This window comes from Muntiacus reevesi, chromosome 9, assembly GCF_963930625.1.
Source record: "Muntiacus reevesi chromosome 9, mMunRee1.1, whole genome shotgun sequence".
Lineage (NCBI taxonomy): Eukaryota > Metazoa > Chordata > Mammalia > Artiodactyla > Cervidae > Muntiacus > Muntiacus reevesi.
Window position 1 is genome coordinate 4614328 of NC_089257.1, and position 72089 is coordinate 4686416.

Consider the following 72089-nt stretch of genomic DNA (forward strand, 5'->3'; position numbering starts at 1 on the left):
GTTCCTCTTCGCTCTCTGCCATAAGGGTGGTATCATCCGTATATCTGAGGTTATTGATATTTCTTCTGGCAATCTTGATTCCAGCTTGTGTTTCTTCCAGCCCAGTGTTTCTCATGATGTACTCTGCATATAAGTTAAATAAACAGGGTTACAATATGCAGCCTTGACGTACTCCTTTTCCTGTTTGGAACCAGTCTGTTGTTCCATGTCCAGTTCTAACTGTTGCTTCCTGACCTTCATACAGGTTTCTCAAGAGGCAGGTCAGGTGGTCTGGTAAATATTTTATTCTTTTTTCATGCTTTTGTACATGGAATTACTTTCTTAATTTTTCCTTGAGTTGCTAGTTACACATAGAAATTCAACATCATTTCATAAAAAACTCCCAACAAATTGGAAATAGAAGGAAAGTACCTTGACATAAGTAAGTCTATATATAACATATCTATAGCTAACATCATCCTCAACATAGAAAGGTTGAAATCTTCCCCATTAAAATATAGAATAAGACAAGAGGGCACACTCTCACAAGTCCTTTTATAACATAGCACTGCCAGAAAAATTCCTGTGAAAAGTTTATATTTTTCTAAATATAGGTCCTGTCATCTCTGATGACAGGAGATAATTTTATTAATTTTTATTTAGTATTACTTTCTGGAACAGTGCTTCTAATGACAGTCACTTCCTACCTTTCAATCACAGCTTAAAGATAACCTTTTAAGGGACTTCCCCTATTATATTATCCACAGTAGAATTCTCCCTCTTCTTTTCTGTCTCATTATTCTATTTTTTTTTTCTTATAAGCCCCAAATAAGACTATAACTATTTTATTAAATATCTCCTTCTTTATTTTCTGACCTATTATAATGTCTGTGCAGGAAAAAAATTGTTTTTATGTGATTTTCCCTCTGGTTTATTAAGTGCTGTGTCCTAGCTCATAGCACAGTTGCTGGCATAAGAGATGTGCCCTAACTTTAAAAACAATTAATAATTGGAAAAATCATTAGTTGTTACATCTAAAACTTTAAAACATTTAATTTTATTTTTAGTATAATTTTATTTATTTAACCAGATTTTAACGTGATTAAATCTATTATTGAATAAACAGAAAGATATTCTTTCCATGGCAGGGGAGAATATATTAAGTCTCCTAAGTCATGTCCGATTCGTTTGCCACCTCATGGACTGTAGCTTGCCAGGCTCCTCTGTCCATGAGATTTCCCAGGCAAGGATACTGGAACGGGTAGCTATTTCCTTCTCCAGGGGATCTTCCCAACCCAGGGATCAAACCTGCATCTTATGCATTGGCAAGTGAATTCTTCATCACTGAGCCATCAGGAAAGCCCCTATAGATGTTCCTAAAACCTTTGTGGAAAACCCCAGTGAATTAGTTAAACAAGAATCAGCCTTGGACACATTCCAAGACTCAGTGATAACTGCAGCTGGAAGGGCTGAAATAGCCTGTGACCTTCACCCCTAATAGGAAGCAGATGCTATTCGCTTAGTACCTGGCATAACAATTTCAGGGGCTGCTTTCTTAGACTTATAGCATGATTCAAAAAGTATCATGGGAATGTCTTTCAAAATTTCACGAGTCTGGTCATGTTAATATGACAGAGTGAAAAGAACTGAGCAGTCAAATGCTATTTGTATTTTTGAAGTTAGGAGGAAAGAAGTTACTTCTGAAAAATGTCCCTGCCAAATAACTAGTTAATTTCTTCTATGTATATGTAGGATTTGCTTGTCATTTTGATATATTTCCTAATGCAATAAACATGTTTATCAGTGTGTGCACCATGGAATTCCTTTCAAATAATCTACACTGCACATAAAAATGATCTGAATAGTCAGAAGACTCCATGAAACAAATGGACAGACAGTCAAATAAACTATATGCTCAAGTAATAAGGCAGCCTTTTGCACTCTGTTGTCAAACTAGAAGAAAAATAATTCTAAGTGTTTATAAGTAACTTCAAGTTATTCTTCAGGTTCTGAATAAGCGTCCAGAAGGTAAGACTGATATTAAATACTGGGAACCAGGCTCACAGTTGTGAGACTTTCTTTGTTATGTAGGAGAGTAAATTACTTAGAGTAAATCAAACTTAGATTCAATTCTAAGTGTACCACTTACAAATGTGTACTTGAGAAAATGAATTAGATATTCTGAGCCTTAATTTCTTCGCTTCTGAAACAAGGATTACAGTTCTTGCTACTGTAAATATTAAATGTGCTGCATTAAACTATGAGTGAGTGATTGGAATATACTGTAGGAGTTTGGAGAAGTAGAGTGATGTTATCAGAATAAGATTAAAAAGGACAGTTTGACTGCTTCAGGAGAACTGACTTTTGAGGCCAATATAAATGTGAAGAGAGTTAGTAGGAGGCTGTTATGGTGGACCTGTAAGAAATTAAGTAGGGAATGATCGAATCTGTGATATAGTAGAGCTAGTAGGATTTACTTAAATTTTCTGAGTGTAACAAATGAGTAAAAAACACTAAAATTTTTTTCTGAACAATAACATGGAAAACTATAGTATTTAACGAGATAAATAAGGAATGCCTCTTTAAATTTTGTTTAGAAAATGCTCATGTTTATTGTGGAAAATTCAGAAATTAGTTTTACAAATAGTAAATTGCTATTCGATTTGATTTCAAAATTAGAGATGTTGCAAATAAACGTTTGAAATTTCGGGAAAGATGGGGGTTGGAGATGCAAAATTAGACTGCTACAGTCTAACTCATTGGTCAGAAAAGGGAAATATGCACCTAAAGACCTAAGAAGTGTCAGTGAGGTTAGAGACAGTTCAGGACAAGGATCTTCTATTCACTCATTCATCTACCCATATTGATTACGTGTATTACCTTAAGTGTGCCTCATATATTATACATCGTGTCTGTAAGTGCTACACCTTTTCATGGCTTTCTCTTCCTATTTCTTTATACTTTAAATTCTTTTATACACTCAGCTCAAGTACTGCTTCCTCTTGAAAGTCCTCTGTGATACCCATTTGATGCATTCCTATATCTGACTCCTCAGCACTGTGTGAATTTAATGGAACTTAATACATGTGTCTGGAATTGCTTGCTTTTTCATTCTGTGTCATATCACTGAGGTTAAAACAAACAAAAAAACAAAAAACAGAAAAAAGAACTATGCCTTATTCAATTTAGTAACCAAAATGTCTATGATACATTAGACACAAATAGATGCTCTATAAACGTTCTTCCAATGAATGGATAAATAAAAAATTATTCTTATACATTTGAGCACTTTTCCCCCTTTAAGTGCTATCCCCTTTTTTTTTGTCTTTTGTCTTTTTTTTTTTTTTTTAAGGTAAACTGCTTTAATATGTGAAGGCAGCTTCTGTTCAGATTAGATGGAATCAGGAAACAATGTAACCTACTTTGTCCTTCTGGGTCTCACACAGAATCCAAAGGAGCAGAAAGTCCTTTTCGTTTTGTTCCTGTTCATCTACCTTTTGACTCTGGTGGGCAACCTTCTTATTATAGTGACTATAGCTGTCAGTGAGACTCTGAACTCACCGAGGTACTTTTTTCTTGCTAGCTTATCATGTATGGATGTCACTTACTCCACTTCTATCACTCCCAGATTGATTTCAGAGTTGTTATTTGGGGAAAAAAACATATCCTTTGAATTCTGTATGACCCAGCTGTTTGCAGAGCACCTTTTTGCTGGATCCGGGGTCTTCCTTCTGCTGGTGATGGCCTATGACCACTATGTGGCCATCTGTAAGCCCTTGCATTATCTGGTGATCATGAGGCAGAGGGTTTGCATTGTGTTGCTGGTGCTGTCCTGGGTTGGAGGTTTTCTGCACTCAATTATTCAACTTAGCACTATTTCTTGGCTCCCATTCTGTGGCCCCAATGTTATTGATCACTATATGTGTGACATGTATCCTTTATTGGAACTCGTCTGTGCTGACACCTATATCGTTGGTGTCTTAGTGTTGGCCAATGGAGGACTGATCTGCACTGCTGTGTTTCTGCTCTTACTCATCTCCTACGGAGTCATCCTGCACTCTCTGAAGAACCTGAGTCAGGAAGGGAGGCGGAAAGCCCTCCAGACCTGTGGCTCCCACATCACCGTGGTTGTCTGCTTCTTTGTTCCCTGCATTTTCATGTATGTGAGACCTGCTAAGACCTACCCCCTTGACAAATCTGTGAGTGTGTTCTATACAGTCATAACCCCCATGCTGAACCCATTAATCTACAGTCTAAGAAATTCTGAGTTGACTAATGCTATGAAGAAGCTCTGGAGAAGAAACATCATATCTCATATTAAATAAGTGCATCATCTACCATGAAGGGAGTCATTTGACAGCAGGTTCCATTTCCTTAGAATGCAGAAGTCATTTTAAAATTTGATTCTGATTTAAAATTTTTTCTTTAAAAAGAAAAAATTATCTGTCTTCAAAGAGTTTATGATAATTTCAATTAAAGATTACAATTATACAGCTGTGCTATTAATAACCGTTTCCTCCATACTAGAATGCAAGGCCCATAATTACTTGTTTATCACTGTACCTAGAAATGTGTAATGCCTGCATGGTAAGGTGTTAAATAATAAATAATGATTAAGTGGGAAATGTATTATATAGTAACACTGATTTTTAATCAATTCATGTATTTAGCTTTTTTACTCTTTTTCAGAGACAAGATAATTTTTATTTAGCATCTTGTAATTTAAGTAAACTTTTTAATTTTTACAATTTAAAATATTTAATTCTATATATTCTTTGTTAGTATATTTCACTTGCATTATACACAAATTTCTTACTTTAATACTGTTACTGTTCACAAGAAAACTGAAGTAAAATAGATAATAATAAACAACATAAATAAAACCAAATAATATGGGGTGAAGTGTCAAACAAATTTCTCCTTTTTCTCTCAATATTTTCCAATCTTCACTCTAAGAGCTAGAATCTAATTTTTTTTCTTAATTTTCATTTAGTAAAAATATTTGCAAATGCCAGTTTATTTGCCATATATATATTTGCTTTTTCTATGTATATCACACTTGCTTTTACTATGCCACGTCTTAAAGATATTTCAATATCAGCTCAAACATATCCCTTAACTTTCTCATATTTCACAATGCTTCTTATAAATTTATATTAAAATTCATATGCTCATTCCTTTTCATGTGATTTTAAACTTTTTTATGACAAACAGTTTTCAAATAAATATGTTTTTGAATATGTGCAAATATGATTTCCTAGGCATAAAATTGTTGTTTTGATATTTGAATCAATGATGAGGTAACATATGCATTTAAAATGTTGATATTGATAGTTATTGACAAACTATTTTTCTGGAGGTTGTATAACAACTACAGTCTTGTCCACTGTCAGTGAGAATTCATTTGTCCATATTTTCGAGACCAGTACCTGATAAATAGTTATAACAACTGATTAAAGTTATTTTTATACTTTGCTACCCTTTTGATATAATTTAACTGGGCATCATTCAATACATTTAACTTGACTTGTAATTATTTTTTGGTGGATATTTTATATGCGTGTCTTACTTCAGTCAATTTTTTATTTTTATGAGATCATATATTAAAGAAAGGATCTCTTTTATATTGTATATATAATTAATATATTCTGGTTGTATGTTCTTAAATTTTTATCCTATGTGGAGTGCTTTTTGTATGTAATATTTTTATACTATATTCAGTTTTTTTGTATATTGCTTATGAAGAATTTTCTCATTTCACTTGTGACACTTCTTCAATTCTTTTTTAGTATTTAATTTTTAAAACATTTTTGATATCATATGGAAACTTTTGATTTGTCTTGAATTAATTTTGCTATAGGAGATAAATATTGATTCAATTTTTAGCTGTTTCTCTAAATTTTAGGTTTCTTTTAAATGGTCATGTAAATATCTTTTTGCCATTGATTTAAAATCCTGACTATTGCATCCTGAAGCCCTATGTATTTGGATATAATTCAAGACGTGATTCTTTTTCATTGATCTCTTTATTCATGTGCAGATTGGCACATAATATAATTGCTATGATATATAACACATTTTGATAAGGAAAGAGACTAGCAGTCCCTCATTACTATTCTTTTTCAGAGGTATGCCTAGGCTTGTATATCTCTGTTCCAAATTATTACAAATAAAATAATAAATTGAATATAAATAAGATTAATAATATAGTTTAAAATACTGCTGCTGCTAAGTCGTTTCACTCATGTCCGACTCTGTGCAGTCCTGTAGACGGCAGCCCACCAGGCTCCCCTGTCCCTTGGATTCTCCAGGCAAGAACACTGGAGTGGGTTGCCATTCCCTTCTCCAATGCATGAAAGTGAAAAGTGAAAGTGAAGTCGCTCAGTCGTGCCTAACTCTTAGCGACCCCATGGACTGCAGCCTACCATGCTCCTCCCTCCATGGGATTCTCCAGGCAAGAGTACTGGAGTGGGTTGCCATTGCCTCCTCCGAGTTTAAAATGAAGTTAAGACAAATTTAAAATAGTTTAGTCACAAAATAATATTCAGTTATTATTTTCAATAAGTTTCACTTTAAGAAGGGTCATTTTAGAGGACTTGATGTCTTCAGAGTATAAACTGTGACCCAGGTATGAAAAGATGTTGTCAGTTAAAAGTCACCGTTTGTAAATTTGGGTAAAGCAGGAATTACAGTTCCTGCTTATATTTCTGTCCCTTGTGAACATCTGCTGTTCTTTATCTATGACATCTGAAATACCAATTGACACTTGCTGTAAGAAAAAAATCATCTCCTTCAGGAAGTCCAGGACTAATGTCTTTGCTGAGCATCTTTTGCTCCTGAGATCTTCCTGCCCATACTGGTTGCCAGTGAGCTCTATGTGACCATCCGCAAAACCCTGTCCTGTGAAACCATCATGAGTGACAGGGATGTGGCTTCCTTTTTCAAGTAATAGGAATGGGAAGGCTGTACTTGCAACCACACAGATCTTCATAGTGTGGCTGCCTGTCTGTGGTTCAATGTCAAAGACCATTCCTGTGTGCCTTAAACACTTTGTTGAAACTTGTCTGCATGGAATTCACATCCTTGAACTCTGTTGATGCCAATCATTGGTTCATTTATCCATTAAAACAATTTCCCTTGTTGGTCTCTTAGCTGGTCATCTTGTCCTCCCTAGAGACACAGCTTGGAGGGGAGATGCAAAGTTCTCTCCACCTGTGTCTCTCACATCACTACGGTCATCTTAGTTTTCATGCTCTGTTTATTCATGTATTTGTATCCAAGGCTTGGGTACATTTTATATCATGAGAAGGCTTTTGTTAAACTTCTTAAACTTCAAGCTCAGAAATTTAGACGAGAAAATGCTATGAGGAAGTTCTGGGATGATAAAGTGACTTTGGGAAATAATCATAACAATAAAAAGTGAGTTTGTCTTTAAAATGGAAAAGAGAAAATACAATTTTTATTTTATTTTTTAATATATTTATTTGTTTTAATTGATAGCTAATTACTTTACAATATTGTAGTGGTTTTTGCCATACCTTGATATGAATCAGCCATGGATTTACATGTGTTCCCCATCGTGAACACCCTCCCACCTCCCTCCCCATCCCATCCCTCAGGGTCTTCCCAGTGCACCAGCCCTGAGCACCCTGTCTCATGCATCGAACCTAGAGTGATGATCTATTTCACATATGATGATATACATGTTTCAATGCTATTCTCTCGAATCATCCCACCCTCGCCTTCTCCAACAGAGTCCAAAAGTCTATTCTTTACATCTTCATCTTTTTTGCTGTCTTGCATATAGGGTCATTATTACCATCTTTATAAATTCCATATATATATATATATGTATACATATACATATATGTCAATATATTGTATTGGTGTTTTTGTTTCTGACTTACTTCACTCTCTATAATAGCCTCCAGTTTCATCCACCTCATTAGAACTGATTCAAATGCACTCTTTTTAATAGCTGAGTAGTATTCTATTGTGTATACATACCACAGCTTTCTTATCCATTTGTCTGTCAGTGGACATCTTGGTTACTTCCATGTGCTAGCTATTGTAAACAGTGCTGTGATGAATATTGGTGTACATGCGTCTCTTTCAATTCTGATTTCCTCTGTGTGTATGCCCAGCAGTGGGATTGCTAGGTCATATGACAGTTCTATTTCCAGTTTTTTAAGGAATATCCAGACTGTTCTCCATAGTGGTGTACTAGTTTGCATTCCCACCAACAGTGTAAGAGGGTTCCCTTTTCTCCACACCCTCTCCAGCATTTATTGTTTGTAGACTTTTTGATAGCAGCCATTCTGACGGGCATGAGATGGTACCTCACTGTGGTTTTGATTTGCATTTCTCTGACAATGAGTGATGCTGAACATCTTTTCATGTGTTTGTTAGCCATCTCTATGTCTTCTTTGGAGAAATGTCTGCTTAGCTCCTTGGCCCAGTTTTTTGATACGGTCGTTTATTTTTCTGGTATGGAACTGCATGAACTGCTTGTATATTTTTGAGATTAATTCTTTGTCAGTTGTGTCGTTTGCTATTATTTTTTCCCATTCTGAAGACTGTCTTTTCACCTTGCTTATAGTTTCCTTCATTGTGCAAAACCTTTTAAGTTTCATTAGGTCCCATTTGTTTATTTTTGCCTTTATTTCCATTACTCTGGGAGGTGGGTTATAGAGGATCCTGCTGTGGTTTATGTCAGAGATTTTTTTGCCTATGTTTCCTCTAGGAGTTTTATAGTTTCTGGTCTTATGTTTATATCTTTAATCCATTTTGAGTTTATTTTTGTGTGTGGTGTTAGAAAGTGTTCTAGTTTCATTCTTTTACAAGTGGCTGACCAGTTTTCCCAGCACCACTTGTTAAAGCAATTGTCTTTCCTCCATTGTATAGTCTTGCCTGCTTTGTCAAAGATAAGGTGTCCATAGGTGTATGGATTTATCTCTGGGCTTTCTATTCTGTTCCAATGATCTATATGAGAAAATGCAACTTTATGATTGAAGACAATTCTACACTACTTAAAAGGATGTTGATTTTGACATATAGGCACATAGAGGCAAGTTCCAAATAGAAAGTTATTTACCATTATACAATTATATTTAGTTTTATGTAGTACCCTTTTGGTAGTTAACTTTTATTTACTGTCAGAATTAGTTAGGATTTGGAAATTCCCTGCCAGTCCAGAGGTTGGGACTACACACTTTCATTGCCAAGGGCCTATGTTCAGCCCTGATAGAAGAACTAGAACCCCTCAAGATACACCACACAGCCACACACATAAAAAGATACACCAATAACAAACAAACAGACAAAAAAACTAGGCAGGGAATATTGACAAAAAAATAGTTTGTTATAATACAGTTCTAAAAACTTTTTGAAATGCAAATGTTTACTTTACTATGACTCATTACAGTTTCTATTTAAGTCATCACGCTTCCATGTAGCCTAATTATTATCTGCCACTCTGAGCGTAAACCCATCTCACCCGGTGTTTCACCTGTCACTTTGGTGTCTCTGCAGAGTGGAGTTGAAGTCCAATCTGCAGTGTGTAATCTGAGTGTATATTCCTACTGCTTTGTAGGGAAGGAAGTTTCAGATTATAAAATGCCCTCTTCCCCTAAATAACCAGTCAATCTGAAATATTCTGGAGAAGCACAAAATACTTCAAAAATGTTTGCTATCTTGCATCTAAAATCTGATTTTGAGACTTCAAACTCTCCCTTTTTCTGATCTACTTTGTTTATTGGTGAATCCTGAGTACTTAGAACAATGCCTGGCCTATGGTAGATACTCAAAGTTGGTGAGGTGAATATGTAATGCTACCGGAGTTTACCCAAACCCATGTCCACTGAGTCGGTGATGCCATCCAACATCTCATCCTCTGTCATCCCTTCTCCTCCTGCCCTCAATCTTTCCCAGCATCAGGGTCTTTTCAAATGACTCAGCTCTCAGCATGAGGTGGCCAAAGGATTGGAGTTTCGGCTTCAACATCACTCCTTCCAATGAACACCCAGGACTGATCTCTTATAGGATGGACTGGTTGGATCTCCTTGGGGTCCAAGGGACTCTCAAGAGTCTTCTCCAACACCACAGTACAAAACATCAATTCTTCAGCACTCAGCTTTCTTTATAGTCCAACTCTCACATGCAAACATGACCACTGGAAAAACCATAGCCTTGACTAGATGGACATTTGTTGACAAATAATCTCTGCTTTTTAATATCCTGTCTAGGTTGGTCATAACTTTTCAGCCAAGGAGCAAGCGTCCTTTAATTTCATGGCTGCAAACACCATCTGCAGTTATTTTGTAGCCAGAAAAATAAAGTCAGCCATTGTTTCCACTGTTTCCCCATCTATTTGCCATGAAGTGATGGGACCACAGACCATGATCTTAGTTTTCTGAATGTTGAGCTTTAAGCCAACTTTTTCACTCTCCTCTCTCACTTTTATCAAGAGGCTCTTCAGTACTTCTTCACTTTCTGCCATAAGGGTGGTGTCATCTGCATATGTGAATTATTGATATTTCTCCTGGCAATCTTGATTCCAGTTTGTGCTTCTTCCAACCCAGCATTTCTCATGATGTATTCTGCATATAAGTTAAATAAGCAGAGTGACAATATACAGCCTTGATGTACTTCTTTTCCTATTTGGAACCAGTCTGTTTTTCTAACTGTTGCTTCCTGACCTGCATGCAGGCTTCTCAAGAGGTAGGTCAGGTGGTCTGGTATTCCCATCTCTTTCAGAACTTTCCACAGTTTATTGTGATCCACACAGTCAATGGCTTTGGCATAGTCAATAAAGCAGACATAGATGTTTTTTTTGGAACTCTCTTGTTTCTTCGATGAACCCCCATAGATATTCTTGAAAACCTTTGAGGAAAATCCCAGTGAATTAATTAAACAAGAATCAGCCTTGGACACATTCCAAGACCCAGTAATAATTGCAGCTGGAAGGGATGAAATAGCCCGTGATCTTCATCCCTAATAGGAAGAAAATGCTATTCGCTTAGCAACTGCCATGAAAATTTCAGGAGGTACTTAGACTTATAGCATGACTTAAAAAGAATCACAGGAATGTCTTTCAAAATCTCAACTAGTTTGGTCATGTTAATATGACAGAGTGAAAAGAACTGGACAGTCAAATGCGATTTGTATTTTTGAAGTTAGGAGGAAAGAAGTTACTTGTGAAAAATTTCCCTGCCAAATAACTAGTTGATTTCTTCTATGTGTATGTAGTATTGACTGGACATTTTGATATATTTCCTAATGCAATAAACTTGTTTTCCAGTGTGCACCATGGAATTGCTTTCAAATAATCTACATTGAAGTTAAAAATGACCTGAATAATCAGATGACTCTATGAAGCAAATGGACAGACAGTCAAATAAACTATCTGCTCAAGTAATAAAGTGGCCTTTTGTCCTCTTTGTCAAACTGGATGAAAAATAATTCCAAGTGTTGATGAGTAACTTCAGGTTATTCTTCAGGTTCTGAACAAGCCTCCAGAAGGTAAGACTAACATTAAATAGTTGGTGTCAAGCTCACAGTTGTGAGACCTTCTTTATTATATAAGAAAATAAATTACTTTAAAATCAATCAAACAAAATCAATTCTAGGTATATGACTTAAAAGTGTGTACTTGAGAAAATGAATTAGATATCTGAACCTTAAGTTCTTCACTTGTGAAATAAGGATTATGGCTCTTGCTACTGTAAATATTAAATGTGTTATATTAAACTATGAGTGAGTGATTGAAATATTGTAGGAGTTTGGAGAAGTAGAGTGATGTTATCAGAAGAAGGTTAAAAAGGACAGTTTGTGCTGCAGCAAGAGAACTGACTTTTGAGGCCAGTATAAATGTGGAGAGATTTAGGAGGCCACTGTTACCTTTGGAACAGGAAGAAATTAAGAAGTAGGGAATGATCAAATTTGTGATATATGCTTAAAGTAGAGTTAGTAGGATTTATGTAAGTTTCATGAGAGTGACAAATGAGTAAAGAGCACTGAAATTTTGTTTCTGAACACTTACATGAAAATTATAGTATTTAATGAGATAAATAAAGAATGCTCTTTAAATTTTATTTAGAAAATGCTCAATTTATTGTGGAAAGTTTAGAAGTTATGTTTTATAAATATCAAATTGCTATTCAGTTGGATTTCAAACCTAGAGATATTCCAAATAAACATTTGAACTTTAGGGCAAAGGTAAGGAATTGAGATACAAAATTAGACTTCTGCTGTCTAATTTATTGATCAAAAAAGGGAAATATCCACCTACAGACTAAAGAAGTGTCAGTGAGGTTAGAGACAATTCAGGATAAGGAATTCATCTATTCACACATTCATCTACCCACACTGATTATGTGTATTACCTTGAGTGTTTCATGTATTATAGTTTGTGTCTTTATAAATGCTGCACCTTTTCATAGCTTTCTTTATTTCTTTATACTCTCAATTATTTTTTACATTCAGCTGAAGCATTCCTTCCTCTTGAAAGTCTTCTGTGATACTCACTTGATATACTCCTATATTCTGACTCCTCAGGACTCTGTGAATTTAATGTGTGAATTTAACTTCATACAGGTGTCAGGAATTGTTTGGTTTTTTTTGGTTCTGTGTCATATCACTGAGGTTAAACAACAAACAAACAAAAAAACTAAGCCTTATTCAACTTGGTAATCAAAATTTCTATGACACATTAGACACAAATAGATGTTCTGTTGACGTTCTTCCAATGAATGGATAAATTTTAAAAATTTCTTATACGTTTGAGCATTTTTCCCCTTTAAGTGTTATCCCCACCCCACCCCCTTTTTCTTAAAGTAAACTGCTTTAGTATGTGACATCAGCTTCTGTCCAGATTAGATGGAATCAGGAAACAACGTAACCTACTTTGTCCTTCTGGGTCTCACACAGAATCCAAAGGAGCAGAAAGTCCTTTTTGTTTTGTTCCTGTTCATCTACCTTTTGACTCTGGTGGGCAACCTTCTTATTATAGTGACTATAGCTGTCAGTGAGACTCTGAACTCACCGAGGTACTTTTTTCTTGTTAGCTTATCATGTATGGATGTCACTTACTCCACTTCTATCACTCCCAGATTGATTTCAGAGTTGTTATTTGGGGGAAAAAACATATCCTTTGAATCCTGTATGACCCAACTGTTTGCAGAGCACCTTTTTGCTGGATCCGGGGTCTTCCTTCTGCTGGTGATGGCCTATGACCGCTATGTGGCCATCTGTAAGCCCTTGCATTATCTGGTGATCATGAGGCAGAGGGTTTGCATTGTGTTGCTGGTGCTGTCCTGGGTTGGAGGTTTTCTGCACTCAGTGATTCAACTTAGTACTATTTACGGGCTCCCATTCTGTGACGCCAATGTCATTGATCACTATATGTGTGACATGTATCCCTTACTGGAACTCGTCTGTGCTGACACCTATATCATCGGCATCTTAGTGTTGGCCAATGGAGGACTGATCTGCACTGCTGTGTTTCTGCTCTTACTCATGTCCTATGGAGTCATCCTGCGCTCTCTGAAGAACCTGAGTCAGGAAGGGAGGCGGAAAGCCCTCCAGACCTGTGGCTCCCACATCACTGTGGTTGTCTGCTTCTTTGTTCCCTACATTTTCATGTATGTGAGACCCGCTAAGACGTTCCCCCTTGACAAATTATTGAGCGTGTTTTTCACCGTCATAACCCCCATTCTGAACCCACTAATCTACAGTCTAAGAAGTTCTGAGCTAACTTATGCTATGAAGAAGCTGTGGAGAAGAAACATCATATCTCATATTGAATAAGTGCATCATCTACCATGAAGTGAGTCATTTGACAGCAGGTTCCATTTCCTTAGAGTGCAGAAGTCATTTTAAAATTTGATTCTGATTTAAAATTTTTTCTTTAAAAAGAGAAAAATCCTCTTTCTTCAAAGAGTTTATGATCATTGCAATTAAAGTTTAATATTATATAGTTCTGCTATTAAGAATAGTTTGTTCCATACAGAGTCCTCCCCACCCGTGTCTCCCATCACTGTGGTCACCTTAGTGTTTGTGTCCTGCTTATTTGTACATTTGTCCGCAAGCCTTGGGTACATTTTATATCATAATAAGTCCTTTATTAAACTTATGCTTCATGATCAGAAATTTAGATATGAAAATTCTAAGAGGAAGTTCTAGGATGAAAAAGTGACTTTGGGAAAAGATCATAGTAGTAAAAAGTGAGTTTGTCTTTAAAATGGAAAAGAGAAAATAGAATTTACTCTTTTTTTGATTGAAGACAATTGCACCCTACCTAACAAAACCATGCTGATTTTGACATATGGCCACACAGAGGCAAGTTCCAGATAGAGAATTATTTGCCATTATAAAATTGTACTTAGTTTTTTGTATTACCCAGTTGGTAGCTAAATTTTATTTACTGTCAGAATTAGAGTTTGGAAATGCCCTGCCAGTCCAGAAGTGGGGACTACATGCTTTCATTGCCAAGAGCCTGTGTTCAGGCCCTGCTGGGAGAACTGGAGTCCCAGAGGCTACACCACACAGCCACACACATAAAAAATCCACACCAATAACAAACAAACAAACAAACAAGCAAAAAACCTAGGCAAAGAATATTGAAAAAAAGAGTTTACGATAATACAGTTCTAAAATTTTTTGAAATGCAAATGTTTATTTTACTATGACTCATTACAGTTTCTATTTAAGTCATCATGCTTCCATGTAGCATAATTATTCCCTGCCACTCTGAGCGTAAACCCATCTCACCCAGTGTTTTATCAGTCACTTTGGTGTCTCTGCAGAGTGGAGTCGACGTCCGATCTGTGGTGTGTAATCTGGGTGTATATTTCCACTGCTTTGTAGGGAGGAAGTTTCACATTATAAAATACCCTCTTCCCCTGCATAATCAGTCAATCTGAACTATTCTGGAGGAGCACAAAGTACTTCAAAAATGTTTGCTATCTTGCACCTAAAATCTGATTTTGAGACTCCAAACTCTCCCTTTATCTGGTCTGCTTTGTTTATTGATGAATCCTGAGTATTTAGAACAATGCCTGGCCTATGGTAGATACTCAATGTTGGTTGAGTTGATTATGTAATACTTGGGTATTGACAATACACACTAGTATATTTAAAATTGATAACCAACAAGGATCTACCATATATAGCACAGGGAACTCTTTTCTTTTTTCTTTTCCCATTTATTTTTATTAGTTGGAGGTTAATTACTTTACAATATTGTAGTGGTTTTTGCCATACATTGACATGAATCAGCCACGGATTTACATGTGTTCCCCATCCTGAACCCCCATCCTGAACCCCCTCCCACCTCCCTCTCCATTCCATCCCTCTGGGTCTTCCCAGTGCACCAGCCCCGAGCACTTGTCTCATGCATCTGACCTGGGCTGGTGATCTGTTTCATCCTTGATAGTATAGTTGTTTCAATGCTATTCTCTCAGATCATCCCACCCTCGCCTTCTCCCATAGAGCCCAAAAGTCTGTTCTATACATCTGTGTCTCCTTTTCTGTCCTGCATATAGGGTTATCATTGCCATCTTTCTAAATTCCATATATATGCGTTAGTATACTGTATTGGTATTTATCTTTCTGGCTTACTTCACTCTGTATAATGGGCTCCAGTTTCATCCATCTCATTAGAACTGATTCAAATGAATTCTTTTTAATGGCTGAGTAATATTCCATGGTGTATATGTACCACAGCTTCCTTATCCATCCGTCTGCTGATGGACATCTAGGTTGCTTCCATGTCCTGGCTATTATAAACAGTGCTGCGATGAACATTGTGGTGCACGTGTCTCTTTCAGATCTGGTTTCCTCGGTGTGTATGCCCAGAAGTGGGATTACTGGGTCATGTGGCAGTTCTATTTCCAGTTTTTTAAGGAATCTCCACACTGTTCTCCATAGTGGCTGTACTAGTTTGCATTCCCACCAACAGTGTAAGAGGGTTCCCTTTTCTCCACACCCTCTCCAAGATTTATTGCTTGTAGACTTTTGGATAGCAGCCATTCTGACTGGCGGAGCACAGGGAACTCTATTCAACATCCTATAATAACCTAACTGGGAAAAGAATTGAAAGAGAACAGGCACACATACACGTACAGCTCCCTCACTCTGCTGACCACCTAAAGCTGATATTGTTGGTCAACTATAATCCAATATAAAGTAGACATTAAATATTAAAAAACAGAAATTTTAATTTACTAGTTTTGTCATTGGATTTCTAGATGTCCATTGGCAGATGAATGGATAAGAAAGTTGTAGTATATATGCCCGACAGAGTAATTACTCAGTTATAAAAAGGAACACATTTAAGTCAGTTCTAATGAGGTGGATTAACCTAGAGCCCATTATAAGAGTGACGTAAGTCAGAAATAGATATTGTGTATTGAAGTATATATATAGAATCTAGAAAGAGAGTACTGATGATCCTATGTGAAGGGCAGCAAAGGAGACAGTCATAGAGAACAGATGTTTGGACACAGTGGAAGGAGAGAGGGTGATGATTTGAGAGAATCGCATTGAAACGCCTACCTTACCATATGTAAAACAGATGACCAGAGGGAGTTTGGTGTATGAAACAGGGAACCCAAGCCAGTGCTCTGTGCCAAGCTGGAAGGGTGGGATGGGGAGGGAGAGGTTGCAGGATTCAAGTATGCAGCAGAGGCTATCACAATAATGTAAAATAATTTTCCTCCAATTAAAGTAAATAAATAAATTAAAAAATGAAATTATTAAAGAAATAAAGATTTTAATTTAGTTGTTTTGTCATTAGTTGACATATTAACCTCTTAAACTCAAGTGTATCTAAAGCTAATGATATTTGCAGGCACTTTGGCTATTGTGCTATATAGTTCATGTTCATATCATAAACAACACCAGGGGACAAACCTGCACCTTATGCATTGGCAAGTGAATTCCTCATCACTGAGCCAACAGGAAAGCTCCCATCAGTTCAGTTCTGTTCAGCCACTCAGGCGTGCGACTCTTTGCGACCAAATGAACTGCAGCACCCCAGGCCTCCCTGTCCATCAACAACTCCCGAAGTTTACCCAAACTCATGTCGATATGAGTTGGTGATGCCATCCAACCATCTCATCCTCTGTTGTCCCTTCTCCTCCTGCCCTCAATCTTACCCAGCATCAGGGTCTTTTCCAATGATTCAACTCTTCACATCAGGTGACCTGATTGCATCAAGTATTGGAGTTTCAGCTTCAACATCACTCCTTCCAATGAACAGCCAGGACTGATCTTCTTTAGGATGAACTGGTTGGATCTCCTTGCACTCCAAGGGACTCTCAGGAGTCTTCTCCAACACCATAGTTCAAAAGCATCAATTCTGCAGTGCTCAGCTTTCTTTATAGTCCAACTCTCACATCCATATATGACTACGGGAAAAACCATAGCCTTAACTAGACAGACGTTTGTTGACAAATAATGTCTCTGCTTTTTAATACGCTGTCTAGGTTGGTCATAACTTTCCTTCCAAGAATTAAGCATCTTTTAATTTCATGACTGCAAACACCATCTGCAATGATTTTTGAGCCCCCTAAAATAAAGTCTGACACTGTTTCCACTGTTTCCCCTTCTATTTGCAATGAAATGATGGGACCAGATGCCATGATCTTAGTTTTCTGAATGTTGAGCTTTAAGCCAACTTTTTCACTCTCCTCTCTCACTTTCTTCAAGAGGCTCTTTAGTTCTTCTTCACTTTCTGCCATAAGGGTGGTGTCATCTGCATATCTGAGGTTATTGATATTTCTCCTGGAAATCTTGATTCCAGCTTATGCTTCCTCCAGCCCAGCATTTCTCATGATGTACTCTGCATATAAGTTAAATAGCCAGGGTGACAATATACAGCTTTGACGTACTCCTTTTCCTATTTGGAACCAATCTTTTCCATGTCCAGTTCTAACTGTTGCTTCCTGACCTGCATCCAGGTTTCTCAAGAGTCAGGTCAGGTGGTCTAATATTCCCATCTCTTTCAGAATTTTCCACAGTTTATTGTGATCCACATAGTCAATGGCTTTGGCATAGTCAATAAAGCAGACATAGATGTTTTTCTGGAACTCTCTTGTTTTTTCGATGAACCCCCTATAGATGTTCTTGAAAACCTTTAAGGAAAATCCCAGTGAATTAATTAAACAAGAATCAGCCTTGGACACATTCCAAGACCCAGTGATAATTGCAGCTTGAAGGGATGAAATATCCTGTGACCTTCACCCCTAATAGGAAGAAAATGCTATTCGCTTAGCATCTGCCATAAAAAATTTCAGGAGGTCCTTTCTTAGGCTTATAGCATGACTTAAAAAGAATCACAGGAATGTCTTTCAAAATCTCAACTAGTTTGGTCATGTTAATAAGACAGAGTGAAAAGAACTGGACAGTCAAATGCTATTTGTATTTTTGAAGTTAGGAAGAAAGAAGTTACTTGTGAAAAATTTCCCTGCCAAATAACTAGTTGATTTCTTCTATGTGTATGTAGTATTGGCTGGTCATTTTGATATATTTCCTAATGCAACAAACTTGTTTTCCAGTGTGTGCACCATGGCATTGCTTTCAAATAATCTACATTTGCAGTTAAAAATGACCTGAATAATCAGAAGACTCCATGAAGCAAATGGACGGACAGTCAAATAAACTATATGCTCAAGAAAAAAAGTGTGCTTTTGTCCTCTTTGTCAAACTGGATGAAAAATAATTCCAAGTGTTGATGAGTAACTTCAGGTTATTCTTCAGGTTCTGAACAAGCCTCCAGAAGGTAAGACTAACATTAAATAGTTGGTATCAAGCTCACAGTTGTGAGACTTTCTTTATTATATAAGAAAATAAGTGACTTTAAAGTCAATCAGACAAATTCAATTCTAGGTATATGACTTAAAAGTGTGTACTTGAGAAAATGAATTAGATATCTGAACCTTAAGTTCTTCACTTGTGAAATAAGGATTATGGCTCTTGCTACTGTAAATATTAAATGTGTTATATTAAACTATGAGTGAGTGATTGGAATATTGTAGGAGTTTGGAGAAGTAGAGTGATGTTATCAGAAGAAGGTTAAGAAGGACAGTTTGGGCTGCAGCAGAGAACTGACTTTTGAGGCCAGTATAAATGTGGTGAGATTTAGGAGGCCACTGTTACCTTGGAACAGGAAGAGATTAAGAAGTAGGGAATGATCAAATTTGTGATATATTCTTAAAGTGTAGTTAGTAGGATTTATGTAAGTTTCATGAGTGACAAATGAGTAAAGAGCACTGAAATTTTGTGTCTGAACACTAACATGAAAATTATAGTATTTAACGAGATAAATAAAGAATGCTCATTAAATTTTATTTAGAAAATGCTCAATTTATTGTGGAAAGTTTAGAAGTTATGTTTTATAAATATCAAATTGCTATTCAGTTGAATTTCAAAACTAGAGATATTGCAAATAAACATTTGAACTTTAGGGGAAAGGTAAGGACTGGAGATACAAAATTAGACTTCTGCTGTCTAATTTATTGATTGACAAAGGGAAACATCCATGTACAGACCAAAGAAGTGTCAGTGAGGTTAGAGACAATTCAGGATAAGGAATTCATCTACTCACACATTCATCTACCCACACTGATTATGTGTATTATATTGAATATTTCATGTATTATAGTTTGTTTCTTTATAAATGCTGCACATTTTCATAGCTTTCTTTATTTCTTTATACTCTCAATTATTTTTTACATTCAGCTGAAGCATTACTTCCTCTTGAAAGTCTTCTGTGATACTCACTTCATATACTCCTATATTCTGACTCCTCACGACTCTGTGAATTTAATGGAACTTCATACAGGTCTCAGGAATTATTATTTTTTGGTTCTGTGTCATATAACTGAGGTTAAACAACAAACAAACAAAAAACAGAAAAAAGAACTATGCCTTATTCAACTTGGTAATCAAAATTTCTATGACACATTAGACACAAATAGATGTTCTATTGACGTTCTTCCAATGAATGAATAAATTAAAAAAATTCTTATACATTTGAGCATTTTTCCCCTTTAAGTGTTTCCCCCCTTGCTTTTTTTTTTTTTTTAAAGTAAACTGCTTTAATATGTGAAGTCAGCTTCTGTCCAGATTAGATGGAATCAAGAAACAACGTAACCTACTTTGTCCTTCTGGGTCTCACACAGAATCCAAAGGAGCAGAAAGTCCTTTTTGTTTTGTTCTTGTTCATCTACCTTTTGACTCTGGTGGGCAACCTTCTTATTATAGTGACTATAGCTGTCAGTGAGACTCTGAACTCACCGAGGTACTTTTTTCTTGCTAGCTTATCATGTATGGATGTCACTTACTCCACTTCTATCACTCCCAGATTGATTTCAGAGTTGTTATTTGGGGAAAAAGCCATATCCTTTGAATCTTGTATGACTCAGCTGTTTGCAGAGCACCTTTTTGCTGGATCAGGGGTCTTCCTTCTGCTGGTGATGGCCTATGACCGCTATGTGGCCATCTGTAAGCCCTTGCATTATCTGGTGATCATGAGGCAGAGAGTGTGTGTTTTACTGCTGGTGGTGTCCTGGGTTGGAGGTTTTCTGCACTCAGTGATTCAACTTGGCACTGTTTATGGGCTCCCATTCTGTGGCCCCAATGTCATCGATCACTATACATGTGACATGTACGCCTTATTGGAACTCGTCTGTGCTGACACCTATATCATTGGCATCTTAGTGTTGGCCAATGGAGGACTGATCTGCACTGCTGTGTTTCTGCTCTTACTCGTCTCCTACGGAGTCATCCTGCACTCTCTGAAGAACCTGAGTCAGGAAGGGAGGCGGAAAGCCCTCCAAACCTGTGGCTCCCACATTACTGTGGTTGTCTGCTTCTTTGTTCCCTGCATTTTCATGTATGTGAGACCTGCTAAGACCTTTCCCACTGATAAGTTATTGAGCGTGTTTTTCACTGTCATAACCCCCATGCTGAACCCATTAATCTATAGTCTAAGAAGTTCTGAGCTAACTTATGCTATGAAGAAGCTCTGGAGAAGAAACATCATCTCTCAAATTAAATAAGTGCATTATCTAACATGAAGTGAGGCATTTGACAGCAGGTTCCATTTCCTTAGAGTGCAGAAGTCATTTTAAAATTTGATTCTGATTTTAAATTTTTTCTTTAAAAGGAAAAAAATCCTCTTTCTTCAAAGAGTTTATGATCATTGCAATTAAAGATCATTATTATACAGCCGTGCTGTTAAGAGCAGTTTGCTCCATACGGAGTCCTCCCCACCCGAGTCTCCCATCACTGTGGTCGCCTTAGTGTTTGTGTCCTGCTTACTTGTGCATTTGTCCGCAAGCCTTGGGTACATTTTATATCGTAATACGTCCCTTGTTAAACTTACACTTCACCCTCGGGAGGAAGTTCTGGGATGAAAAAGTGACTTTAGGCAAAGGTCATAGAAATAAAAAGTGAGTTCGTCTTTAAAATGGTAAAGACAAAATAGAATTTTGTGATTGAAGACAATCGCACACTACTTAACAAAAGCATGCTGATTTTGACATATAGCTACTCAGAGGCAAGCTCCAGATAGAGAATTGTTTGCCATTATAAAATTGTACTTAGTTTTATGTATTACCCAGTTGGGAGCTAAATTTTATTTTCTGTCAGAATTAGAGTTTGGATTCCCTGCCAGTCCAGAAGTTGGGAGTACATGTTTTCATTGCCACGGGCCTGTGTTCAGTCCCTGCTGGGAGAACTGGAATCCCAGAGGCTCCACCACACAGCCGCACACCTAAGAAAACCACACCAATAACAAACAAACAAACAAAAAACCTAGGCAACGAATATTGAAAAAAAGAGTTTGCGATAATACAGTTCTAAAATTTTTTGAACTGCAAATGTTTATTTTTCTATGACTCATTACAGTTTCTGTTTAAGCCATCACGCTTCCATGTCGCATAATTATTCCCTGCCACTCTGAGCGTAAACCCATCTCACCCAGTGTTTCATCAGTCACTTTGGTGTCTCTGCAGAGTGGAGTCGAAGTTCAATCTGTGGTGTGTAATCTGGGTGTATATTCCCACTGCTTTGTAGGGAGGAAGTTTCACATTATAAAATACCCTCTTCCCCTGCATAATCAATCAATCTGAACTATTCTGGAGGAGCACAAAGTACTTCAAAAGTGTTTGCACCTAAAATCTAATTTTGAGACTCCAAACTCTACCTTTATCTGGTCTGCTTTGTTTATTGATGAATCCTAAGTATTTAGAACAATGCCTGGCCTATGGTAGATGCTCAATGTTGGTTGAGTAGATTATGTAATACTTGGGTATTGACAATACACACTAGTATATTTAAAATTGATAACCAACAAGGATCTACCATATACAGCACAGGGAACTCTATTCAGCATCCTGTAATAACCTAACTGGGAAAAGAATTGAAAGAGAATAGGCACACATACACGCATAGCTCCCTCACTCTGCTGACCACCTGAAGCTGATATTGTTGGTCAACTACAATCCAATATAAAATAGACATTAATTATTAAAAAGCAGAAATTTAATTTACTAGTTTTGTCATTGGATTCCTAGATGTCCATCAGCAGATGAATGGATAAGAAAGCTGTAGTATATATGCCCAACACAATAATCATTCAGTTATAAAAAGGAACGCATTTAAGTCAGTTCTAATGAGGTGGATTAACCTAGAGCCCATTATAAGAGTGACGTAAGGCAGAATAGATATCGTGTATTAAAGTATATATATGGAATCTAGAAAGATAGACTGATGATCCTGTGTGAAAGACAGCAATGGAGACAGTCATAAAGAAGAGATGTTTGGACTCAGTGGAAGAAGGAAGGAGCGGGATGATTTGAGAGAACAGCACTGAGACACATACCTTACCATATGTAAAATGATAACCAGAGGGAGTTTGATGTATGACACAGGGAACCCAAGCCAGTGCCCTGTGTGAACCTGGATGGATGGGGGGAGAGAGTGGGGGTTCTGGAGGGAGGGGACACAAGTATGCAGCAGAGGCTATCACAGTATTTTAAAAGAATTGTCCCCCAATTGAAGTAAATAAATACATTAAAATATAAATCTATTAAAAAGTAAAGATTTTAATTTAGTTGTTTTGTCATTAGATTGACATATTTACCTCTTAAACCCAGGTATATCTAAAGCCAATAATATTTGCAGACAGTTTGGGCTTTCGTGCTATAGTTTATGTTCATATCATAAACCATTTAATGAGGTCACCTGAGTTCTTCAATTTCTTTTAAAAATCGTGGTCAAATACACATAACAAAATATACAGTTTTAACCATTTTAAAGTGTCACTACCTTAATTTATATTGCTGTGCCAGCATCATGGTTGTCATCTCCAAAATGTTTCCAACTTGTCAAACTGTAATTTCACAATCATTAAACAAAATTTCCCATTTCCACTTACCAAGCACCATCCAACTACCATTCTATTTTCTGTCTATAAACTTGACTAGTTAAGTGTCTCAATCACATGTAGTCATACAAAATTAGTTTTTCTGTGTGACTTCCTTTTTCACTTTGCATCAATATACTATCCTTTCTCCATTAAATGCTCTTGACACTCTTGTGAAAAATTATCTAGGATGTATATAAAGCTTTATTTCTAGATCATCTATTTGATTCCACTAATATGTTGTCCATCTTTATTTCAATGGTCATGCTGGGATTACCATAACTTTGTATAATATGTTTTAGGATCAGGTAGCGTGAGACCTACAACTTTCTATTTCCTTTCAAAATTGTTTTAGCAGTTTGGAGTCCTTGAGATTCTGTATGAATTTTTCTGCTTCTATAAAAACTGTTCTGGGATTTTTATAAGGATTGCACTGAATCTGAAGGTATTATTAACATCTTAATAATATGTAGAGGTATTATCAACATCTTAACACTGTTAAATATCCCAGATCATAAATATCCTTCCATGTATGTGTGTATTTGGTAATATCACTGATACATTTTGTAGTTTTCAGTTTACAAGACTGTCTCCTTGGTTAAATTTATTCCTAAATATTCTTTTTGGTGCTCTTATAAGTGTAATTATTTTCTTAATTTATCCTTGGGTTTTTCATGATCATGTAGACATTCAACATCATTTCATAAAAAACTCTCAACAAACTGGAAATAGAAAGAATGTAGCTTGACACCATAAAGTCCATATATGACAGATGCACAGCTAACATCATCCTCAACATGGAAAGGTTAAAAGCTGCCTCATTAAAATCTGGAATAGACAAGAAGGCACAAGTCTTTTTAACATAGTACTGCCATAAAAATTCCTGTGAAAATTTTAAAGCTGTGTTAAGTATAGCTCCTCTCATCTCTGAAGTGAAATAATTTTATTAATTTTTATATGCTTTCAATTGCTGTAACAGGGCTTATTAAAAAAACCCAACAACTTATTTATATACTGGAGGGTAGCCAATAAGCAATGTTGTGATAGTTTCATGTGATAGCAAAGCAAAGAGCTCAGCCTATGTACACAAGCATCCATTCTCCACCAAACTCCCCTTTCACCCAGGTTACCACGTAACACTGTGCAGAGTTCCCGGTGCTCTACAGTAAGACCTTGCAGATTATTGAATTTAAATGCTGCAGTGTGTACATGCCAACTCCAAAATCCCTAACTGTCTCTTCCCCAAGTTCTTCCAGCCTAACAAGCATAAGTTTATTCTCTGAGTCTGTGAGCATGTTGTGTGTGTGCTGGGTCGTGTCCCATGGCCTGCAGCCCTGCACACTCCTCTGTCCATGGAATTTTCCAGGCTCCGTTTCATAAATAAGGTCATTTGTATAATTTCCATAACAGTGTCTCTGATGGAAGTCACTTCCTATACTTTCGAACTCAGCTTGAGCATCACCTTAAGAAAGCTCATCTTGGATTTCTTTATCCACAGTTGAATTTTCCCTCTTATTTTCTGTCACTATACCCCACTTCTTGTCTTTTAAACAGGGAATAAAACTGCAATTTCTTTCTTAATATTGTCTCCTTCTTTTTTATATGATTCTATTATAACAAAATAAGATCCACACAGGGGAAAGTTTTACATGACTTCCCCCTGATTTTATTAATTCTTGTATCCTCACTTATAGCATGGTTGCTGGTCAAATGCGGGTATCGTCAACTTTTTGAAAAATTAATAATTGGATTATTTACTATATATAAAATTTTAATACATTCAATTGTGTTTTTGGATATTTTATATACATATATAAAAACAAATTTATGATAATTAAATTGGATATTGTGTAAAAGGGAGCAATCTTGCTCTGGCTGGTAGGGAAACACATAGCAAATAATTTCACTAAAGCTAAACGACTGAGCTGATATTTCATTCTTGATTTGTAGTCATTTCATGAATCTGGAGCTCTTTGTCCACGTTGCACCTTTCTGACACTAATTTTGTGCTTTGACCTATTAATAACTTTACATATAGACTTCCTTTAAAACTTTGGGGAAAACCACAGTGAATTAATTAAGCAAAAATTAGTCCTGGACACATGCCAATTCTAAGACTCAATGATAATTGCAGCTGGAAGGGATGAAATATCTTGTGATCTTCACCCCTAACAGGAAGAAGATGCTACCCACTTAGTGAGTGACAGAAATTTTTCAGAAGGTCCTTTCTTAGACTTAAGGCATGGCTTAAAAAAGGTTAGGAAATTGTTTCAAAATCTCAATCAACTACTCTGTCCATGCTAACATGACAGAGTGAAAAGGGATAAAAAGTCAAATGCATTTTTTTTTTTTACATTGGCAGGAATAAGTTACTTGTGAAAAATTTCCCTTCAAAATGACTAATTAATATCTTCTATGTATATATAGAATTTCCTGGTCATTTTGATAAATTTCCCAAGGTAATAAACTTTTCTTTTCTCTGTGCACTATGGAATTCCATTAAAGTAATATATACTGCACATAAAAATAACCTTCTGAATAATCAGAAGACTCCATGAAGTTAATGAACAGACAGTCAAACAAAATAAACTATATTCTCAAGTAATAAGGCAGTTTTTTGCCCTCTGTTGCCAAACTGGATGAAAAATAATTTCAGTGTTTATGAGTAATTTAAGGTCATCCTTCAGATTCTGAACAAGCCTCCACAAGGTAAAACTAACAGTAAATAGTGGGAACCAGTCTCCCAATTGTGAGAAATTATTTTGTAGAAATTAAGTTACTTTGAAGTCAAACTTAGACTCAACTCTAGGTATATCACTTAAAAATGTGACTTGGGAAACTGAATTAGTTGTTCTGAGCCTTAGCTTCTTCAGTTATGAAATGAGGATTGCGGTTCTTGTTACAGTAAATATTAAATGTGTTATATTCAGATATGAGTATATGTTTGAAATATATTGCAGGAACTTTGAGCAAAAGAGAGATGCTATCAGAATAAGATCAAAAAGGACAATTTGGGCAGCTTCAGGAGAACCAAATTTTTGGAGGCCAGAATAAATTTTTCTCCAATTTTTTTGGAGAGACTTGGTAGAAAGCTATTTCAGTGGAGCAGGAAGAAATTAAGAAGTTGGGTATGATCATATTTGTAATATATTTTGAAAGTAGAGTTGATAAGATTTATTAAGATTTTATGAAATTGGTAAATGAGAACAGTACTGAAATTTTTTTTGTCTGAAAAATAACATGGAAAATGATAGCATTTAATGAGATAAATACAGAACACCTCTTTAAATTTTATACAGGAAACTATTATGTTTAGTGTGGACAATTTAAAATTTTAATAAGTATTAAATTGCCAATCAATCAGATGTCCAAAATTAGAAATGTTGCATATAGGCAGCGTGGTGGTAAAGTATCTGCCTGCCAGTGGAGGAGAGGCAGAAGATAAGGGTTAGATCCCTGGATTGGGAAGATCCTTTGGTGGAAATGGCAACCACGCTGGTATTCTTGCCTGGGAAATCCCATGCATGGCACATATCTACGCTTGAGAATTTGAGGAGAGTTAGGGACTGGGGACTCAGTTTAGATTGTTGCAGTGCTTGTTGGTCAGGAAAAGGGAAGTATCCAACTGAAGACCTAAGAAGTGTCAGTGCAGTTTGAGACACTTCAGGACAGCGAACTTCTACTTATTGTTTGATCTACTCATATTGATTATGTAAATTACCTTAAGCGGGTCTCAAGTATTGCACTTTTTTGACCTTATAAATGGTGCACCTCTTCATGAACTTCTCTTCCCATCTTTTTTATTCTTGCATTTTTAAAAACTCAGCTTCAGCATTGCTTCTACTGGGAAGCCTTCCTCTGATTCTAGTTTGAGAAACTCCTACTGTGACTCTTAGCCCTGTATTGATACTCATCTAATGGCATCTATTACGTGGGTCTGGAATTGCCTGATTCCTCATTATGTGTCTAGCACTAGAGGGAAGGGAACTATGCCTTATTCAACTTGGTAATAAAAATGTCCATGACATATTGGACACAAATAGATGCTCCGTGCATATCTTCTAATGAATGGATAAATAAAAGACAAACATTGAAGTGTTTTCTGTCTTTAACTGTTTTCCCCTTCATTTTGGAGGTAAACTACTCAGATGTGAAGTCAACTTCTGTGCAGACGAAATGGAAGCAAGGAGCAGTGTGACTCACTCTGTCCTCCTGGGCCTCACTCAGGATCCAAAGGGGCAGAAAGTCCTTTCTGCTATGTTCTTGCTCTTCTATATTTTGACTTTGGTGGAAACCTGCTCATTGTTGTGACTGTAACCGTTAGTAAGACCCTGAACTCACCAATGTACTTCTTTCTTGCTAGCTTATCATTTATGGATATCACTTATTCCTCTTCTATTACTCCCAGGTTGATTTCATACTTGTTCTTCGGGGAAAAAATCATAACCTTTGAATCTTGCATGACACAGCTGTTTACAGAGCACTTTTTTGCTGGATCCGGGGTCTTCCTTCTGCTGGTGATGGCCTGTGACCGCTATGTGGCCATCTGTAAGCCCTTGCATTATCTGGTGATCATGAGGCAGAGGGTGTGTGTTTTACTGCTGGTGGTGTCCTGGGTTGGAGGTTTTCTACACTCAGTAATTCAACTTGCCACTATTTACGGGCTCCCATTCTGTGGCCCCAATGTCATTGATCACTATATGTGTGACATGTTCCCATTATTAAAACTCGTCTGTACTGACACCTATGTCACTGGCATCTTAGTTGTGGCCAATGGAGGACTGATCTGCAGTCTTGGGTTTCTGCTCTTACTCGTCTCCTACGGAGTCATCCTGCACTCTCTGAAGAACCTGAGTCAGGAAGGGAGGCGGAAAGCCCTCCAGACCTGTGGTTCCCACATCACTGTGGTTGTCTGCTTTTTTGTTCCCTGTATTTTCATAAACACAAGACCTGCTAAGACCTTCCCCATTGACAAATTATTGAGTGTGTTCTATACAGTCATCAGTCCCATGCTAAACCCATTAATCTACAGTCTAAGAAATTCTGAGTTGACTAATGCTATGAAGAAGCTCTGGAGAAGAAACATCATATCTCATATTAAATAAGTACATCATCCACCATGAAGGGAGTCATTCGACATCAGGGTCCATTTCCTTACAATGCAGAAGTCATTTTAAAATTTGATTCTGATTTCTCTTTTTTGCAAAAACTTTTCTATAATTATAATTAAAGATAGTTATACAACTGTGCTGATAAAACAGTTTTCCTCTCCACTAGAGTATAAAGCCTATAAATACCTATTTATCACTGTAGCTAGCAAGATTTAATGCCTATGCAGCAAGATATTAATAATATATAATTAATTTGCAAGGTTATGATTATATAGTTACACTGATTTTAGAACATTTATGCTTTTATCTTTTTTACTCTTGTTGAGACACAGAGTAATTTTTATTTAGATTCTTGTCATTTAAGTAAACTCATTTATTTATATAACTTAAAATTGTTATTTTATATAGATTGTCTTCTTTGCTATGTTTCCATCACATTATGCCCCCAAATTTTAACTTAAATATTTTGCTGTTTACAAGAAAATCTGAAGTAAAATAGGGATTAATTAACAGCCTATATGAGAACCAAACAATATAGGATTGAAAGAAAGTGAAATTTGCTTAGTCGTGACCGACTCATTGCAACACCATGGACTGTATAGTCCATGGAATTCTCCAGGCCAAAATATTGGAGTGGGTAGCTTTTCCCTTCTCCAGGGGATCTTCCCAACAAGGAAATGAACCCAGGTCTCCTGCATTACAGGCAGATTCTTTACCAGCTGAGAAACAAATGTAGCCCAAGAATACTGGAGTGGGTGTCCTATCCCTTCTACAGCGGATCTTCCCACCCCAGGAGTTGAACCGAGGTCTCCTGCATTGCAGGTGGATTCTTTAACAACTGACCTATCTGGGAAGCCCAAACAATATAGGATTAAGTCTCAAATAAATTTCCAAATTTCCTATTTTTTTCTCAGCATTTTCTAGTCTTCATAAATGTAACCCCTAATTTTGTTTCTTAATTTTCATTTGACAATAATCTTTGCAAATGCAAAGGTGTTTAACAAAAGGATATTTGTTACTCTCTCTATATATCATCCTTGCTTTTACTATGCAATGTCTTGAAAAAATGTTTTTGTAGGAGTCCATATATATCTCATAACCTTTCTTATGCTGCACAATTCTCCTCATAATTTTATACTAAAATTAGTATGTCCATTTCTCTTCATGTGACTGCTAAATTTTTCTATGACAAATAACTTTCCAATGAACATATGGTTTTGAGCATGTCCAAATCTAGCTCATAGGCACAGAACTGTAGCTATGATATTTGAATCAGTGGTAGGGTAGTATATGAATTTAGAGTGTTGACATTGAGAGTTATTGCAAACTACCGTTCTTGAGATTGTCCTAATAGCTACTGTCCTGTACACTGTTTATGAGAAGTCTTCTGTCCACCTCCTCAAGACCAGTCCCTGATAAATGTTTATGATAACTGATTAAAGTTCATTTTACATTTTAACCACTACCCTTTTGATATAATTGAGTTTGGATATGTTCCCATATGTTTTGTTTGATTTGTATTTTTTCATTTTTTTCTTTTTGATTCTGAAGCTGAAGTTCCAATACTTTTGGCCACTTGCTATGAAGAACCCACTCATTAGAGTGTGTTATTAATTTTTGAGTTTTGATATTGAAATTCCAACTAACAATGTTAATGTATGTACTTAAAAAAATAATTGTAATATATAGTGGAACTATGAACTTCCCTGATGGCTCAGCAGGTAAAGAACCCTGCCTGTAATGCAGGAAACACAGGAGATGTGGATTCCATCCCTGGGTTTGGAAGATCCCTTGGAGGAGGGCATGGCAACCCACTACAGTGCTCTTGCCTGGAAAATCCCATGGACAGATGAGCTTCATGGGATACAGTCCATGAGGTCACAAAGAACTGGACATGACTGAGTGAGCACCCAGCACGCACACAATGGAACTATGTGTAACTTTGTTCTGCATTTTCCAAGTCTCCTGTAAATGTGTTATCTTACTTTTCTAATTTAAAAAATAAAATAGAAGGAAGAAAAAAAATCTTTTTACCATTGAATATGTAACTAACATTTTCTGGTTATATGTTTTTACCTTTTTAAACTACTTGCAGTATTTTGATGAAAGTGAAAGAGGAGAGTGAAAAAGCCAATGCTATCTCAAAATGCATGTTGTGGGTTAGGGGCCTGTTGCAACTCTCTCAGTTTTCAGTCATTTCCTTTCTCTATTTAAGAACTTGCTAAAGGTCTGCATAGTAAAGGTTATGGTTTTTCCAGTGGTCATGTATGGATGTGAGAGTTGGACTGTGAAGAAAGCTGAGCACCAAAGAATTGATGCTTTTGAACTCTGGTGTTGGAGAATACTCTTGAGAGTCCGTTGGACTGCAAGGAGATCCAACCAGTCCATCCTAAAGGAGATCAGTCTTGGGTGTCCATTAGAAGGGCTGATGCTGAAGCTGAAATTCCAGTACTTTGGCCACCTCATGCGAAGAGTTGACTCACTAGAAAAGACCCTGATGCTGGGAGGGATTGGGGGCAGGAGGAGAAGGGGATGACAGAGGATGAGATGATTGGATGGCATCACCGACTTGATGGACATGAATTTGAGTAAACTCCGGGAGTTGGTGATGGACAGGGAAGCCTGGCATGCTGTGATTCATGGGATCACAAAGAGTCGAACACGACTGACAGACTGAACTGAGCTGAACTGAATAGGCATATAACTTCTTGCTAAAAACTAGCAAGGGGGCACTCTATCTGTCCCCTTCTGATGTCTATGTCAGAAGATTTCACTGTCTCTTTTATACTTTAATAAAACCTTGCTACACAGAAAGCTCCAAGTGATCAAGCCTTGTCTCTGGCCCTAGATCGAATTCCTCTCCTCTGGAGGCCACATATCCCAGTGTTGTTCCCAGCTTGTGGCAGCACCATTTCAAAACCATCATATCATGAGTGACATAACAGTTTCACAGAACAGGAAGGGACGTGGCTCACTCTTTCAGGTATGGGAGCTACAGGATTGCCCTTGCAATCACCCAGATTCTCTTCATGGTGTTGCTGCCTGTCTGCGGCTCCCATGTCACCGACCATCCACGTGTGAATTAAACCCTTTACTGAAACCTGCCTGCATGGACTCTCACTCCCTTGGTCTCTCTTGCTGCTAACAGTGGGTTCATTTATCAGTTAAATATTTTCCCCTAATGGTCTCCCATGTGGTCAGCTTGTGCTGCATAGAGACCTATAGGTTGGAGGGGAGATGCAAAGTCCTCTCCACCTGTGTCTTCCACATCACTGTGGTCATCGTAATCTTTGTGCCCTGCTTATTTGCCCTGAAGGCGTGGCTCATTTTATATCATCATAACTCCTTTGTTAAACTTCTTAAACTTACTCACTCAGAAATCCAGAGGTGAAAAAATGCTATGAGGAATTTTTGGAGTGAAAATGTGGGCTTGGGAAATAATCATAGCAATATGAAATGGCTTTGTATTTTAAATGGTGAATAGTAAATAAATACAATTTTATGGTTCAGGGCCAACTGAACATTGCTTATCAAAAGTATGTTGATTTTGACATATAAGTACCCAGGGGTAAGGTCCAGGCAGGAAATCACTAACCATTATGAAAATTGTATTTAAATTTATATATTGCCCAGTTCAGAATTCATTATGATTCTGAGATTCTCTGGGTTTCCAGTGGTTGGGACTACAGACTTTCATTGCCTAGGGCTTAGATTCAGTCCCTGGTAAAAGTAGGATCCCACAATCCACATGGCATGACCAGAAACAAATAAACAATACCAGGAAAAACATACAAAGAAAACCTAGCTAACAAATAATAAAAAAAAAAAAAAGAGAGAAGTTTTAGGATACAGTTATAGAGATTTTACTTTTTGAAATGCAAACATGTTTATTTTATTATGACTCAATACAATTTCTCTTTAGGCTGTCACTCTTCCACATAGCACAGATTATTCCCTGTCACTCTGAGAGTAAACTCTTCCCAATAAGGAGTAGATCAGTCACTTTGGTGCCTTTCTTTGCAGGGTAGAGTTTAAGCCCTGTCTTTGGTGTATAATCTGTGTTCTGTATATTTCCACTGCTTTGTAGAGAGGGACTTTGTAGAGAGGGACCTTCACTTTATAAAATCCCCTCTTCCCATGCATAACCAGGCATTCTGAATGTATCTGGAGGAGCATAAAATCCTTCAAATATGTTTTCTAATTTACAACCAAAACCTGATTTTGAAACTTCAAAATAAAATATTTGGATTTCATTTCTTTCTTTCTCACCCAGGCTTTTTTTGGGTCTCCTTTCCTTTTTGATGCATCCTGAGTACTTAGAACAGTGCCTAGTCAGTCCATGGTAGGTACTTAATATTTGCTGAATTGATTATAAAAAAATTTGAGATTGACAAATATATGTTACTATATTTAAAGTAGATAGTCAACAAGACATACTATATAACACAGGGAACTCTACTCACTATTTTGTAAAAGTTTAAATGAAAAAAAATTGAGAAAAAATTGATACAGGTGTATATATATACACACATCTATCTATCTGTATACATATATGTCTGAATCACCTTGCAGTACACCTGCACCTAACACATTGTTAATCAACTATACTGAAATATAAACTGAAAATTTAAAGTTAGAGGTTCTAATTAGTAGTTTGTCATCGGATTGACACGAAAATGAAAGTGCTAGTTGCTTAGCTGTGTCCTACTGTGATTTCGTAGACTGTAGCCCACCATGGCTGCTCTGTCCATGGAATTTTTTAGTCAAGAAAACTGGAGTGGGTTGCCATTTCCTTCTCTATTGGATTGACATATTTGTCTCTTAAACAAATTACACATGTGTATCTGAAACCAATGATATTTGCATATATTTGGGGCTATCGGGTTATTTGTCTATTGTACTTTAGTCCAGATTCACATCATAAATCAATTAATGAGGTGATCTTAGTTCTTAAATTTGTTTTTTTAAATTATGGTCTAGTATGCATAATAAATTTATATTTTCCACAGGACTGGAAAAGGTCAGATTTCATTCCAATCCCAAAGAAGGACAATGCCAAAGAATGTTCAAACTACCTCCCAGTTGCGCTCATCTCTCATGCTAGCAAAGTAATCCTCAAAATTCTCCAAGCCAGGCTTCAACAATACGTGAACTCTTAAATTCCAGATGTTCAAGCTGGATTTAGAAAAGGCAGGGGAAACAGAGATCATATTGCCAACATCTGCTGGATCATCGAAAAAGCGAGAGAGTTCCAGAAAAATATCAACTTCTGCTTTATTGACAATGCCAAAACCTTTGACTGTGTGGATCACAAGAAACTGTGGAAAATTCTTCAAGAGATGGGAATACCCTAACCTCTGAGAAATCTGTATGCAGGTCAAGAAGCAACAGTTAGAACCAGACATGGAACAAAGAACTGGTTCCAAATTGGGAAAGTAGGACATCAAGGCTACATATTGTTACCCTGCTTATTTAACTTATATGCAGAGTACATCATGAGAAACACTGGGCTGGATGAAACACACACTGGAATCAAGATTGCCAGGAGAAATATTAATAACCTCAGATACGCAGATGACACCACACTTATGGCAGAAAGCGAAGAAGAACTAAAGAGCCTCTTGATGAAAGTGAAAGAGGAGAGTGAAAATGCTGGCTTAAAATTCAACATTAATTAGCCTCAATTAAAACAAATAAATTAATTAAAAAATAAAAATAAAAAATTAATGAAACAAAAGATGTTCACAGTTGTGCCACTTACAAGAGTTAAAACAGCAGAAAAAACCTACAAGTCTAATAAACAGAACTGCTTAAAGAAAAAACAATAAAAAACCTCAACATTTGAGAAACTAACATCACGGGATCCAATGCCATCACTTCATGCAAATAGATGGGGCAACAAAAGAAACAGGGAGATACTTAATTTTTGGGCTCCAAAATCACTGCAGATGGTGACTGCAGCCCTGAAATTAAAAGACGCTTGTTCTTTGGAAGAAAACTATGACCAAGCTAGACAGCATATTAAAATGCAGTGACATTACTTTGCCAACAAAGGTCCGTCTAGTCAAACTATAGTTTTTCCAGTAGTCGTGTATGGATGTGAGAGTTGGACAATAAAGAAAGCTGAGTGTCAACAATTGATGCTTTTGAACTATGGTATCGGAGAAGACTCTTTCAAGTCCCTTGGACTGCAAAGAGATCCAACCAATCCATCCTAAAGGAAATCAGTCTTGAATATTCATTGGAAGAATAGATGCTGAAGCTGAAACTCCAATACTTTGACCCCCTGATGCAAAGAAGTGACTCATTGGAAAAGACCATGATGCTGGGAAAGATTGAAGTCGGGAGGAGAAGGGGACGACAGAGGATGAGGTGGTTGGATGGCATTATCAACTCAATGGACATGAGTTTGAGCAAGCTCTGGGATTTGGGAATGGACAGGAATTGGGTAATGTACATGGAAGGCTGGCATGGCACATTTCATGAGGTCACAAAGAGTCGGATATGAATGCGTGACTGAACTGTTACATAATAAAATTTACAATTTTCACCATCTTAAGGTAGTATTAATTTAACTCACGTTGTTGTGTAAATGTTACTAATATCTATCTCGCCAACTAGTCCAACTTCACAAACTGAAAGTCCACAACTATTAAAGAAAACTTTCCATTTTCACTCACAGAAACCCAGGAAACCTCTATTCTACTTTGTCTATGAATCTATTTTATTTGCCTCTGTTAGTGGAATCATACAAAATCTGCTTTTGTGTGTGTTTGTGACTGCCTTTTTCGACTAGTGTCATATAAAACCCTTTTTCCATTAAATGTTCTTGACACCCTTTTTGAAATTTATTAAATACATATTTAGAGATTTATTTCTAGGCTGTCTATTATATTGCATTAATCTGTTATTCATCTTTATTCCAATATGGGTGCTGTGACTACTATAGCTTTGCAATTTTTTAACATGTGGAAGTATGAGATCTCTAACTTCTTTTTCAATATTGCTTTGGCAGTTTGTAGTCCTTGAGATTCCACATAAATTTTAGCATGGATTTTTCTATTTTTGCTAAAAATATTTTTGGTGTTTTGATAGGGATTGCACTATATTTTAGATCACTTGAGGTAGTATTAATTTCTTAATACTGTTAAATATTCCAGCTCATAAATGTCTTCCCATATATGTGTGTGTTCTATAATATCTCTGAGTAATGCTTATAGTTTTCAATTTACAAGACTTTTGTCTCCTTGGTTAAGCTTACTCTTAACCATTTTATTCTTTTTGATGTTGTAGTGGAATTGTTTCCTTAATTTCTCCTTGAGTTATTTATGATCATATAAACTTTCACATCATTTCATAAAAATACTTTAATAAGCTGCAAATAGGAGTGCAACTCAACATGATACTGTCCAAATGTGAGAGATCCACAGCTAATACACTCACATTTAAAAGTTTACAGCTTTCCATTAAAATCTGGAATAGGACGAGCAGGCACACATATTTTAATATAGTGAAGCTATATAATTTTCTATGAAAATTTTAGATTTTTCCAGGTAGAGCTCTTGTGAGTTACTTTTGTTTTGCTTTTGTTTTAAGCTTAGATGGTGATATTTATTGGGATTGAATTGACTTCATAGATAATGTTGGGGAATAATTGTTATCTTTTCAATTATTTTCCTATCCAAAAATATGCAGTATTCTTGCACTTCTTAAGTATAAAGTATTATTTTTCAAATGTAAGTCTTGTGTGGTTCTCAGTTCAGTTCAGTTCAGTTGCTCAGTCATGTCCGACTCCTTGCGACCCCATGAATTGCAGCATGACAGGCCTCCCTGTCCATCACCAACTCCCGGAGTTTACTCAAACTCACGTCCATTGAGTCAGTGATGCCATTCAGCCATCTCACCCTCTGTCGTCCCCTTCTCCTCCTGCCCCCAATTCCTCCCAGCATCAGGGTCTTTTCCAATGAGTCAACTCTTCGCATGAGGTAGCCAAAATATTGGCGTTTCAGCTTCGGCATCAGTCCTTCTAATGAACACCCAGCACTGATCTCCTTTAGGATGGACTGGTTGGATCTCCTTGTAGTCCAAGAGACTCTCAAGAGTCTTCTCCAACACCACAGTTCAAAACCATCAATTTTTCGGCGCTCAGCTTTCTTCACAGTCCAACTCTCACATCCATACATGACCACTGGAAAAACCATAGCCTTGACCAGACGGACATTTGTTGGCAAAGTAATGTCTCTGCTTTTTAATCTGCTGTCTAGGTTGGTCATAGCTTTTCTTCCAAGAAGCAAGTGTATTTTAATTTCATTGCTGCAGTCACCATCTGCAGTGATTTGGGAGACCAAGAAAATAAAGTCTGTCACTGATTCCATTGTTTCCCCCTCAACTTGCCATGAAATGATGGGGCCGGATCCCAAGATCTTATTTTTTTGAATGTTGAGTTTTAAGCCAGCTTTTTCACTTTCTTATTTCATTTTCATCAAGAGGCTCTTCAGTTTCTCTTTGCTTTCTTCCATAAAGGTGGTGTCATCTGCATGTCTGATGTTTTATATATTTCTCCTGGAAATCTTGATTCCACCTTGTGCTTCATCCAGCCTGGCATTATGCATGATGTACTCTGCATAGAAGTTAAATAAGCAGTGTTACAATATACAGCCTTGATGTACTCCTCTCCCAAATTTGAACCAGTCTGTTGTTCCATGTCCAGTTCTAACTGTTGCTTCTTGACCTGCATACAGATTTCTCAGAAGGCGGGTCAGGTGGTCTGGTATTCCCATCTCTTTCAGAATTTTCCCCAGTTTATTATGATCCACACAGTCAAAGGCTTTGCAATAGTCAATAAAGCAGAAGTATATGTTTTTCTGGAACTTTCTTGGGTTTTTTGATGATCCAACAGATGTAGGCAATTTGATCTCTGGTTCCTCTGCCTTTTCTAAATCCAGCTTGAACATCTGGACGTTCTCGGTTCATGTATTGCTGAAGCCTGGCTTGGAGAATTTTGAGCATTACTTTGTTAGCGTGTGAGATGAGTCAAGTGTATGGTAGTTTGGACATTCTTTGGCATTGCCTTTCTTTGGGATTGGAATGAAAAGAGGTTTTTCAGTCCTGTGACCACTGCTGAGTATTCCAAATTTGCTGGCATATCGAGTGCAGCACTTTAACACTGTCATCTTTTAGGATTTGAAATAGCTCAACTGGCATTCCATCACCTCCACTAGCTTTGTTTGTAGTGATGATTCCTAAGGCTCACTTGACTTTGCATTCCAGGATTTCTGGTTCTAGGTGAGTGATCACACCGTTGTGGTTATCTGGATCATGAAAATCTTTTTTGTGCAATTCTTCTGTGTATTCTTGCCATCTTTTCTTAATTCCAAAGAATAGCTAGTTCCAAAGAATAGCAAGGGGAGATAAAGCCTTTCTAAGTTATCAATGCAAAGAAATAAAGGAGATTAATAGTATGAGAATGACTGGAGATCTCTTCAAAAAAAATTAGAAATACCAAGGGAATATTTCTTGAAAAGATGGGCACAATAAAGGACAGAAATATTATGGACCTAATAGAAGCAGAAGATATTAAGAAAATGTGGCAAGAATGCACATGAGATCTATACAAAAAAGATCTTAACAAACCAGATACCCATGATGGTGAATTTTTTTTTTCACAATGGTGAATTTAAAATTAGCTACTACATATTTTATTTTAAGGCATTTAGCTGTGTTTTCTGATATAACTTTCATATATCTAACCAAAATTTAAGGTGATTAAATTACATCTTAAAATAGCATTTGGTTGTTTAGCCCTTCTCATTCTGTCATGCTAGCTGGCCAGATTAGTTGACCTAAGATTTTGAAAGATATTCATGTGATTTTTGTTAAGTCATATTTTAAGCCTAAGAAAAGACCTCAGGAAATCTCAATGCCTGTTACTAAGTAGATAGCATCTTCTTACCCTTAGGCGTGAAGATTATGGGATAGATATTTCATCCCTTCCAGCTGCAATTATCATTGAGTCTTAGAACTGGAATATATCCAAGACTGATTCTTATTTAATTAATTCACTGGGACTTTCCCCAAAGTTTATAAAGATCATCTATATGCAAAGTTTTTATTGGACAAGTCACATAATTTATGTCAGAAAGGTCCAACATGGGAAAAACTCTTCATAAGAATGAGAACTTCATGAGAAAAAAAGAATTGTCATGAGACTAAAGACAATCAAGGTTAATATATAAACCCAGTCATTTATGTTGTGTCATTTATGAACAGATATGTTGTGTATTTTCCCACCTGCCATAGCATGATTTTCAATTTAAAATTTTTCCCCCTTGTCTTTTAGACCAACTGCTTCTAATACCTGAACTCAGCTTCTGTCCAGACTGGATGGAACCAAGGAACAATGTAACTTACTTTGTCCTCCTGGGCCTCACACAGAATCCAAAGGAACAGAAGGTCCTTTTTGTTATATTCTTGTTCTTCTATATTTCGACCCTGATGGGCAACCTGGTCATTATTGTGCTATTTTTCTTTTTCAAGTTAGTAGAAAAAAGTTACTTGTGAAAAATTTTGCTGGGAGATGGCTACTTGATATCTTTTATGTATATACAGGATTTCTTGGTCATTTTGATAAATTTATAATTTGATAAACTTTTGTTTTTCTGTATGCACCCTGGAATTCCTTTCAAATAATCTACACTGCACATAAAAATAACTTGAATAATCATGAGACTCCATGAAGAAAATGGACAGACAGCCAAATGAAATCAAATTTATCTTCAAATAATAAAGCAAACTTTTGCTCTCTGTTGTCAAACTGGATGAAAAATAATTCTTAGTGTTTACGAGTAACTTAAAGGCATCATTTAGATTCTGAAGAAGCCTCTAAAGGTAAGACTAATGGTAAATCATGGGAACCAAACTCACAAGCATGGAATGTTCTTTATTGTAAAAGAAATTATAATACTTTGAAATCAATCAAACAGATTCAGTTCTAGATGTAACCCTTAAAAATATGTGATTTGAGGGAAATGAATAAGATATTCTGAGCATTAGTTTCTTCAATTATAAATTGGGAATTCCAGTTCTTATTACTCTAAACATTAAATGTGGTACATTAAACTTTGGGTCTGTGATTGGAATATATAGTTAAGACTTTTCAGCAGCAGGATGATGTCATCAGAATAAAATTTAAAAGGACAATTTGGGCTGCTTCAAGGGAATCAGTTTTTGGAGGCCAGAATAAACATGGAGAGATTTGGCAGGAGGCTACAGCAGTAGACCAGGAAGAAATTAAGAAGTAGGATATGATCAAACTTGTGATATATTTTGAAAATAGAGTAAATAGGAATTATTAAATTTTTATGAGAGTATCAATGAGTGAAGAGCATTGAAATTTTTGTCTGAACAATAACATGGAAAATAATAAGATTTAATAGATAAAAAAGGAGCACCTGTTGAAATTTTGTATAGAGAATGCTTATATTTATAGTAGAACTTTTAAAAGTTAGCTTTGTAAATACTACATTGCCAGTAAACTATGCCGAAATTAGAGATGTTGCATATCAGTTCATTTGCTCAGTTGTGTCCCACACTGCGATCCCATGGACTGCAATATGCCAGGCCTCCCTGTCCATCACCAACTCCTGGAGTTTATTCAAACTGATGTCCATTGAGTTGGTGATACTATCCAACCATCTCATCCTCTGTTGTCCCCTTCTCCTCCCACCTTCAATCTTGCCCAGCATCAGGGTCTTTTCCAATGAGTCACTTCTTCACATCAGGTGGCCAAAGTATTGGAGTTTCAGCTTCAGCATCAATGCTTCCAGTGAATATTCAGAACTGATATCCTTTAGGATGGACTGGTTGGATCTCCTTGCAGTCCAACGGACTCTCAAGAGTCTTCTCCAACACCAGAGTTCAAAAGCATCTATTGTTCAGTGCTCAGCTTTCTTTATAGCCCAACTCTCACATCCATACATGACTACTGGAAAACCCATACCTTTGACTAGATGGATCGGTTTGTTGGCAAATTTATTGTCTCTGCTTTTTAATATGCTGTCTATTTTGGTCACAAGTTTTCCTCCAAGGAGCAAATGTCTTTTAATTTCAGGGATGCAATCAACATTTACAGTGATATTGGAGCCCCCAAAATAAAGTTTATCAATGTTTCCACTGTTTCCCCATCTATTTGCCATGAAGTGATGGGGCCAGATGCCAGGATCTTAGTTTTCTGAATGTTGAGTTTTAAGCCAACTTTCCCACTCTACTCTTTCACTTTCATTAAGAGGCTCTATAATTCTTCTTCACTCTCTGCTATAAGGGTGGTGTCATCTGCATATCTGAGGTTATCGATATTTCTCCCGGAAATCTTGATTCCAGCTTGTGCTTCATCTAGTCCAGTGTTTCTCATGATGTACTCTGCATATAAGTTAAATAACCAGGGTGACAATATGCAGCCTTACACATGTTTGAAAATTAGGGGAGAAACAGGGACTGACCCAAAATTAGACTGTGGTAGCATTTACTGGTCAAGAAAAGGGAAATATCCACCTAAAGACCTAAGAAGTGTCAGTGAGGTTTGAGAGAGTTCAGGACAAGGATCTTCTGTTCACAGTTTGATCTACCTACACTGTAAATTACCTTAAGTGGGTCTCATTTATTATACTTTCTGACTCTGGAAGTGATGCACTTTTTCATGAAATTCTCTCCCATCTATTTTATGCTTTCAATTTTTTAAAAGCTCAACCAAAGCATTGCTTACTCCAGGAAGACTTCTTTGATTACAGTTTGATATACTCCTAAAGTGAAGGAAAGTGAAAGTGAAGTCATTCAGTCGTGTTCGACTCTTTGTGACCCCATGGACTGTACCCTACCAGGTTCCTTCGTCCATGGGGTTTTCCAGGCAAGAGTACTGGAGTGGGTTGCTATTTCCTCTCCAGGGGATCTTCCCGACCCAGGGATCAAACCTGGGTCTCCCTCATTGTAGGCAGACGCTTTTACCATCTGAGGGACCTGTGATCCTAAGCACTGTGTGATATTCATTAAGAAAAAAAATAATAAATTTGCTCAGTCATGTCTGAGTCTTTGTGACTGCTTGGACTATCATTTTCCAGGCTCCTCTCTCCATGGAATTTTCCAGGCAAGATAACGGAGTGGGTTGCCATTTCCTCCTCCAGTGGATGTTAACAATCCTGGGATCAAACCTGGGTCTCCTGCACTGCGGGCAGATTCTTCACCATCTGAGCACCAGGGAAGCCAAATATTAATGGCATATATAACTTGGGTCTGGAATTGCCTGATCCCTTGTTGTGTACCATATCACTGAGGGAAAGAAACTATGCCTTACTCAACTTGTAATCAAAATGTCCGTGACATATTAGACACAAATAGATGTTCTAGATACATTCTTCAAGTGAATGTGTAAATAAATAATTGTGCATCTAAGTATTTTCTCCTTTAAGTGTTTTTTTTTTTTTTTTAATTTAAATGTTTTTCCCCTTGTCTTTTAGACCAACTGCTTCTAATACCTGAACTCAGCTTCTGTCCAGACTGGATGGAACCAAGGAACAATGTAAATTACTTTGTCCTCCTGGGCCTCACTCAGAATCCAAAGGAACAGAAGCTACTTTTTGTTATGTTCTTCTTCTTCTACATTTGGACCCTGATGGGCAACCTGGTCATTATTGTGACTATAACTGTCAGTAAGACCCTGAACTCACCGATGTACTTTTTTCTTGCTAGCTTATCATTTATGGATGTCACTTATTCTTCTTGTATTATACCTAGAATGATTTCAGACTTGTTCTTAGGGGAAAAAATCATATCATTTGAATCTTGCATGACCCAGCTATTTACAGAGCACTTTTTTGGTGGATCAGAGATCCTACTTCTGCTGGTGATGGCCTATGACCGCTATGTGGCCATCTGTAAGCCCTTGCATTATCTGGTGATCATGAGGCAGAGGGTGTGTGTTGTGTTGCTGGTTGTATCCTGGGTTGGAGGTTTTCTGCACTCAATTATTCAACTTGGCACTATTTATGGGCTCCCATTCTGTGGCCCCAATGTCATTGATCACTTTATGTGTGACTTGTTCCCTTTATTGAAACTCGTCTGTACTGACACCTATGTCACTGGCATCTTAGTGCTGCCCAATGGAGGACTGATCTGCACTCTTGTGTTTCTGCTCTTACTCGCCTCCTACGGAGTCATCCTGCACTCTCTGAAGAACCTGAGTCAGGAAGGGAGGCGGAAAGCCCTCCAGACCTGTGGCTCCCACATCACTGTGGTTGTGTGCTTCTTTGTTCCCTGCATTTTCATGTATGCAAGACCTGCTAAGACCTTCCCCATTGACAAATCATTGAGTGTGTTTTATACAGTCATAAGCCCCATGCTGAACCCACTAATCTACAGTCTAAGAAACTCTGAGTTAACTAGTGCTATGAAGAAGGTCTGGAGAAGGAACATCATATCTCATTTTAAGTAAGTGCACTGATTACTATGAAGGGTGTCATTTGACATCAGGGGACATTTCCTTCGAATGCAGAAGCATTTTGTGCTTTGTCACTCAGTCATGTCAGCTGCTTGCAACTGCATGGACTGTAGCCGGCCAGACCCCTCTATCCATGGGGATTCTCCAGACAAGGATACTGGAGTGAATTGCCACACTCTCCTCCATGTGATCTTCTCAACCCAGCGATCGAATCCAGGTCTCCCCCATTGCAGGAAGATTCTTTACAATATTAGCCACCAGGGAAGCCATTTTAAAATTTGATTCTGATTTCTTTTTCTTGAACAAGTATATGATAATTATCATTAAAGATTGCAATTATACATCTGTGCTATTAATAACAGTTTTTCTGCTTACTAGAATGTAAGGTCTATAATTACTTGTTTATAACTGTACCCAGAATGGCCTAAAACCTATATAGCAAAAAAAAAAAAAAAACAATGTATAATGAATTCATGAGAAAATTGTTGCTCTGATTTTTAACTAATTTATGTATGCTCAGTCGCTTCAGTCATGTCCGAGTCTATGTGACCCTAGGGACTGTAGCTCACCAGGCTCCTCTGTCCCTGGGATTCTCCAGGCAAGAACACTGAAGTGGGTTGCCATTTCCTTCTCCTCCAATATGCACTCCTATATTTAAAATAGATTATAGCAAGGCCTACTGTATAGCAAAAGGGAACTCTACCCAATGTTTTGTAATAAACTAAATGGGAACAGAATTTGAAAAAGAGTAGATACATGTATATGTATAACTCAGTCACTTTGCTGTAGACATTTTTTAGCAATGTAGACAATTGCAGCAATGTAGACAGGCTAATCACTATACTCTAACATGGCTTTCCCGCTGGCTCTGTGGTAAAGAATCCACCTGCAAAGCAAGAGCTAGAGGAGATGTGGGCTGGATCCCTGGGTCAGGAGACCTCGTGGAGGCGGGCATGGCATCCCTCTCCAGTATTCTTGCAGGAGAATCCCATGGACAGAGGAGCCTAGCAGGCTGCTGTCCCTGGTACCACAAGAGTTGGACTAAGCCACCACATGTTTAACATAGATTATAACAAGTCCTACTGTACAGCACAGGGAACTCTGCTCACACTTTGTAATAAACTAAGTGGGAAAAGAAATGGAGAAAAGGTAGACACGTGTATTTGTATAACTCAGTCCTTTGCTGTAGATCTGAAACTGGCACGTTGTAAATCACTGCAGTCTAATCTGGGCTTCCCAGTGGCTCTGTGGTAATCCACCTGTAATTCAGGGGCTGCAGCACATGCAGGCTTGGGCCGGGAAGACCCCATGGAGGGGGGCGAGGCGCCGCACTCCACTGCTCTTGTCAGGATCATCCCATGGACAGAGGAGTCTGCGGGCTGCAGTCCACACGTTTACAGAGTCAGACGCGACTGAAACCACAGCACACAGGCATACATGCTCCAAATTAAAATAAAAATTTAAAGACAGAGATTTTAATTTAGTAGTTTTGTCATTGGATTAACATATTTGCCTCTTAAATTCCCCAGATGTATCTGAATCCGATGATATTTGCCTTTACTTTGGGCTATCAAGCTGTACTCTATATTCATGTCATAAATCAATTAATGAGGTCACCTTAGATCTTATATTTACTTTTAAAATTATGGCCAAGTATACATGACAAAATTCATAACTTTAATCATCTTAAAGTGACATTAAGTTATGCAACTATGACCACTGTCTATATCCAGAACTTTCCCAACTTCTCAAGCTGAAATGCTAAAACTGTTAAACAAAATTCTCCATTTTCCCTCACTGACCTGTAGGCAACCACCATTCTGCTTTTTGTCCATGATTTGACTCTTTGAGTGTCTCAGTCAAGTGGAATCATACAGTATTTGTTTTTTGTGACTGTCTTTTTTCACTTAATGCCATATTATATTTTTTTTTCCCCCAAAATTGCTCTTGGCAGTCTTGTTGAAAATTATCTGGAACATACACAAAGGTTTATTTTTAGAGTCTGTTTACTACATTATTCCCTTGTCCATCTTTATCCCAATACTAGTGCTGTGGTTACTGTAGCTTTGTAGTATGTTTTAGAACCAGAAAGTGTGAGACCTCCAACTTTCCTTCTTTTCAAAACTGTTTTGGCAATTTTGAAGTCCTTAATATTCCATACGAATTTTATCATCAATTTTTCTACTTCTGCAAAAAACATTTTTATAGTTTTGATAAGGAGTGTATTGAATCCGTAGATCACTTGAAGCAATATTAATATCTTAACACTAATAAATATTCTAGTTCATAAATGTTTTCCCATATACATGTGTGTTCCATAATATCTCTGAATAAAGTTTTGTGATGTTTAGTTTAAAATGCTTTTGACTCATTGATAAAGTTTTCTCTTAACTATTTTGTTCTTTTTGGTGATCTTGTAAGTGGAATTATTTTCTTAATTTCTGCTTGGTTTGTTCACGACCATATAAAAATTCAACAACATTTCACAAAAAACTCTCATCAAGTTTGAAATAGAAGGAAGGTGCCTGGACATAATAAAGTCCACATGTGACTGCTCCACTGCAAACATCATCCTCAGCACTAAAGCTTTGAAACTTCCACGTTAAAATCTGAAAGAAGACAGTGGGCACACTTTCACAAGTCCTTCATAAAAAATTAATTTATTTTTATTGAAGGATAATTGCTTTACAGAGTTTTGTTGTAAACTGTCAAACCCCAACATGAATCAGCCATCGGTATACACATACCCCCTCCCTCTTGAACCTCCCTCCCACCTCCCTCCCATCCCACCCCTCTAGGTCGGTACAGAGAACATGTTTGAGTTTCCTGAGCCATACAGCAAATTCCCGTTGTTTATCTATCTTACATATGGTAACGGAAGTTTCCATGTTACTCAGATTTTTTCTAAGTATAGCGCTTATTCTCTGAAGTGAGATAATTTTATTTTTAAATTTTTACTTAGCTTTGCTTTCTGTAACAGTACTTCTAATGGTAGTCACTTCCTATCTTTTTAATCTGAGTTTAAATATCACTTTTTAAGAAAGGCCTTCTCTGATTACATTATCCACAGTAGAACTTCCTCTTATTTTCTGTCACAGTAAACTATTTCTTATATTACCAGCCATGAATACAACTACAATTACTGAATGTCTCCCTCTTTATTGTCTGACTTTATTCTGAGAAAATAATACAGGAACGCAAGAAAAAAATTTTTTACATGATTTAACCTTGGTTTTATTAATTGTTGTATCCTTACTTATAGCACAGTTGCTGGCGTAACAGAGGCATCCTACTTTTAAAAAGTTGCTAATTGTTTAAACTATTAGCTCTTATATCTACAATTTTAATATATTTAATTGTGTCTTTTGATATAATTTTCATATTTCTAACCAAATTTTATGGTGATTAAGCTGAGTATGAAATAAAAGGAAAGAAAATCTTGCTATTTCAGGTGGGGAAATATATAACAAATAAGTTCACTGGAGCAAAATAACTAGGTTGATATTTTATTCTTCATTGGCAGCAGTCTTATAGAGATTCTAAAGTACTATTTTTTCTCACATGAACTATGTGATTTGGCCTATTAATATCTTTACACACAGATGTTCTTTAAAAATTTTGTGGGAAAAAAAAACTTTGTGGAAAATTCCACTGAATTAATTAAGCAAGAATCAGTCTTGGACACATTCCAACTCTAAGATTCAATAATAATTGCAACTGGAGGGGATGAAATACTCCATGATCTTCATTCTTAACAGGAAGAAAATGCTATCCACTTAGTAACTTGCACCAATTTTTCAGGAGGTCCTTTCTTAGACTTAAAAAAAATCATAGAAATATTTTACAAAATTTCAGTTTGAACTAGTCTGGCCATGTCAACGTGACAGAGTGACATGGGCTAAGCAATCAGTGCTATTTTTCTTTTTAATGTTATTTGGAAAGAGGTTACTTATGAAAAAGTTCCCTGGGAAATGGCAAGTTGCTATCTTCCTATGTTTATGTAGAATTTGTTGGTCATTTTGATAAATTTCCCAATGTGATAAAGGTTTGTTTTTTCTGTGTACACCAAGGAATTCCTTTCAAATAATCTAGCATATAAAAATGACCCTCTGAATAATGAGAAGAATCCATTCAGAAAATGGACGGTCAAATGACTGTACAAATTTATATCCTCAGATAATAAGGCACCCTTTTGCTCTCTACTGTCATACTGGATGAAAGAATTCCAGGACTTACATTGTGTTAAAACTCATTCATCAGATTGTGAACAAGCCTCTGCAAGGTAAGACTAATGGAAAATATGGGGAAACAGGTTAACAATTGAGAGACATTCTTTATTATGAAAGAAATTAACTTACTTTTGAAATAAATCAAACTTAGATTCAATTCTAAGTATAGCACTCAAAAATGTGTGACTTTGGGAAAATGAAATAGATGTTCTGAGCCTTAGTATTTTTTAGTGATGAAACAGGGATTGTAGTGTATGTTACTATAAATGTTAAATGTGACACATTAAACTATGACTGCATGATTGGAATATACTGTAAGACTTTTGAGCAGCAGAGTGGTGATATCATCAGAATAAGCCTGGGAAGGACAATTCGGGCTGCTTCTGAAAACCAGTTTTTGGAGGCCAGAATAAACATGGAGAGACTTGGGAGGAGGCTATCACTGTGGGCTACAAAGAAACTTAGAAATAAAAAAAGCATAGCAGAAAAAAATAGATGAGAATATTCCAATTTGTGATATATTTTGGAAGTAGAGTCAATAGGATTTATTTAATTTTTATGAGAGTAAAAAATAAGTGAAGAGCACTGAAATTTTTTGTCTGCACAATAGCATGAAAAATTATATTATTTAGCAAGGTAAAAGGCAACACTTCAAATTTTGTATAGGAAGTGCTACACATACTGTGGAAAATAAAAAAGTTAGTTTTGTAAATACTAAGTTGCCATTCAGTTGCTTGTCCACATTTAGAGATGCTGCATATACATATTTTAAAATTAGGGGAAACACAGGGTTTGGAGGCACACAATTAGACTGTTGCAGTGTTTACTGGTCAGGAAAAGGGAAATATCCACTTAAAGACCTAAGAAGTATCAGTGAGATCTGGGACAACTCAGGACAGAAACCTTCTATTCAAGATTTGATCTACTCACATTGATTATGTAAATTACCATGAACCTCACTTTTACAATTTTGTGACTTCACTGAATTCCCTTCCAGTCCGTTCTTATCGTTTCACTTAAAAAAAAAATTCAGCTAAAGCATTAATTCCTCTGGAAAGTCTTCTCTGATTCAATTATTATTGATGCATATCTGTACTATGATTCACCATTTGTGAATTTTCTTATAGCTTATTATATGGATCTGGAATTATCTTATCCCTAGTCCTGTATTATATTATGAGGGCAAGTAACTCTACCTTATTCAACTTGGAGATACACTATCAATGACACATTGGACATGAAAAGACTCTCCACATACATTCTTTTAATTGAATATATAACAGCAGATGAAAATTTAATTCATTTAAAAGTTTTCCCCTTGTTTTGTAGGTACACTGCTTCTAACAATTGAAGGTAGAATTTAGACAGACTAGATGGAAACAAGGAGCAATGTGACTTACTTCATCCTCTTGGGCCTCACACAGAATCCGAAGGAGCAGAAAGTCCTTTTTGTTACATTCTTACTCTTCTATATCTTGACTGTGGTGGGAAACCTGCTCATAGTTGTGACTATAACTGTCAGTAAGAGCCTGAACTCACCGATGTACTTTTTTCTTGCTAGCTTATCTTTTATGGATGTCACTTACTCTTCTTGTATTACACCTAGATTGATTTCAGACTTGTTCTTTGGGAAAAACATTGTATCCTTTAAATCTTGCATGACCCAGCTATTTACAGAGCACTTTTTTGGTGGATCTGAGATCCTACTTCTACTGGTGATGGCCTATGACCGCTACGTGGCCATCTGTAAGCCCTTGCATTATCTGGTGATCATGAGGCACAGGGTATGTGTTGTGTTGCTGGTGGTGTCCTGGGTTGGAGGTTTTCTACACTCAGCAATTCAACTCAGCACTGTTTATGGGCTCCCATTCTGTGGCCCCAATGTCATCGAACACTTTACCTGTGACATGTTCCCTCTACTGAAACTCGTCTGTACTGACACCTATGTCACTGGCGTCTTAGTTGTGGTCAATGGAGGACTGATCTGCACTCTTGGGTTTCTGCTCTTATTCGTGTCCTATGGAGTCATCCTGCGCTCTCTGAAGAACCTGAGTCAGGAAGGGAGGCGGAAAGCCCTCCAGACCTGTGGCTCCCACATCACTGTGGTTATTTGCTTCTTTGTTCCCTGTATTTTCATAAATGCAAGACCGGCTAAGACTTTTCCCATTGACAAATCAGTGACTGTGTTTTATACCGTCATAAGCCCCATGCTGAACCCACTAATCTACAGTCTAAGAAATTCTGAGTTAACTAATGCTATGAAGAAGATCTGGAGAAGAAATATTTTTATCTCATATTAAAGAAGTGCATCATTTACTATAAAGGGAGACATTTGACATCAGAGTCCATTTTCCTAGAATGCTGAAGTCATTTTAAAATTTGTTTCTGGATTCACTTTCTTTAATGAATATATATTAATTATTTTTAAATAATATAATTATAGAACTGTGCTGTTATTAACAGTTTCCCTCCCTACTATAATGGAAGGTCTATAACTCCTTGTTTATCACTGTACCTGAAAGGCATAACGCCTATATAGTGAGAATTAATAATATATGGTGATGAAACTTATAGTGGGAAAATTATACACAAAATTTTTAATTTCATATGTTTTTGTTTGTAAGTAATATTGAACTAAGATATTAATAATCAAGATTTTCCAGGTGGTGCTTGTGGTAAAGAATCCATCTACCAATGGAGGAGACCAGCGTCAGGATGATCCCCTGGAGAAGTGCGTGGCTAGCCACTCTTGAATCACCATTGTCAGAGGAGTTTTGTGGGCAACAGTTCATGGGTTGCAAAGAGTCGGATGTGACTGAAGTGACTTAGCATTCATTAGCAAACAGAATGAATGAAACCAAACAATATGGGATAGAGTTTCAAATGAATTTCCTATTTCCCTCAGCAGTTCCCAGCCCTCGTCCTCAGCTGCTGTTCGGTCACTAAGTCGTGTCCGACTCTGCGACCCCATGGACGGCAGCATGCCAGGCTCCGCTGTCCGTCACTCTCTCCTGGAGTTTGCTCAGATTCATGCCCATTGAGTCAGTGATGCTAGAGGTTGGCCTTAAATTGGCTTCTTTTCATCTGGTAATAATCTTGGTACATGCAAGTGTATTTAACATATGGATATTTGTTTCTATATATATATTTAATACTCACTTTTACTATGCAAAATCTTGAAAATGTTTTCATTCCAGTCCATATATTGTGTGCATTTTACAGGCAAGATTACTGGCATTGGCTGTCATTTCCTCCTCCAGGGGATTTTCCTGACCCAGGGACAAACACCGCTCTCTTGCATCTCCTGAATTCACAGGTAGATTCCTGACCACTCTGCTACCTAGGAAGCCCGGTCCTTATATATAACCTTAATTTTTCCTATGGTGGGCAATACTTCTTATACATTTTTACTAGAATTAATGTGCACATTCCTCTCCAGCTGCTTGCTAAACTTTCTATGACAAAAAATTATTAAAAAATACATGGCCTTTTAAATGGATAAATATGAGTTCATTGGCATAGAATCATTGCTATAATATTTGAATCAATCATCAGGTAGTATATGCATTTAAAATGTTGATACTGATAGTTGTAGCCAAACTACCATTCTTGAGCATCTTCTAATAGTTACAGTCCTATCCGCTGTCTGTGCGAATACTTTTGTCTGCATCTCAATGAGCAGTACCTGATAAATATGACATCTGATTCAAGTTATACTTTAGCAACAACTGTTTTGATTTAATTTAGTTTGGTCATCTTTCCACATATTTAATTTGATTTTTTTGTGAAAAAAAATATTTCTTTTACCCATTTCATTCAATTTGTTCTCTTTTTCATACTGATTTTTATGAGATATTTATGAACTAAAGAAATGATCTTCTTTACCACTGCATATGTAGTTAATATTTTCTGGTTATATGTTTTTAACTTTTTGAACTATGTAGAATGCTTCTTGCATGTAATCTTTTTTTACATTTTATATTCAATTTTTTGTTTTTTGTATCCTACTTGGAAATTTTTTTCCCATTCGCTTGGGCAAAATATTCCTCAATTCTTTTTCAGTATTTAATTTTTAAAGCCTCTTTATCTCTTATATTAAGAAGCTGGATCCATCTTGAATTTATTTTTGGTATAAGAGTTGAAAAGGGACTGAAATTTTAGTGCTTTCACGATATTTTGAGGTTTTTAAAAATAGTCTCATAATTATGTTTTTGTCATTAATTTGAAACCTGACTATTATATCCCAGTGTATTTGGGTCCAATTCAAGACAATCTTCTGTTTCAATGATCTCCTTATTCATGTGCAGGTTGGCATAGAATTGCTATGATATGTAACACATTTTGATCTGTGAGGAGACTGGTAGTTCTTTATTCCTATTGTTTTTCAGAAATATGCCTAGATCTTCATAGTTCTATTTCAAAATTATTAAAAAATAAGCAATAATTTGAATATAAATCAGAAAAATAATATAGTTTAGAATGAAAATTAATTAAAGTGTCTAGTCACAAAACAATTTTCAGGTGTTATTTTCAATGAGAGTCATTTTAAGAAGGCCACTTTAGGAAGAGCTTATAAACCTATTGCCGTCACTGGAGGTGTCTTCAGCCAACACGTCTCCTGCTGTAGGCTTGGGCAGAGCCGAGTTTCCTGTCTGTGTTTCTGACACCTTGTGGTTAGCTGCTGTTCTTCAGCTATGACGCCTAAAATGCTAGCTGACTTTTGCTGTAAGAAAAAAAAAAAAAATCTTCTCTTTCAGCAAGTTCGGGTCTCAAATGTTTGCTGAGAGTCTACTGGTGCTAATTCTGCCCACACTGGTTGCCAGTGAGCCCTATGTGGCCGTTTGCAAAACCTGGACTGCAAAACCACCATGAGCGGCAGGGATGAGGCTTCTTTCAAGCGGCATGAGCTAGCGGGCTGGACCCGCTGCCACCCAGGCTCTCTTCATGGTGCGGGCGCCTGTCCGTGGCCACAGAGCCGTAGACGCTCATGTGTGATGCAAACCCTGTGTGGAAGCTCCTTTGCGTGCGCAGTCACAGCCTTGACCTCTGCTGCTCCCAGCAGGGGGTTCTTCTGCCTGTGAAATATTTTCCCTTAATGGCCTCCTATGCGGTCATCTGCGGTCCCCAAGGACGTACAGGTTGGAGGAGAGACGGCAGGTCCTCTCCATCCGTGTCTCCCACACCATGTGGCCCTCTCAGTCTTTGCACCCTGCTTGTTTGCAGCAAGCAGACCACGGCTGCATTTTATGCTTTGAAAAGCCCTTTGCTAAACCTCTCAGGCTTGCACACTCAGAAATTTAGAGGCAAAAAAATGCTACGAGGAAGTTCTGGAAAAAACAAAGTGAGCATGTAAAATAAGCATAACAATATAAAACGACTTTGTGTTTTAAAGGTAGAAGAGAAAATATAATTTTATGGTTTGGGGTCATAAAATAATACTACTTATTAATAGCATGTTTATTTTGAAATTTAGGCACTCAGAGGCAAATTCCAGGTAGAGAATTATTTACATTATAAAACTGTATTTATATTTAGGTATTTCCCAGTTGTTCCACACCCTCTCCAGCACTTATTGTTTGTAGACTTTTGACAGCAGCCATTCTGACTGGCATGAGATGGTACCTCATTGTGGTTTGATTTGCATTTCTCTGAAAATAAGTGATGTTGTGCATCTATTCATGTGTTTGCTAGCCATTTGTATATCTTCTTTGGAGAAATGTCTGTTTAGTTCTTTGGCCAAATTTTGATTAGGTCATTTATTTTTCTGGCATTGAGATGCATGAGCTGTTTGTATACTTTTGATATTAATTCTTTGTCCATAGCTTCATTTGCTATTATTTTCTCCTATTCTGAAGGCTGTCTTTTCACCTTATTTATAGTTTCCTTCATTGTGCAAAAGCCTTTAAGTTTAATTAGGTCCCATTTGTTTATTTTTGCCTTTATTTCCATTACTCTGGGAGGTGGGTCATAGAGGATCTTGCTGTGATTTATGTCAGAGACTGTTCTGCCTATGCTTTCCTCCAGGAGTTTTATAGTTTCTGGTCTTACATTTAGATCTTTAATCCATTTTGACTTTATTTTTGTGTATGGTGTTAGAAAGTGTTCTAGTTTCATTCTTTTACAAATGGTTGACGAGTTTTCCCAGCACCACTTGTTAAAGAGATTGTCTTTTCTCCATTGTATATTCTTGCCTCCTGTGTCAAAGATAAGATGTCCATAGTTGCATGGATTTATTTCTGGGCTTTCTATTCTGTTCCACTGATCTATATTTCTATCTTTGTGCCAGTACCACACTGTTTTGATGACTGTAGCTTTGTAGTAGATACTAAAGTCGGGCAGGATGTTGACAATTTGATCTCTGGTTCCTCAGTCTTTTCTAAATACAGATTTTACATCTGGAAGTTCTCAGTTCACATACTGTTGAAGCCTAGCTTGAAGCATTTTGAACATTACTTTACCACAATCCACATGGCACATCCAAAACAAACAGACACCAACAACAAAACAGACAAAGAGAACCTAGTTAACAAATATTTAAAAACAAACAAATGAGAGAGCAGTTGTTGTTATATAGTTATAGAGATTTTGTTTTTAATTTTTGAAATGCAAATGTTTGTATTTATTATTACTCATTACAATTTTTTATTTATGTTGTGACACTGCCACATACATAGATATTCCCTGTAGCTCTGAGAGTAAGCTCTTCCCACTTAGGGTTCATCAGTAACTTTGGTGACTCTTTTGGAAGGTGGAGATGTAGCACAATTTGTGGTTTGTCAACTCTGTGGTATATATTGACACTGATTTGCAGAGAGGAAAGTTTCACATTATCAAGCCCCTCTTCCCCATGCATAGCCAGGCAATCTGAGTGGTCCAGAAGAGAACAAAATCGTTCAAAGGTGTTTCAGTTCAGTTCAATTTCAGTTCAGTTGCTCAGTTGTGTCCGACTCTGTGTGACCCCATGGATCGCAGCATGCCAGGTCTCCCTGTCCGTCACCAACTCCTGGAGTTTACTCAAACTCATGTCCATCGAGTCAGTGATGCCATCCAACCATTTCATCCTCTGTTGTCCCCTTCTCCTCCTGCTCTCGGTCCTTCCCAGCATCAAGGTCTTTTCAAATGAGTCAACTCTTCATGTGAGGTGGTCAAAATATTGGAGTTTCAGCTTCAGCATCCAGTGAACACCCAGGACTGATCTCCTTTAGGATGGACTGGTTGGATCTCCTTGCAGTCCAAGGGACTCTCAAGAGTCTTCTCCAACACCACATTTCAAAAGCATCAATTTTTCGGTGCTCAGCTTTCTTCACAGCCCAACTCTCACATCCATACATGACCACTGGAAAAACCATAACCTTGACTAGACGGACCTTTTTTGACAAAGTAATGTCTCTGCTTTTCAATATGCTATCTAGGTTGGTCATAACTTTCCTTCCAAGGAGTAAGCGTCTTTTAATTTCAGGGCTGCAATCACCATCTGCAGTGATTTTGGAGCCACCCCCCAAAATAAAGTCTGACACTGCTTCCACTGTTTCCCCATCTATTTCCCATGAAGTGATGGGACCAGACGCCATGATCTTAGCTTTCTGAATATTGAGCTTTAAGGTGTTTAGTAGCGTGCATTTAAAATCTAGTTTTGAACTCCAAAATAAAGAGTTTGGGTTTTGTTCCTTCTTTCTCCTGCCCTCCTTTTTTTTTTTTTTTTTCCTTTTTTCTTCCTTTCATTCTTTTTTTCCCTTTTAGTTGGCTTTCTTTTCTTCATGCATTCTGAGTACTTAGAGCAACTCCTGGCCCATAGTAGGTATTCAACATTTGTTAAACTGTTTACATAAATATTTAGACCGACAAATAGCACTAGTATATTTAAAATAATCAACAAGGCCTACGGTGTTACATGGGAATTCTGCTCAATATTTTGTAATAAATTAATGGGAAAAGAATTTGAAAAAGAATAGACACATGCATACACTGTGTAGATTCAGTACAGCTGAACAGTTGAAACTAACACATTGTTAATCATTATACTTCAATATAAAATAAAAATTCAAAAATAGAGATTTTAATTTACTAGTTCTGTCATTGTATTGATATATTTACCTCTTAAACAAACCATGCAAGTGTATCATATTCCATAAAAACCTGAAGTGTTAAGTCCATGAATCAAGGGACATTGGGCATGATCAAGCAGGAGGTGACAAGAGTGAACACTGACATCTTAGGAATCAGTGAACTAAAGGGGATGAGAACAGGCAAATTTAATTAATATGAACATTATATCTACTAATTTTGGCAAAAATTCCTTAGAAGAAATGGAGTACCTCTCATAGTCATCAAAAGAGTCTGAAATGAACTATTCGAGTGCAATCTCAGAAAAGACAGAATGCTCTCAGTTCATTTCCAAGGCAAACCATTCAATATCACAGTAATCCAAACCTATGCCCCAACCACTAATGCTGAAGAAGTTGAGGTTGAATGACTCTATGAAGCCTTACAAGAACTTCTGGAATTAACACACACACACACACAAAAGATTTCTTTTTCATTATAGGGGATTGGAATGCAAATGTAGGAAGTCAAGAGATACCTGGAGTAACAGGTAAGTTTGATCTTTGAGTACAAAATGAAGCAAGGCAAAGGCCAAGAGAGTTTTACCAAGAGAACCAATTAGTAATGGCAAACACCCTCTTCAACAATACAAGAGACGACTCTAATATGGACATCACCAGATGGTCAATACCGAAATCAGATTGATTATATTCTTTGCAGCCAACTATGGAAACACTCTATACAGTTAGCAAAAAAAGCAGGAGCTGACTGTGGCTCAGATCATGAGCTCATATTGCAAAGTTCATACTTAAATTGAAGAAAGTAGGGGATACCACTAGACCATTCAGGTTTGATCTAAGTCAAATTACTTATGATTATACAGTGGAGGTATAAAAATATATTAAAGGGATTAGATCCGATAGATAGAGTGTCTGAAGTGGACAGAGCTTTGTAACATTGTCCATGAGTTGGTGACCAAAATCGTCCCCCCCAAAATGAATGCAACAAAGCAAAATGGTTGTCTGAGGAGGCCTTACAAATAGCTGAGAGAAGAAGAGAAGTGAAAAGCAAAGCAGAAAGGAAAAGATATACCACCTGAATGCAGAGTTCTAGAGAACAGCAAAGAGAGATAGATAAGAAAGCCTTCTTAAGTGAACAATGCAAAGAAATAGATGAAAACAATAGAGTAGGAGAGACTAGATATTTCTTCTAGAAAATGTGAGATACCAAAGGAACATTGCATGCAAAGACAGGCACAATAAAGGACAGAAACAGTATGGACCTAACAGAAGCAGAAGATTTAAAAACAGGTGGCAAAAATATACAAAAAACAAAAAAAGTTCATGACCCACATAACCATGATGGTCTTGTCACTCACCTAGAAGCAGATATCTGGTGTATGAAGTCAAGTGGGCCTTAGGAAGCTCTACTACGAACACAGCTGGGGGACATCATAAAATTCCAGTTGAGCTACTTCACATCCTAAAAAATGATGGTATTAAAGTGCTGTATTCAATAAGCCAACAAATTTGGAAAACTCAGCAATGGCCACAGAACTGGAAAAGGTCAGATTTCATTTCAATCCCAAAGAAGGACAGTGCCAAAGATGTTCAAGCTACTTTATGATTGCACTCATTTCACCTTCTAGCAAGGCAATGCTCAAAATCCTTCAAGCTAGGCTTCAACAGTATGTGAAGCAAGAAATTTCAGAAACACAACATGGATTTAGAAAAGGCTAAAGAACTAGTGATCAAATTGCCTCCATTCATCCCATCATAGAAAAGGCAAGAAATTCAGGCAAACATCTGCTTCATTGACTACACTATAGCCTTTGATGGTGTAGATCACAGCAAACTATGGAAAATTCTTAAAGAGATGGGAATACCAGGCCACCTTACCTGCCTTCTGAGAAAGCTGTTTGCAGGTCAAGAAGCGGCAGTTAGAATTGAACACGAAACAGTGGACTGGCTCCAAACTGGGAGAGGAGTGTGTCAAGACTGCATATTGTCACCCTGCCTTTGAACTTCTATGCAGAGTGGTGTTGTTGCTGTCAGGCACCCAGTCATGTCCGGCTCTTTGTGACTCTGTGGGCTGCAGCATGCTAAAGCCTCCCTGTCCCTCACATTCTCTTGGAGTTTGCCCAAGTTCATGTTTATTGCATTCGTGATGCCATCCAGCCATCTTATCCTCTGATGTCCATTTCTTCTTCTGCCCTCTATCTTTCCCAGCATCCGGGAATTTTCCAATGAGTCATCTGTTTGCATCAGATGACCAAAATCCTGGAATTTCAGCTTCAGCATTAGTCCTTCCAGTGAATATTCAGGGTTGATCTCCCCTTAGACTGACTGGTGATCTTCTTGCTGTCCAACAGACTTTCAGGAGTCTTCTCCAGCACCACAGTTTGAAGGCATCAATTCTCTGGCATCCTGCCTTCCTTACTGTCCAGCTTTCAAACCATATGTGACCACGGGGAAGGTCGTAGTCTTGACTATCCAGACCTTTTTTGGCAGAGTAATGTCTTTGTTTTTCAACACACTGGATAGGTTTATCATGACTTTCCTGCCAAGAAGCAAGCATCGGCTGTCACCATGGCAGCAGTCGCCATCTGCAGTGATTTTGAAGCCCAAGAAGAGGAAATCAGTCACTACTTTCCAACTTCTCCCCTTCTATTTGCCATGCAGTAATGGGGCCAGATGCCATGATCTGTTTCTTTTAATATTTGGTCTTAAGCCGGCTCTTTCACTCTCCTCCTTCACTCCGCAGAGTACATGATGCTAAATGCTGAGCTAGATGACTCACAGGCTAGAGTCAAGATTGCCAGTAGAAATAACAATCTCAGGTATGCAGATGACACCACCTTAAAGGCAGAAAGTAAAAAGGAATTAAAGAACCTCTTGATGGGGGTGAAAGATGAGAGTGAAAAAGCTGGCTTAAAACCCAACATTCAGAAAAAATAAGATAAAGGAATCCAATTCTATCACTTCCTGGCAATTAAAAGGGGGACAGGTGGAAACAGTGGCAGATTTAATTTTCTTGTGTGCATGTTAATTCACTTTAGTTGTGCCTGACCCTTTGCAAACCCATGGACTGTAGCCTGCCAGGATCCTCCGTCCATGGGATTCTCCAGGCAAGATTGTCATCACTTCCCCCAGGGGATCTTCCTAACCCAGGGATTGAAACTGCATTTCTTATGTTATATGTTGTCAGGCGGGTTCTTTACCACTAATTTTCCTTAATTTTCTTGGTCTTCAAAATTGCTGTGACCTGTGACTGCATCCATAAAATTAAAAGGTACTTACTCCTTGGAAGAAAGACAATTACAAACCTAGACAGTTTATTTAAAGGCAGAGACATCACTTTGCTGACAAAGTTCTGTATAGTGAAAGCTATGGGTTTTCCAGTAGTCATGGACTGTTGTGAGATTTGGACCATAAAGAAGTCTGAGTGTTGAAGAATTGATGCTTTTGAACTGTGGTGTTGCAGAAAACTCCTGAGAATCCCTCAGACCGCAAGGAGATCAAATCAGTCAATCCTAAAGGAAATCCTAAAGGAATATTCAACTCTGAATATTTATTGGAAGGACTGATGTTGAAGCTGAAGCTCAATACTTTGGTCACTTCATGCAAAGAGCCAACTCATTGAAAAAAATCTTGATGCTGAGAAAGATTGAGGGAAAGAGTAGAAGAGGGCAGTAGAGGATGAGATGATTGGATGGCATCACCAACTCAATGGAAATGAGTTTGAAAAAACTCCAAGAGATATTGAAAGACAGGGAAGCCTGACATGCTGCTGTCCATGGGGTCACAAAGAGTTGGACACGACTTAGAGACTGAACCAGAACAATCCTAATCCCATGATATTTGCATATATTTTGGGCTATCATGCTATACAGCTTATGTTCACATCATAAACCTATTAATGAAAAGGATAAAGTTAATGAAGTCACCTTAGTTCTTAAATTTATTTTTTAAGTTATGATCAAATGTGCATGATAAAATGTACAATTTTAACAATATTAAAGCAGCATTAGTTTAATTCACAATGTTATGCAAGCATTACCATGTCTGTATCCAGAACTTTTTCAGCTTCTCAGACTGAAATTCTGCAACCATCAAATAAAACTGTCCAATTTCAGCCACTGAGCCCCAGGCAAACACGATTCTACTTTCTGTTTATGATTTGCCTTTCTAAGTGTCTCAGTCAGGTAGAATCAAACAATATTTAGATTTTCTGTGACTGCTTTTGTCACTTAATGTCATATAATATCCAAAAGACATATGCAAATGTTTATTTCTAGACTCTGTGTTTTACTCCATTAGTCTGTTGTCCATATTTATTCTAACACTAGTGCTGTGATTACTATAGCTTTGTAGTATGTTTTGCAATCTGGAAGTATAAGACTTCCAACTTTCTTATTTTTCAAAATTGTCTTGACAATTTGGAGTCTTGAGATTCTTATGAATTTTATCATGAATTATTCTATTTCAGTGAAAAATAGGTTGGAATTTTGACAGGGTTTGTACTAAACCTGTAGATCACTGGAGGTAGCGTTAACATCTTAATATTAGTAAATATTCTAGCTTATAAATATCTTCCCATGTATGTGTGCATTCTGCAATATCTCTGACTAATGTTTTGCTGTTTTAGTTTATACGACTATTGTTCTATGGTGGTGTTTATTCTTAATTATTTCATTCATTTTGGTGCTGTTGTAAATGGAATTATTTTCTTAATTTCTCCTTGATTTGTTCATGATCATATGAAAATTCAACATTTTACAAAAATTCTCAGCAAGTTTGAAATAGAAGGAAAGTACCTCGACATAATGAAGTCCATGTATGACAGATCCACAGCTAACATCATCCTCACCATTGAAAGATTTAAACCTTCCCCTTAATATCAGAAAGAGGACAAGAGGGCTCATGCTGAGAAAGCTTTTTAAGCACAGTACTGCCATAAAAATTCCCTTGAAAAATTCAGGGCTTTCTATGTAAAGCTACTGTCACCTCTGAAGTGAGATAATTTTATTTATTAATTTTTATTTAGCTTTCCCTTCTGTAACACTCTCTCTAACGGCAGCCACTTCCTCTCCTTTAAATCACAGGTTAAATATCATCTCCTAAGAGAGGACTTCAGTTCGGTTCAGTCACTCAGTCGTGTCCGACTCTTTGCGACCCCATGGACTGCAAGCACGCCAGGCTTCCCTGTCCATCACCAACTCCCAGAGCCTACTCAAACTCAGGCCCATCGCATCGGTGATGCCATCCAACCGTCTCACCCTCTGTCATCCCCTGCCCCTTCCGCCTTCAATATTTCCCAGCATCAGGGCCTTTTCCAATGAGTCAGTTCTTAGCATTAGGTTGTGAAAGTATTGGAGTTTCAGCTTCAGCATCAGTCAAACTCTCCCTCTTTTTTGTCGCAGTACTCCAGTTCTTCTTATATTGCAAGGCATAAGTAAGAACACAAGTATTTTATTAAATGTCTCCTTTATTTTTTTAATTAAATATCTCCTTCTTTATTTTTTGACTCCTATATAAGAAAATAAGATTCTTGCAAAAAAACTTTTCTACATGATTTTCCCCCAGGTTTTGCTAATTGCTGTATCCTTATTCATAGCAAAATTGTTGACATAAAAGAGGTGGCTTAACATTTAAGAAAATTAATAACTGGATATATAATTAGCTATTAGTTATTTTTTTTTAAGGTGTTTAGTTCTGTTTTTTATATAACTTTTATATGTCTAACCAAAATTTAAGGTGATTAAATTGCCTATTAAATAAATGGAAAGAAATTCATGCTATGGCTGGTGGGGAAATACACGACAAGTTCACTGAAGAAAAATGACTGGGTTTATATATTATTCTTGATTGCCTTTAGTCTCAAAAGGATTCTAAATCACTTTTTAGAATGTTGGACCTTTTTTTCCCCCCCATGTTGGACCTTTCTGACACGAATTATGTGACTTGGCGTGTTAATATCTTTACATATAGATGACCTTTAAAAACTTTGGGGAAAATCCAAGTGAGTTAATTAAATAAGAGTCAGTCTTGGACACATTCCAGTTCCAAGACTCAATGATAATTGCAGCTGGAAGGCATAAAATATCCCGTGATCTTCACTCCTAAGAAGAAGATGATGATAATCGCTTAGTAACTGGCATTGATTTTTCCAAAAGTTTGTAAGTATGACTTAAAAAAAATTCATGGCAATATCTTTCAAAATCTTAGATTATCTAATCTGGCCATGTTAACATGACAGAGTGAGAAGGACTAAATAGCCATATGCTATTTTTCTTTTTCAAGTTAGTAAAAAGAAATTACTTGTGAAAAATCTCCCTGGGAAATGGCTACTTGATATCTTCTATGTATATATAGGATTTTTTGGTCATTTTGATAAATTTCCTAACATGATTAAGTTTTGTTTTTCTGTATGTACCTTATTTGAAATTCCTTTCAAATAATCTACAGTGCACATAAAAATGACTTGAATAATTATAAGACTCCATGAAGAAAATGTACAGTCAAATGAAATAAAATATATTCTCAAATAATAAGGCAACCTTTTGCCATCTGTTATTACACTGGATGAAAAATAATTCCTAGTGTCCATGCGTAACTTAAAGTCATGGTTCAGATTTTGAACAAACCTCCAAAGGTAAGACTAGTGGTCAATCGTGGGACTTTCTTTGTTGTATAAGAAGCTATATTACTTTGAAATCAATCAAACTTAGGTTCCATTCTAGATATACTGCTTAAAATTTGTTATTTGAGGAAAATGAATGAGATACTCTGAGTACTAGTTTCTTCCATTATACAATGGGGATTTCAGTTCTTGTTACTGTAAATATTTAATGTGATACATTAAACTATGAATGTGTGATTGCAATATATGGTTAAGACATTTCAGCAGCAAGATGATGTCATCAGAATAAAATTTGAAAGGACCATTTGGGCTGCTTTGGGAGAACCAGTTTTTGGAGGGAGGCCAGAATAAACATGGATAGGTTTGGCAGGAGGCTACTGCAGTAGACCAGGAAGAAAGTAAGAAATAGGATATGATCAAACTTGTGATATATTTTGAAAGTAGAGGAAAGAGGAATTAAAGTTTTATGAGACTATCAGTGAGTGAGGAGCACTGAATTTTTTTGTTTGAATAATAGTGTGTAAAATAATAGGATTTAATAGATAAATATGGAACACCTGTTTAAATTTTGTATAGGAAATGTTTATATTTATAGTAGAACTTTTAAAAGTTGGTTTTATAAATACTACACTGTCATTAAACTGTGTGTCAGAATTAGAAATGTTGCATATATGCATTTGAAAATTAGAGAAGAATTAGGGACTGATACAAAATGAGACTGTAGCATTTATTGGTCAGGAGAAGGGAAATATCCAACTAAAGACCTAAGAAGTGTCAGTGAGGTTTGAGACAATTCAGGACAAGGATCTTCTGTTCACAGTTTGATCTCCCTACACTGAAAAATCCCATGGACAGAGGAGCCTGGCAGGCTACAGTCTATGGGTTGCAAAGAGCAGGACACGACTGAGCGAATAGACAGAGAGGGGAAAAGATCTTCTATTCACTGTTTGACCTCCCTACACTGATTATGTAAATTACCTTCAGTGGGTTTCATTTACTATGCTTTCTGACTCTGTAAATGATGCACCTTTTTATGGAGTTCTCTTCCCATCTTTTTTATTCTTTCAATTTTTTTTTAATCTCAGCCAAAGCATTTCTTCCTCCAGGAAACCTTCTTTGATTATAGTTTGTAATACTCCTATACTGTGACCCTAAGCACTGTGTAAATATGCATTTTAAAGAAGCAGTCTCTCAGCCGTGTCCAACTGTCTGACTGGTTGAACTATAGTTCACCAGGCTCCTCTCTCCATGGAATTTTCCAGGCAAGAATAATAGAGTGGGTTGCCCTTTCTGCCTCCAATGGATCTTAACAACCCAGGGATCAAACCTGGGTCTCCTGCATTGTGGGCAGATTGTTTACCATCTGAGCACCAGAGAAGCCAAATATTAGTGGCACTTATAACTTGGATTTGGAATTGCCTAAACCCTTGTTATGTACAATATCATTGAGGGAAAGAAACTACCTCATTCAACTTGGTAATCAAGTGACCACGACATAGGAGACACAAATAGATGTTCTATATATATTTTTCTTTTTTTTTTCCTAATGAATGGGAAAATAAACAATTATACATTGAAGTGTTTTCCCCTTCAACTGAAGTGCTTTTTTCTCCCCCCCAGTTTAAGTGTGTTTTTGTTTTTGTATTTCCCTTGTGTTTTAGATCAACTACTTCTAATACCTGAACTCAGCTTTTGTCCAGACTGGATGGAACCAAGGAACAATGTAACTTACTTTGTCCTCTTGGGCCTCACTCAGAATCCAAAGGAACAGAAAGTCCTTTCTGTTATGTTCTTGATCTTCTATATTTTGACCCTGGTAGGCAACCTGCTCATTATCATGACTATAACTGTCAGTAAGACCCTGAACTCACCAATGTACTTTTTTCTTGCTAGCTTATCTTTTATGGATGTCACTTATTCTTCTTGTATTACCCCTAGAATGATTTCAGACTTGTTCTTAGGGGAAAAAATCATATCATTTGAATCTTGCATGACCCAACTGTTTACAGAGCACTTTTTTGGTGCATCAGAGATTGTGCTTCTGCTGGTGATGGCCTATGACCGCTATGTGGCCATCTGTAAGCCCTTGCATTATCTGGTGATCATGAGGCAGAGGGTGTGTGTTTTACTGCTGGTGGTGTCCTGGGTTGGAGGTTTTCTGCACTCAGTGATTCAACTCAGCACTGTTTATGGGCTCCCATTCTGTGGCCCCAATGTCATTGATCACTTCATCTGTGACATGTTCCCTTTATTGAAACTCGTCTGTACTGACACCTATATCATCGGCATCTTAGTGTTGGCCAATGGAGGACTGATCTGCACTGCTGTGTTTCTGCTCTTACTCGTCTCCTACGGAGTCATCCTGCACTCTCTGAAGAACCTGAGTCAGGAAGGGAGGCGGAAAGCCCTCCAGACCTGTGGTTCCCACATCACCGTGGTTGTCTGCTTTTTTGTTCCCTCTATATTTGTAAATGCAAGACCTGCTAAGACCTTCCCCATTGACAAATCATTGAGTGTGTTTTATACAGTCATCAGTCCCATGCTGAACCCATTAATCTACAGTCTAAGAAATTCTGAGTTAAGTAATTCCATGAAGAAGGTCTGGAGAAGGAACATCATAGCTCATTTTAACTAAGTGCATCAGCTGCTATGAAAGGAATCATTTGACATCAGTGGCCATTTCCTTTGAATGCAAAAGTCATTTTGTGTTTAGCCCCTCAGTTGTGTCCAACTCTCTGCGACCCCGTGAGTTGTAGCCCGCTAGGCTTCTCTGTCCATGGGATTCTCCAGAGAAGAACACTAGAATGGGCTGCCATGTCCTCCTCCAGGGGATCTTCCCAACCCATGGATCAAACCCAGGTCCCCCACATTGCTGGCAGATTCTTTACCATCTGAGCCACCAGTGAAGGCATTTTGCAGTTTGATTCTTGTCTCTCTTTCTTCAACTAGTTTATGATAATTATAATTAAAGATTACAATTGTACAACTCTGCTATCAATAACAGCTTTTCTCCCTACTAGAATGTAAAGTCTATAATTACTTGTCCATCTCTGTACCTAGAATGATATAATGCCTACATAGCAAAGAGCCACCTGGGAAGCCCAACCAATTTGTGGATATATATTTTTTACTCTTTTTCATGAAAGAAAAAGTAAAAATGATGCTGCAGTTCATGGGGTAGCAAAGAGTTGGACACGACTTACAAACTGAAAGCAACAAAAACTCTTTTTCAGGACAGATCCATTTTTATTTAGATTCTTATCATGTAAATGAACTTTTAATTTATATAATTTAAAGTATTTAATTCTATATATATTGCCTTCTTTACTATATTTCAGTTGCATTATACACAAAATTTTTAACTTAATGCTTTTCCTGTTTACAAGAAAATTTGAAGTAAAACAGGTATTAATAAACTGCAGTGATGGAAACCAATCAATATGGTATGAAGTGTCAAATGAATTTGCTATTTTTCCAGCCCTAATTGTTGGCCCTAAATCTGTTTCTTTTCACCTGGTAATAATCTTTGCAAATGCAAATGTAATTAACATACAAGTATTTGTTTCTTTCTATATATGTAACACTTGCTTTTACTATTCAACGTCTTGAAAATGTTTCCATATCAGTCCATATATTTCGTACATGCACGCCCAGTTGCTTGTAGTTTCTGACTGTTTGAGTTACTGTGGATTGTAGACTGCCAGGCCCCTCTGTCCATGGAATTTCCCAGGCAAGAATTTTGGAGTGGGCTGCCATTTCCTACTCCCGGTGATCTTCCCAATCCAGGATCAAACTTGTGTCTTCTGCATCTCCTGCATTTACCAATGTGCCACCTGGGAAGCCCAAGTCCAAATATATATATATATATCTTATTTAACATATATATATATATATATATATATATATATATATATATATCTTAATTTTCTTATGGTACAAAGTTCTCCTTATAAATTTATACAGAATTAATATGCACATTTCTCTTCATGTGGTTGCTAAACGTTTTTATAACAAATAATATTCCAATAAATACAAGCTTTATATATGTGAAAGTATGAGTTCATGGGCATAGGATTGTTCCTATGATTTTTTAACCAATGATCAGGTAATATATGAATTTAAGATGTTGATATTGATAGCTCTTGCCAAACTACCATACTTGAGGTTGTTTAAATAGTTACAGTCTTGTCCACTCTATGAGAATTCTTTTGTCCACATCTCAATGACCAGTACCTGATAAGTATTTATGACATCTGATTAAAGTAACTCATACTTTAACCACAACCCTTTTGATATAATTGAATTTGATTATCTTTCCATATGTTTATTTTTATTTGTATTATTTTTGTGTGAATTTATGTGTATATAAATATACAGAATTATATACATATATTCATTCAAATTTTATCTATTTCACTCAATGGCTAATCTTTTCCATACTAAATTTTATGAGATATTTATATACTAAAGAAATGATCACTTTCACCACTGCGTGTATAGTTAATATTTTCTGGTTATATGTTTTTAAGTTTTTAAACTATGTAGAATGCTTTTTGCATGTAATTGTTTTACATTTGGTAATCAATTTAAAAAGATTTTTACCTTGCTTAGAAAGATTTTCCCCATTCCACTTGTGTCAAATATTCTTAATTTTTTTCCTCAGAGTTAAATTTTAAAAGCATTTTTATATCTTATGTTAAAAATTTTGATTCATCTCAAATTTATTTTGGTTTTGGAGTTAAATGGGGATTGAAATTTTAGTGGTTTCTCTATATTTTGTGATTTTTAAAAAATAGTTGCATGATTATCTTTTGGCCATTAATTTGAAATTATGATTATTATATCCTGAAATCCCAATGTATTTGGATCCAGTTTGACACTCTTCTGTTTCACTAATCTCTCTTTTCATGTGCAGGCTGACACATAACTGCCATAATATGTAAGATATCTTGATCTGTGCGGAGACTCGCAGTCTCTCATTACTGTTGTTTCTCACAAATATGTCTATACTTACATATTTCTATTTCAAAACTATTAAAAATTAATGATAAATTTAATGTAATTAAAATAAATGATGTAGTTTAAAACTAAAATTAAAATTAAGCTAAAAGAAATTTAAATGAGGTCGGACTTTCTTGGTGGCTCAGATGTTAAAGTGTCTGCTTGAAATGTGGGAGACCTAGGTTCGATCCCTGAGTCGGGAAGTTCCCCTGGAGAAGGGAATGGCAAATCACTTCAGTATTCTTGCCTGGAAAACCCCATGGACAGAGGAGCCTAGCGGGCTGCAGTCCATGATACCCCAAGAGTCAGACACGACTGAGCAACTGAATCACCACATATTTAACACAGATTATGACAAGTCCTACTGTATAGCACAGGGAACTCTACCCAATATTTTGGAATAAACTAAATGGGAAAGAAATTGAGAGAGAGTAGTCACATGCGTGTGCATAACCCAGTCACTGCTGTAGACCGCAAGGCAGCACGCTGTTAACCCCGGATTCTGACAGGGCTTCCGGCTGGCTCTGTGGGAGAGAACCCGCCCGCCATGCAAGAGCTGCAGGAGAGGTGGGCTGGATCCCTGGATGGGGCAGATCCCATGGAGGAGGGCACACATCCCAATCCAGTATCCTCGTCAGGAGCATCCCACGGACAGAGGAGTCAGCGGGCTGCAGTCCACAGGTTTACAAAGAGTGGGACATGACTGAGCCACCGAGCACGCAAGCAGGCATGCTCCAAATTAAAATAAAAATTTAAAAGTAACAATTTTACTTCAGTAGTTTTGTCACTGTATTGACATATGTACCTCTTAAATTCCCCAGATGTATCTGAAGCCAATGATATTTGCCTTTACTTTGGGCTATCATGCTATATACTCTATGTTCATATCATAAATCAATTAATGAGGTCATCTTAGTTCTTAAATTTACTTGTTAAATTATGGCTGAATACCCATAATAAATTCATAACTTTCATCATTTTAAAGTGGCATAAGTTAATTCTCATTGTTATGCAATTATTACCACTGTCTATATCCAGAACTTTTCCAACTTCTCAAACTGAAATGCTAAAACCATTAAAGAAAATTGTCCATTTTCCCTCACTGACCTGTGGGCAGCCACCATTCGACTTTTGGTCGATGATTTGATTAAGTGTCTTGGTCATGTGGAATCATACAATATTTGTTTTTTTGTGACTGCCTTTTTTTTTCACTTAATGTCATATTATCCTTTTCCCATAAAATACTCTTGGTGATTGAAAATTATCTGGGACAAATACAAAAGCTTATTTCTAGACTCTTTTTACTCCATTAGTCTGTTGTCCATCTTTACCCCAGTACTAGTGCTGTGGTTACTGTAGCTTTGTAGTATGTTTTAGAATCAGGAATTATGAGACCTCCAACTTTCTTCCTTTTCAAAACTGTTTTGGCAATTTTGAAGTCCTTAATATTCCATATGAATTTTATCATGAATTTTTTTACTTTTGCAAAAAACATTTTTGGAGTTTTGATAGGGAATGTCTTGAATCTTTAGGTCACTTGAAGTAATATTAACATCCAAATACTATTAAATATTCTAGTTCATAAAAATTTTCCCATATATGTATGTGTTCTAGAAATACTTTAACATTTTGTGATTTTCAGTTTACAAGACTTTTGCCTCATTGGTTAAGTTTGCTCTTAATATTTTTTTCTTTTTGGCGATTTGTAACTGAAATTATTTTGTTAATTTCTCCTTGGTTTGATTACAACCATGTAAAAGCTAAACATCTTTTCATAAACAACTCTTAGCAAGTTGGAAATAAAAGGGATGTCAGTTTAGTCCAGTTCAGTTGCTCAGTCATGTCCTACTCTTTGTGATCCCATGAATTGCAGCACGCCAGGCCTCCCTGTCCATCACCAACTCCCAGAGCTTACTCAAATTCATGTCCATCGAGTCAGTGATGCCATTCAACCATCTCATCCTCTATCATCCCCTTCTTCTCCTGCCCTCAATCCCTCCCACCATCAGGGTCTTCTCCAATGAGTCAGTTATTCGCATCAGGTGGCCAAAGTATTGGAGTTTCAACTTCAACATCAGTCCTTCCAATGAACACCCAGGACTGATCTCCTTTAGGATGGACTGGTTGGATCTCCTTGCAGTCCAAGGGACCCTCAAGAGTCTTCTCCAACACCAAAGTTCCAAAGCCTCAATTCTCCAGTGCGCAACTTTCTTTATAGTCCAACTCTCACATCCATATATGACCACTGGAAAAGTCATAGCTTTGTCTAGATGGAATTTGTTGGCCAAGTAATGTCTCTGCTTTTTAATATGCTGTGTAGGTTGGTCATAAGTTTTCTTCCATGGAGTAAGCATCTTTTAATTTCATGGCTGTAATCGCCATCTGCAGTGATTTTGGATCCTAAAAAACTAAAACCTGACACTATTTCCACTGTTTCTTCATCTATTTGCCATGGAGTGATGGGACCAGATGCTTAGTTTTCTGGGTGTTGAGTTTTAAGTCAACTTTTTCACTCTCCTCTTTCACTTTCATCAAGAGGCTCTTTAGTTCTTCTCTTTCTGCCATAAGAGTGGTATCATCTGTGTATCTGAGGTTACTGATATTTCCCCCAGCAATCTTAATTCCAGCTTGTGCTTCATCTAGCCCAGCATTTCTCATGATGTACTCTGCATGTAAGTTAAATAAGCAGGGTGACAACATACAGCCTTGACGTACTCCTTTTCCTATTTGGAACCAGTCTGTTGTTCCATGTCCAGTTCTAATTGTTGCTTCCTGACCTGCATACAGGTTTCTCAAGAGGCAGATCAGGTGGTATGGTATTCCCATCTCTTGAAGAATTTTCCACAATTTTTTGTGATCCACACATTCAAAGTCTTTGGCATAGTCAATAAAACAGAGATAGATGTTTTTCTGGAACTCTCTTGCTTTTCTGATGATCCAGCAGATGTTGGCAATTTGATCTTTGGTAGGTCTACCCTTTCTAAAACTAGCTTGAACATCTAGAAGTTTACGGTTCACATTAGAGAATTTTGAGCATTAGTTTACTAGCATGTGAGATGAGTGCAATTGTGCGGTAGTTTGAGCAATCTTTGGCATTGTCTTTCTTTGGAACTGGAATGAAAACTGAGCTTTTCCAGTTCTGTGGCTGTGAGGCTGTCACAGCAAATGCCATGACAGGCAGCCTAGATTAGGAGTAGGCCTGATTTCCCAGGGTAACATAATTATCAGGCCTCCTGGAGCTAGCCAATCAACATATACCTAGCAAGAAAAAGGGAACCTATCAGGGGAAAGCTGAAAGCCCCACGTTGGGACAACAAAAATTGCCTTGCAACTGTGTAACCAATCTGCTTGGGCCAACTACCTGCTGCTTTTTTTGACCTAATAAATACCCGAGAGAACTGGGACTCGGGGCCTTTTCGTCCTCACACCCTTGGTGAGGGCGGGAGGCTCTGGCTCGAGTCAGTAATAAATTCCCCTATTGCAAGTTGCATTGTTTCAAGGAGTCTTCTTTCCCGACCGGGGACTCGGACTACAGGCAGAACATTTGGGGGCTCGTCCGGGATGCCTTGACCGGGGAAGAACGCTCTTTGGAACAAAGGGGAAAAAGGACAGGTAATAGCACCGGTGCTCAGGCAGGTCTGGAAAAGTCCGGTGTAAATCCAAGGCCCTGCTAAAAAGAAGGAAGGTGTCTGGCGTGAGGGAAAGCTTTCCATGAGGGAATGGATTGGCTGTTCTGGCTGGCATGAGGCCGAGGCCAGCGATCATGCTGGAAGGCAACCGGCTCTGCGGGAAGGAGACCTCCTCTCCTAAGCCCGAATCTGGGGAACAGTGGACGCCATTCGGTAAGGTGACCCTTGTTCCAGAGGATAGGGAGACTCAGGGGGTCCCGCCCCCCAGTTCTGTGTTGTCGGCCAATGTGTGTCTATGTGTTTTTCTACGCCCTTTCGCATCTGTATAACTGCTGTCATCCTCTCCTGTCTCTTTGTTCTCTGGTGTGTTGTTGTCTACTTCCTCCTATAAAGCCTTGGAGCCTCATTTCTGTTTCTGAGAGTTTCAGTGAACAGGCAGACAGTTGTCGGGGCAACTGAGGAGTCCCGGCCAAGGCTACTCCCTGGCGGATTCTGAAGGCCTCCCAACAAGTCAGCCCCAGTAACGGGAGCCCGAGAGGGTGAAACTCTTTTCTTTTTTCTCATATTCTAAACCGAGAATCTGGCCAAATAAAAACCCGTCTGTGTGGGCACGGGACAGGCACTTAAGAGCCGATAGGGCGCCTGCCACTGGAAGACTCCCATGAAAGGATAAGGGGGTCATAGAACGGGCTAGAAACCCTTAGGGTGCCCACCCCCAACAAGAAAATTTCCGTGCAACGACTAAGGCACTCAAATAGTTCCACGAAGCATACCACAAGCCCAACCTCCTGGCCGCCACCACTCCTGATAGGATTTTTTGGTGGTAATTCTCGGTGACTTTCTTCTGACTCTCGTTATGGGGCAAGGAGAATCCACCCCACTCTCTCTCGTGACTGATCATTTCTCAGATGTCAGGGCTAGAGCGTATGATCTGTTGCTACTGGTTACAAAGAGTAAATTAATAACCTTTTGCTCTGCAGAGTGGCCCGCCTTCCAAGTTGGATGGCCTCCAGAGGGAACTTTTCAACCTTCTATTATTCGGGCGGTGAAAGAGAAAGTTATGGCTCCTGATCCCTGGGGCCACCCGAGCCAAGTCCCATATGTTATGGTCTGGCAAGATCTAGTAGAAGGTCCGCCCAAATGGTTAAAACCTTTTGTTCACAAACTCCCTGATTCTCCTAATGTACAGGCCCTGGTTATGGAAACTCCCACTCCCCCAGAAGAAGCCGAGAAGAATAAGGGCCCAAAACCGGTCTTGCAGGAATCCTCGTACTGGAACCTGATTGACTTGGAGACGGAAATTAGGCCCCCACCATATGCCCCTCCTCCGTTGCAGGTTCTCCCAGGGGGAGGAGCTCCCCCCCCCCCCCGGTTAATCAGAAGGGATAAGGGAACCCCGACCCTGGAGAAGGAATAGAGGAAAGAGGGGTGAGCAGGATCATGGGGACCCAGAGTTACCTTCATCTACTGTACAGGCACTCCCCATCCAAGTGGGACCAGTTAATCCGGACGGAGAGCGAACCTATCAGTACTGAC

At 37.4% G+C, this 72089-nt stretch overlaps 7 protein-coding genes across 7 annotated transcripts; all 7 read left to right on the plus strand.

Annotated features, from left to right (window-relative positions):
• Positions 1–3374: 3374 nt before the first annotated feature.
• Positions 3375–4304, plus strand: LOC136175335 (olfactory receptor 4A47-like). The gene has a single exon (XM_065945665.1). It carries the CDS (start codon positions 3375–3377, stop codon positions 4302–4304), a length of 930 nt encoding a protein of 309 aa, XP_065801737.1.
• An 8836-nt stretch (positions 4305–13140) lies between these two features.
• On the plus strand, positions 13141–13785 carry LOC136175336 (olfactory receptor 4A47-like). The gene has a single exon (XM_065945666.1). The coding sequence runs from the start codon at positions 13141–13143 to the stop codon at positions 13783–13785; it is 645 nt and encodes a 214-aa protein (XP_065801738.1).
• A 6326-nt stretch (positions 13786–20111) lies between these two features.
• On the plus strand, positions 20112–21041 carry LOC136175337 (olfactory receptor 4A47-like). Its single transcript, XM_065945667.1, has one exon. It carries the CDS (start codon positions 20112–20114, stop codon positions 21039–21041), a length of 930 nt encoding a protein of 309 aa, XP_065801739.1.
• A 6712-nt stretch (positions 21042–27753) lies between these two features.
• On the plus strand, positions 27754–28515 carry LOC136175338 (olfactory receptor 4A47-like). The gene has a single exon (XM_065945668.1). It carries the CDS (start codon positions 27754–27756, stop codon positions 28513–28515), a length of 762 nt encoding a protein of 253 aa, XP_065801740.1.
• Positions 28516–42073: 13558 nt separating this feature from the next.
• LOC136176030 (olfactory receptor 4A47-like) lies at positions 42074–43003 on the plus strand. The gene has a single exon (XM_065946212.1). It carries the CDS (start codon positions 42074–42076, stop codon positions 43001–43003), a length of 930 nt encoding a protein of 309 aa, XP_065802284.1.
• A 5608-nt stretch (positions 43004–48611) lies between these two features.
• Positions 48612–49538, plus strand: LOC136175339 (olfactory receptor 4A47-like). Its single transcript, XM_065945669.1, has one exon. The coding sequence runs from the start codon at positions 48612–48614 to the stop codon at positions 49536–49538; it is 927 nt and encodes a 308-aa protein (XP_065801741.1).
• Positions 49539–63628: 14090 nt separating this feature from the next.
• Positions 63629–64558, plus strand: LOC136175341 (olfactory receptor 4A47-like). The gene has a single exon (XM_065945670.1). It carries the CDS (start codon positions 63629–63631, stop codon positions 64556–64558), a length of 930 nt encoding a protein of 309 aa, XP_065801742.1.
• The last annotated feature ends 7531 nt before the right edge of the window (positions 64559–72089 follow it).

What these genes read in the sequence shown, in the direction of transcription:
- LOC136175335 (XM_065945665.1), top strand. Translation starts at nt 3,375, where the DNA reads ATGGAATCAGGAAACAATGTAACCTACTTTGTCCTTCTGGGTCTCACA.
- LOC136176030 (XM_065946212.1), top strand. Translation starts at nt 42,074, where the DNA reads ATGGAACCAAGGAACAATGTAAATTACTTTGTCCTCCTGGGCCTCACT.
- LOC136175337 (XM_065945667.1), top strand. Translation starts at nt 20,112, where the DNA reads ATGGAATCAAGAAACAACGTAACCTACTTTGTCCTTCTGGGTCTCACA.
- LOC136175339 (XM_065945669.1), top strand. Translation starts at nt 48,612, where the DNA reads ATGGAAACAAGGAGCAATGTGACTTACTTCATCCTCTTGGGCCTCACA.
- LOC136175336 (XM_065945666.1), top strand. Translation starts at nt 13,141, where the DNA reads ATGACCCAACTGTTTGCAGAGCACCTTTTTGCTGGATCCGGGGTCTTC.
- LOC136175341 (XM_065945670.1), top strand. Translation starts at nt 63,629, where the DNA reads ATGGAACCAAGGAACAATGTAACTTACTTTGTCCTCTTGGGCCTCACT.
- LOC136175338 (XM_065945668.1), top strand. Translation starts at nt 27,754, where the DNA reads ATGTACTTCTTTCTTGCTAGCTTATCATTTATGGATATCACTTATTCC.